General features: G+C 50.9%; 4 protein-coding genes across 10 annotated transcripts in view; 2 read left to right on the plus strand and 2 right to left on the minus strand.

The window, feature by feature from the left end:
• Positions 1–526: 526 nt before the first annotated feature.
• Positions 527–20,795, minus strand: FBXL19 (F-box and leucine rich repeat protein 19). 5 transcript variants are annotated; one of them, XM_047838439.1, is made up of 11 exons: positions 20,184–20,795; positions 18,663–18,863; positions 17,118–17,261; positions 16,928–17,014; positions 16,616–16,834; positions 16,077–16,109; positions 14,329–14,840; positions 7,438–7,601; positions 7,185–7,346; positions 1,113–1,331; positions 527–1,009 (listed from the first exon to the last, which is right to left on the minus strand). In XM_047838439.1, the coding sequence occupies exons 2-11, from the start codon at positions 18,837–18,839 to the stop codon at positions 831–833; spliced, it is 1,896 nt and encodes a 631-aa protein (XP_047694395.1). In that variant the 5' UTR covers positions 18,840–18,863; positions 20,184–20,795; the 3' UTR covers positions 527–830. The 5 variants fall into 5 exon arrangements, with proteins under 5 accessions (XP_047694395.1, XP_047694394.1, XP_047694397.1 ...); XM_047838438.1 differs by having other exon boundaries at positions 15,948–16,109; XM_047838441.1 differs by lacking the exons at positions 18,663–18,863; positions 20,184–20,795 and having other exon boundaries at positions 530–1,009; positions 16,828–16,834; positions 17,118–17,257.
• A 4,014-nt stretch (positions 20,796–24,809) lies between these two features.
• On the minus strand, positions 24,810–47,353 carry CTF1 (cardiotrophin 1). 3 transcript variants are annotated; one of them, XR_007147751.1, is made up of 5 exons: positions 47,284–47,353; positions 45,988–46,106; positions 41,803–44,463; positions 35,676–35,679; positions 24,810–24,820 (listed from the first exon to the last, which is right to left on the minus strand). XR_007147751.1 is itself a non-coding variant. In XM_047838445.1 (3 exons), the coding sequence occupies exons 1-3, from the start codon at positions 47,306–47,308 to the stop codon at positions 43,993–43,995; spliced, it is 612 nt and encodes a 203-aa protein (XP_047694401.1). In that variant the 5' UTR covers positions 47,309–47,331; the 3' UTR covers positions 38,639–43,992. The 3 variants fall into 3 exon arrangements, 2 of the variants coding, with proteins under 2 accessions (XP_047694401.1, XP_047694400.1); XM_047838445.1 differs by lacking the exons at positions 24,810–24,820; positions 35,676–35,679 and having other exon boundaries at positions 38,639–44,463; positions 45,988–46,103; positions 47,284–47,331; XM_047838444.1 differs by lacking the exons at positions 24,810–24,820; positions 35,676–35,679 and having other exon boundaries at positions 38,640–44,463.
• On the plus strand, positions 40,539–42,619 carry LOC125154686 (cardiotrophin-2; the record flags this gene model as incomplete). Its single annotated transcript, XM_047839215.1, has 2 exons — positions 40,539–40,688; positions 42,161–42,619. Coding segments are annotated over 2 exons (609 nt in total), but the record flags the coding sequence as incomplete, so codon positions are not given.
• Positions 47,354–49,687: 2,334 nt separating the features above from the next.
• The window catches only part of BCL7C (BAF chromatin remodeling complex subunit BCL7C), a 3,845-nt gene continuing 1,339 nt past the window's right edge, over positions 49,688–52,193 (plus strand). The window contains exons 1-4 of the mRNA XM_047839174.1: positions 49,688–50,012; positions 50,526–50,604; positions 50,930–51,038; positions 51,139–51,300. Coding sequence (XP_047695130.1) covers positions 49,921–50,012; positions 50,526–50,604; positions 50,930–51,038; positions 51,139–51,300 — 442 coding nt within the window. The 5' untranslated portion in view covers positions 49,688–49,920. The remainder of the gene's footprint in view (positions 50,013–50,525; positions 50,605–50,929; positions 51,039–51,138; positions 51,301–52,193) is intronic.

Consider the following 52,193-nt stretch of genomic DNA (forward strand, 5'->3'; position numbering starts at 1 on the left):
CCCCCAGGTCCGAGGTTCCCCCGGTTCAAGTAACACTTCAGTACAGATGAATGTTCAAGTATTGTGTGGGGAGGCAGGCAGGGGGCTGGGGTACCCCTCACCACTCCCCTGGGCCGCGCTGAACCCCGCGGGCCCCCACTCCTCGCAATAGCTGCCATTGTCAGTGACGTTCAAGGAGTCAGGGCTTGTGGGGGAAGGAACTGAAATCTGGGGAGGGAGTTAGGAGAGGGGTGTGACCCCCTGAGGGGGTACTACTGCCCCCACACCTGCTCTTTGCCCCCACCCCTCGCTCAGCCCTGGCTTTCCCCTGTTTCCCCGATTCCCCCCCACCTCTGACATGTGGATCCCCAATTACTCCTCTGGTTTCCCTTTTTGGCCCCCCCCACCCCCCAACTCCAAGTATCTGGTCTTTGTTCCCTGAACCCTTGGTGGTCTGCTTTCTGTCCCCCCTCCCCCAGCCCATCCTCCACCTCCCCCAGCCCCCTGGCTCCCAGTATCCTGTGTGCAGATACCCTTTCCCCGATTTCCCTCCCTCAAACTTGCACCTTACCCCCCTCCCACCATCCCTTTGGCTCAGCAACCCCCAGTACCTCTGACCCACTCCCCCCAGGGGATGGACAATGAAGCAGGTGGAAGGGAGAGGGGATGGGAAGGAGAGACCCCCAGAGATATCAGTGCAGGGGGCAGAAAGGGGGGGGAGGCTGGCTCGAGTCCCTGGGCAGGAATCCCAAGTCATGAGGTGGGTAACCTGGCCTCCTGGCAGGGATAAAATGAAGGCCCGAGGTCCAGGCTCCTGATGAGTCCTGGGGTAGGGTGGGGGGGGCACCCAACTAGCTGTCCTTGAGAAGTAGCTTCTCCTCTGGGCAGCGGAAGGGGCCAGGGGGCCCAGCGGCTGCCAGCCGGGCACAAGCTTCAGGTGAGAGCTGGCGGCAGGAGCGCAGGTCTAGGCGGCGGAGGCGCGGGCAGCGGCGGAACAGCGGGAGGCAGTGGTCCGTGAGGCGGTGGCAACCTAGGGGTGGGGTAGAGGTAACTGAGACTAGGAAGGTGAGTAGAGGGTGGCCACCGGTCTCGGGGACAAACACACTAGCAGGATGGACAGACAGATTGCTTACCAGCAAGATTGAGGTGCACCAGGGTCTCCCGGAGTGGGGAAGTGGGGGCTGTGAGTAGGTGGACACTGGGATCTCCGACGTGGGCGCAGTGGCTCAGGTCCAGGGCGCTCAGCTGGGGTGCGTGGCGCAGGAGGAGCCGCAGGGAGGCATCTGTCAGCTCCAGGCCCGCCAGGCGCAGCTCTGCTACCCCCTGCAGCCGCCCACGGCTCTCTGTTTGCCCTGGGCAGGCAGGTGAGAGATCAGCACTCCTGGCCGCTCCTGTGCCCAAACCTAGGCATCTAGCCTACCTGTGTCTCTACACCTATTCCTCACGGATCCGTAAACTGCTTCCGAGATAAGAGAGCCTCCACCTGCACCACCTGCTCTTCTCCCAAACACCCACACAACCTGACCTCATCTAATCTGTTCACTGCTCACATCACCTCCCTAGTGAGACCCTCCATGATTACTCCATTTGACTCGGTAACATTCCACATACTCCTCCCCTTTCCCTGCATTATTTTTTCCCCTTTTCTAACATGTGACATCTTTTTTTCTCTCCTCCCACTAGAATGTAAGTTCCACCAAGGCAAGAATTTGTGTCTTGTTCTTGCTCTATCCCTAACAATTGGGACATAGGTGCTCAATATATATTCACTCATCCAACAAATGCCATCCCCAATGGAACTGCCATCCCAGGCTCCCCTCCTACTTCCCTCTCCTTCCATTAGTAACATCATCAGCTGAATCCCTTTTTCTCCATTCCCCAGACACCCCTCTGGGGTAACACCACTCCTGCCTGAACTCCTGCCACAGCCTCCTCACCCAGTCCAGTCTCTCCTCTCCTTCCTCGCATCCAAAGAGAGCTGTTCTCAAATACAGGCTCCTCTACCAAAAACCCTGAAGGCACCTCCTTGGTTACAACATTCCAGTTCCTATTAGGTCTCATCCCTGTCTCAGTTCCTAACTCCACGCCTGTGCTCCCAAACACCTGGGCCAAATTCCATAGGTGACCCTGCTCTGAGACTCTGCCTGTGAACACCGAAGTTCAATCCTATGCCTGGCTGGTGTCCCAGGCTTTTAGGTCTGAGCTTAGAGGCCTCTTCTTCATCTCCAGGGTAGAAGAACTCATGCCCCTCATCTCTACACCCAAAGCATGTGGCCTGCTTTTCTTTTATTGTATCTACCACATTCCTGCATTACTTTTTTTTGCTTTTTTAAAATTTTATTTATTTATTTATTTTTTAACGTTTTTTATTTATTTTTGAGACAGAGAGAGACAGAGCATGAACGCGGGAGGGGCAGAGAGAGAGGGAGACACAGGATCGGAAGCAGGCTCCAGGCTCTGAGCCATCAGCCCAGAGCCCGACGCGGGGCTCGAACTCACGGACCGCGAGATCGTGACCTGAGCCGAAGTCGGACGCTCAACCGACTGAGCCACCCAGGTGCCCCTTTTTTGCTTTTTAAACTAAGTGCCTAGGGTACACTAGCCATCATTAATTGAGCACTCAGTGTGGGCCAGGCACCAGCTAAGGTGGGCTAAGTGGCAGCCTGCCCCAAGGCCAGCGACTCTTCTGCGTCCCCTGGAGGGCTGCCTAGAATGGTTGCTGGCCCTGCCACCAGAATTTAGATAGTAGGGCCTCAGAGTTTCTATTTTATTATTATTATTAAATGTTTTTATTTTTGAGAGAGAGCGTGAGTGGAGGAGGGGCAGAGAGAGAAGGGGACAGAGGATCTGAAGTGGGCTCTGTGCTGACAGCAGAGAGCCTGATGCGGGGCTGAAACTCATGAACAGTGAGATCACCACCTGAGCCGAAGTCAGACACTTAACCGACTGAGCCACCCAGGCACCCCTAGAGTTTATTTTTCTAACAAGTTTTCTAGTAGTGTTGATGTTGCTGGTCTGGACTGCACTGTAAGAACCACAGCTGTGGGAGACTGTAACTATCACTCCTGCTTACAGATGAGAACTTTGAGGTTAAAATCATTAAGCAATCTGTCGGAAGTCACATGACTCTGAAGTAACAGAGTAGGACAACAGACCACATACCACAACACTATCTGCCTCCCAGGCACCGGCCTAGCCCACAGATAAACTAAATCAGATGTCGCAAACTTATGAAACTAGCCTTCACAAGTGTTTTATGGAGTCTGCACAGTGCTAAAAATTTTCCTCTTTCTTTTTCTTTTAAGTTTATTTATTTTGAGAGAGCAAGAGCAGGGGAGGGGCAAAGAGAGGGGGAGAGAGAATCCCAAGCAGGCTCTGCATGGTCAGCACAGAGCCCAATGCAGGGTTTGAACCCACAAACTGCGAGATCATGACCTAAGCTGAAATCAAGAGTAGGATGCTTAAACGACTGAGCCACCCAGGTGCCCCAGTGCTAAAAATTTTCTTAAATTAATGACTAATGCTACAAAAAGGACATTTCCATAAAGAAATTTAGGTAGAGCTTTTCCTTCAAAAATTATAAGATCTGGCACCACTGGGCTATCTTTTTCACCTGAAAATGATTAGCTGGGAGCTGGGTTGCAAGATGCTATTCCCTAAAGTCATTCACCAAGCCCAACCCTTCTGTTATCTGCCAGGCCACCTTTGTGGACACTTGACTTGGCAAACTGGATTCTACCTCGTTTTTTCCTTTAAGGAGTAGAGAGCCTAGAAAGGGGATACACCTACAGATGCCTTCAATCTCGGGCCACAGCTGAAAGCCATCAGAAGGAAACAGAGGAGAGGTGGGGCGCCTGGGTGGCGCAGTCGGTTAAGCGTCCGACTTCAGCCAGGTCACGATCTCGCGGTCCGGGAGTTCGAGCCCCGCGTCAGGCTCTGGGCTGACGGCTCAGAGCCTGGAGCCTGTTTCCGATTCTGTGTCTCCCTCTCTCTCTGCCCCTCCCCCGTTCATGCTCTGTCTCTCTCTGTCCCAAAAATAAATAAACGTTGAAAAAAAAAAATTAAAAAAAAAAAAAAAAGAAGGAAGCAGAGGAAAGAGAGGTCACTCCTGGCTTGGGCAGGGGAAGTAGGCATCTACAAGGATTTCACTGAGGTGGCAGCATTTCAGCTGGGCTTTCAAGGATTTAAACATGCAGAGAAGTGAGAGAAGAACACGCCAGGCAGAGAACAGCGGGATGAAAGCAAGGAAATAGAAGAACTTGAAATTTTGCTTCAGGAATGCTGCACAGAGCCAGGGAGCCAAGATAAGAAAGGTGGGTGTAGAGGCGCCTGGGTGGCTTAGTCGGTTAAGCGTCCGACTTCAGCTCAGGTCATGATCTCGCAGTTTGTGAGTTCGAGCCCTGCGTCGGGCTCTGTGCTGACAGCTCAGAGCCTGGAGCCTGCTTTGGATTCTGTGTCTCCCCCTCTCTCTGCCCCTTCCCTGCTCATGCTCTGTGTCTCTCTGTCTCTCAATAATAAATAAATGTCAAAAAGAAAAAATTTATAAAAAAAAAAAAGAAAGAAAGAAAGGTGGGTGTAACAGGTCTTAAGGACCTGGAAGGTTCATCCTTGGAAGCTCCTCAGGTAGTTCAGGCAGGAGGAGCTGGGGTCAGTGTGCCAGCCAAACAGCACTTTCTCACTTCATGGACTAAACAGTTCCCAATGCCCACCCTCACCCCCACTTTCCTGATTCAGTCTAATGCTGGTAAGAGTGGGCAACAGGGAAGTTCTCTGGGCTAGCTCTGCCTGTGTGCCTTGCAGTAGTCACTCAGTCCCTCTGGGCCTCTGGTGGCTTGTCCAGATAGTAAGAGACTTCTAGATGTTTGTCTACCCCCTTCCAAGACTGCTTTGAAGGGGAATGGGGTGGGGAGAAAGGTGCTGAAAAGTGAGCTGTGAAAGCAAAGGGCTAGAGTGAGCACAGCCCCTGCCCTCCTGGAGCTTAAGAGAAGAAATGGGTTTTCATCAAATCACTTCACAACTATGTAGTGATAGCTGGGAGTGGATGCTCTCAAAGCTCTAAATTTTTTTTTTTTAATGTTTATTTATTTTTGAGAGAGAGAGAGAGAGAGCGCGCGTGCGTGGGGGAAGGGAGGGAGACACAGAATCCAAAGCAGGCTCAGGCTCTGAGTTGTCAGCAAGAGCCTGATGCGGGGCTCAAACTCACAAGCCATGAAAACATGACCTGAGCCAAAGTCAGATGCCCAACCAACTGAGCCACCCAGGGCCCCTCTGCTCTCAAAGCTCTAAAGGAACTCTGATCTTAGTGCACAGTGCAGGGCGGGGTGGGGGGTGGTGCAGATCTTGGAGGGCTTCCAGGAGGAAGTGGCACTTATGCTGAAGCCTGAAGGATGACTAGGTCTTAATTAGACAAAGGAGGATACAGCATTCTAGACAAAGAAGACTGGGCAAAGGTTCTGGGGCTGGAGGGGCTGAAATGCAGGGATAGTATTGTGTCAGTGGGAGCCAGACCATGCCATGCCTTAGCGACAAAGTATTAGTCTTTATCCAGAGAGCACCAAGGGGCTATGAGAAATAATTTAGAGCACATGGCAGACATGGACAGATTTGCCCTTCTGGATGGTTCCCCTGGCATCAGTGTGGAGAACAGACTAGCGGGGGCCAGAGAAGCTGTTGTTAGCATCACATCTCCTGGCTAGACAAGGAAGCTCCGGGCCTCAGTGCTCCTAACCCACACCTCTGTTGTGACCAGCCTCTGTTCATCTGACCAGCCTCAGCTCCCAGCACCCCCCTCTGTCAGTATGGGCCTCATGCCCTAAGAAACTGTTTATTCCTGCTGCACACTCCCTGGGACAACCCTGTCCCTTTCAGGACCCAGTTCAAATAGCACCAACTCAGGGAGGAATTCTCTCACTGCTCCCCACCCCTGCCCTGACCATAGCCACTACCATTATCACACCATAACTTTCCATTTCTGATTCTCTCTCTTCTGCATTACTAGGGTTCCACCAGCGTAGGGAATGGGACCAACTCAGTTTGAGATCTCCAGGGCCCTACACAGGGCCAGGGCCAGAGTATGTGTTCAATAACAAAAGCTGACTTTACCTGACAGGTACCTGGCCTGACTCAGGACATGATACCACCAGCCCTATGCAACCTTCCAAGTCATTTGGCTCCCTCTTTCTGCTCCATCCTCTCAGGAAAACCCTTATCCTTTTATTACAGGGCAAGGGGGCATAAGGGCCAAATCTACTGCTCAGCCATATATTTACTGGTCCACACATGAATTTTAAAAGAATGTTAGGGACATTCTTTTAGGTGGCTCAGTTGACTGAGCATCGGACTTCACCTCAGCTCATGATCTCAGAGTTTGTGAGTTTGAGCCCTGCATTGGGCCGACGGCTGTCAGCACACAACCCGCTTCAGATCCTCTGTTCCCCTCTGCCCCTCCCCTGCTCACACACACACACTCTCTCTCTCTCTCAAAAATAAACATTTAAAAATATATAAAATAAGCAAAAGAATGTTAAATTAACTGCCATCATTTAAAATCAAGGATATTTCAGGGCACCTGGATGGCTCAATCAGTTAAGTGCCCAACTCTTGATTTCAGTTCAGGTCATCATGATATCAGGTCATGATATCACGGTTTGTGGGTTCAAGCCCCAAGTCAGGCTCCCTGCTAACAGCCTGCTTGGGATTCTCCCTCTCTCTCTGTCCTCCCCCCCAAATAAACAGACATTTAAAAAATAAAATAAAATCATGGATATCTCATAGAAAAATCCATCTCTGGCTCTTTGGGCCTGCATTCTTCCCTGGCAATTGCCGCTGCTCCCTTTGGAGGCTCTCCAATAGTGCCCACCACACCCAGTGACTTCACTCATATCTGCCATCAGCCATGCCCCTGGCTTCTTCCAGAATTCTTACATCATCCTCCTGTTTTATACCGTGTTTCATCACATAACCATCTCCCCTCTAGAGGGCAGGGGCTACTTCCTCTTCATCCCTGTTCCCTTACAGCTCCTATCACACAGTGGAACGCACAGCAGATGAACAATGGCCAAGTAAGGCCTTCTAATCAAACTTGTGCTTGTCCTTTCTTCAAATCTTTTAACATCCAGCTTGAGTTGGAAGAGACCTTGGAGGCCTCATACCCACTCCCTCCCCTTGCCCAACCCATTCTGCAAATGAGCCAACAGGGGCCACACCTGGTTTGGTGTCTGGTGGAGGCAGCAGCAGCTCACGCAGCTGGGAGTCTTTAACATCCTCAATCCAGCGAAGGTCCAGGAGCCGCAGGGCCGGCAGTGGGGCTGAGCCCAGGGCAGAGACGGAGAGCCAGGAGCAGCCAGAGAGCACCAGCTCCTGCAGGCCTGGGGGGTTGGAGGGAAGGTCAGGAAGCTGATGCTCCATCCCAGGACCGTCTCCCTCTTCACTCTGTCCTACCTTGCCATCCAACCCTACCTTGCAGTCGGTTCAGAAGCCACATGAGCTGCTTCTTGGAGACACCTGTCCAGCTGAGGTCCAGGGCTCGGGGCTGGCGACGAACCACACCACTGAGCATGGGCGGGGTCAGTGACTTTCGCCGGCTCAGGTCCATTCGAGGCCACAGACGCTTGTCATAGCACCTATCAGCCACAAGAGGGAGACAGAGCTCTCAGCTCTCAGGGAGCCCACAAAACTCCCTACCTAAGGGTCCACCACAGACAGCTCTCTCCTGGCTGGCCCACAAAGACAGCAGGGGGTGGCAGGAAGCTCCCCTCCTCAGGACAAGAGCACTGGGTTTGGGGTTCTATTTCATCACCTACTGGATGTGAGACCCCAAGCAAGTCCATTCCTCTCCCTGAGCCTCAGATGCTCCTTTTATAAAATGAGGATAATGATCCAGACTCAGTCAGCCCCACAGGGCTTCTGTATGTTTTTAGGCATTACAGCTTATAAAGCATTTTAGCAAAGACACAAACACCCTACATGGTGTATTTAATGTAACACCATAGGGATCTGTCAGCAGCCCCTACCCACCCCCACCCCCACCCCACCTTGGACTTCTTGAGTTCTCCCTAAGTTATGATGACTCATGGGAATTTCCCATATCCTTTATTAATCTCTGCCTTTGAGCCACATCTGCCCCATTCTGATGGCCAACTGCCTGAGGCTTGACCTACAACCCTGTTCTCTTTGATCATTGGGTCTCTTCAACTAGAATGGAGGCTCTACAAGGGCAGGTCTGGCTTTTCTCCTTTGGTAGGGCCAGTACCCAGCACTGTGCCAGGTGCACCCAGGTGATCTGTTGCACATTTGTTGAATGAAGGAACGGTGCAAAGCCAGTGTGAATTCCCTGAAGCTTCCACCGGGCCCTCCCCCACAACATATTTCATCTCAGCTTTTCATTTATTCACTTAATCAGTGTTTATGGAAGGCCTGGTAGGGCCCAGGATTCAGTTTCAAATCCTGATTTGAATTTGAATTCCTGATCCCAGCATTTCTGAGAGCCTTGACTAGTCCAACGTGCAGCAAAACCAGAGAAGGGCTTCCCAAACTTATTTTACCAGGAAACCTTCCGGTGTTCTCCCCAGGTCACCTATAAACACTTTGTGGCACACTAAAGTTCCTTGAGACTTAGTTAGAAAACTCTCTTCCAGTTTTCAGAGGCATGTCAGGAAATTCTCACTGGGCTAGATGGACTGTGTCAGAAGCAGCAGGCGTGGGAAGGGCCCAGGAGGCTGTGTCTTCCCTGCCTCCCACCCCTCATACTGAAGGGCTTTCCCTGCAAGAAGCCCTGAGCTGGGGCAGTGGTTCCCAGTTCCGGTTATTTGCTATCCCCTTCTGTGCAGAACATGGATTTATCTTTAAATTGATCCCCACTTCGCACTTAAAGGTGCATTTCATATACACATGTTAACCTTAGAAACATGTACAATAAAAACAGACCAGGGCTATTAAGTTCTAGGCAGGTGTTGCTGTGGCTTTAGGCTACCACCTGAAGACTATTTTTGTTAAACAGGGAGGTAAGTATTGAGAAGTGTTAAAGACACAATAGCACCCAATGGAGAGACTTCCTTTTCAAAACTAACAAAAGGATTAAGCCATGCTTTTGTGCCACTTGAAACTGCCAGCGCCCTGTATGACATTTTAGGGAATACTGGGGGCACAGACACTGAAGGCTTCAATCCAAACAACTCCACTCCCGCCTGCTGCTTCCTACCACTTCCCCCCCTCTTCTGGCATTCTAGCCTCTACTTCTCCTGGTTCCTTCCACTCAACCAATAAACATTTGCAAATCTCTCCGATTATAAAACAGAAAAGGAAAAAACCCAACCTATCCTCAACGCAGCTTCTGCCCCTAGGTCCTGCCCTTTTTCTTTTTCTACTCAGTGAAATCCTGCCCACTCCAACCCAGTCTTGAATCTCAGCTCAACTGCCACTATCATCTTGAAGCCCTCCTGGATCTTCCACAGCTAGAAGGGAACCCTTCTCCCTGAAGGCACACATGGGCCCCCCAGTTGTTTCTGTATCCCACTTCACGACAGCCAGGCCAAACGACCTGCCTGCCTATTGACATACAATGCTGCCTGGAGCCAACATAGATTGGTACATGTTGTGCTTCTGCCAGAAATGCCAACCAACCCAGAGCTTTCAACACACAGCTCCAGTGCCTCCTCTCCCAGGAAGTCTCCCAGGACTTTTCCGGGATTGAACTAACTGGTTCCTTTACTCTTGAATGACCAGGACACTGGGTTTAAACCTAAGAACGGCAGCCAACAATCACCGATTGCCCTACTGATCCTAAGCGCCCAGCCTCCACTGGGCTATCAGAAAATGGGGAAACACGGCCAGTCCATGGTAACTGAAGCAGCAAAGGATATAATAAGGGTCAATGAGAGGACTGGACAAGGAGCCTCCCAGGGAGACAGCCTGATTTGAGACTTTAAGAAGACAGCAGTTATTCTAGTGAGGGGAGGAAAGTGGGTGTTATGTTCCAGATGGGGAAGAACCAGTGTCCAGGCCTAGGACACAGAGAGAAAACAGAGCACTCTGAGAAACTCAGGCAGCAGGAACAAAGGGCAATTCATCAGCTCACCATAATGAGGAAGGTGAGGATGATGCCTATGGTACTAACAACTAGTGTTTACTGAGAGTTTACTATGTGCCAGGTACTTGTCTATAGATAAGGCATTTAACCTCACAACAACAGCCCTAGGAGGTAAATATTGTTATTATCATCTCCTTTTTAAGAGTTAAGGCAAAGAGATTAAGAAACTTGTTCAAGATCCCAGAGTTACCAAGTGGCAGCAAAGCCAGGCTTTAAACCAAGCTGGTCTGGATTGAGAGCCTGAGCTGTGACTGGTTTAGAGGCCGGGGGAAGACCTCAGAGGAGGCCCAGGGGAGGCCCACCGTGTCAAGGCGGGCTGGAATGCCAGGCTGGACTGTCATGCCCACGAGAGCCTAGAGGTAAAGTGTGTGAGCTCGATAGGAATTTGAATCCCAGCTCTGCCAGCTCCATGCTTTGAGTCACCCTCTCTGGGCCTCCATTCTCCAAACCATAAGAGAGTAAAGGCGGTACTTCAAAGGTTTGCTGCAAAGATGAAGGCAGACCGTACGGGAGAAGTGTGGGAAATACTTCGTGTCGTCAGTGAGGTACTGTACATGTCCAAACGTCCAACAGAATTGTGGGAGTCTGTTGTGAGGGCAGCAGGGAGCCATGGATATGTTCTTTCTAAGCTGGGGAAGGACGCCTAAGGTGAGAGGCAAGAAGAACTCTTAAGAGGCACCACATGCGCTCATCTAGGGGTGTCAGGGCTTGATGTGTGAGTTCCCTAACCCGTTCACTTCTTCCTAGACCCCGGCCACCCTGACTGAGTCAGCACCCCATTAAGCCCACCTCCCAAATCTGAAATCTAGTTCTAAACCTCTGTCTTGCAGAGGCCCTTTGGGGATGCAGATTTACCAGCCCAAACTGGTTCTTCCCTCTCAGCAATCTGGACTCCCTGATGCCACCGCTGTCCTCCTACCCACCCATCTCCAGGCCTTTATTCCCAGCCCCCAACTGGTCCTGACCCTGTGTTCTAGTCCCTTCCTTGCCACCCTCTCTGCCCATGTCCTCCAAAGTTCCAACCCTCTTCCCTGTGACTCAACAACTCCACCATACTTCCTCTGGCTGCCCCCTCCCCTCGCTCTTGGTACACTGACTTCGCCTCCCAGTGCCAAAAGATAAAAGCCACCAGACAGGAAAGCCTACAACTTCCTGCTCTCCCACCTACAAATTCCTCTCTAGCTCCACCCTCACTACCTCTTTCCACACACCATCCTGATTTCCTCACTTCCATTCATTCATTCACCCATTCAACAAGTACTATCTTAGGGGCGCCTGGGTAGCCGAGTCGTTTAAGCATGCTACTCTTGATTTCAGCTCAGGTCATGATCTTGCGGTTCACAGGTTTGAGCCCCGCATCGGGCTCTCAGCTCAGAGCCTGGAGCCTGCTTTGGATTCTGTGTCTCCCTCTCTCTCTGTCCCTCCCCCACTCACGCTCTGTCTCTCTCAAAAATAAACATTAAAAAAAAAAACAAAAAAACAAGTACTGTCTTAGAACCTACTGTATGCCAGATACCATCTTAGAAACTAGGGACACAGAAGCAAACAGATTAAGTCCTTCCCTTGGAGCTGACATCTTTGATTCCATGCGACCTGGCTTTGGTCCCCCTAACTCTTTGTAGCACAGCCAAGGATACCAAGGCCTCTCATAGCAAATCCAATTGCTTCCCTTGGAGCTGACATCTTTGATTCCATGCGACCTGGCTTTGGTCCCCCTAACTCTTTGTAGCACAGCCAAGGATACCAAGGCCTCTCATAGCAAATCCAATTGCCATTCCTGGTTCTTGGTCTCTTACCACCTCTCGCCAACACCCTACACTTTATCATTTACTCCTTCCTCAATCTCTCTTCTTCAGGATACCACCACCATCTCCTCCATGTCTCTGGCTGCTCTTTGTCTAATTCACAAATACTAACATTCCGTCTTCTGTCCTCTTTCTGGAAGCTGCCACCTATAGGATGAAAACTTCCAAACTTGGATCTTTCTCTCAAACATCAGACCTGTACATCCATCTGCTGTCTTGCTAGCTCCTGACTGAACCACAGAAGTTTTGGGCCAAATTATGTCAGAGCTGAGCACTTTGCTTTCCTTGGAACCTGCTCCTCCTCTGGTATTCCTGAGCTTAGGGAACGGCACTGTTGCCCACCCAGAAACTTGTGGGCCAGAAACTCAGCTAAGAGTCACTCTGCTGCTCTCATAGCCATTTAGTCACTGAGTGCAAGCCATTCTGCTTCTTAAAAAGTTCTCAGCCCAAGTGCCTCCTCTCTTGCCAGCATTGGTGGTATAGTGGTGAGCACAGCCGTCTTCCAAGTCCCTCCTCTCTACCCCTCCTGCCCCTACTTCTGTGCCCGGGCCTGACCGAGCCTCCTGACTGGTCCCACTGAACCTCTGCTCCGCCCTACCTTCGACCTTATCAAAAGCCACCATTTTATATAGTGTTTAGTGCCTTTCAGGTAGTGTGCTAAGTGCTTTGCAAGGACCACTTCATTTAATCCCCACAAGGTAAGAGTATGAACCCTAGACTAAAGATGAGAAAACAGGCCATGAAATGTATCGCTATCCACCCCTGGCCATACATCCAGGAAGTGCGGAAGTCCCAGTGGATGACACCCACGAAGGCCAGACTCCAGGACCCCAGCTAGAAATCACTGTGCAGTCCAGCCTCTCTGCTTTGTCCACTTCCGGTCGCAAGTCTCTCCTTGAGGCAGAAATCAAGTCCTCTTCAATTCTGGATCCCACGTGCCCAGCACAGAGTTGGCTTTGAAGAGACCTCAGCAAACATTTCCTGAATCACTACACAAGCTGGGGTGATGATCCCCAGTAATTGCTCTATTTGCTTCTATGTTGCGGGTTGACTGGGAACTCTTCAAGGGCACAGACCTGTGTTCTGAGGATATAAAGTCTGTGCTTCCAGCAATATTTGCAACTGAGTGAATAATAACGATTACAGTTAAGGCATGGAGTAGTTTCTATTTCCTAGGTAGCATCCTCAATTCTTTAAGTATATTAGCTTACAAAGACACTACGAAGTAAATGCTTTGGTTCTCCTGGCTTCACAGATGGAAGAAAAAACTGGCACAGAGAAGTTAAGAAACTTAACTTCTAAATTAAGCCCAGCAGCATCAGCTTATCAGAGAAAGAATACGATGCAACCATAGGCAATTTGCTTCCAGAGCCTGTACTCCCATCTTCTTAGTTCTACAGCCTCCACAGGGACCAGAGGCATGAGCTAATGCCCCAGAGTCTAAAGGAAAAGGACTAAAGTTTGAGTTCAGCCACGAACTTGCGCTGTGACTTCAGGTGTCCCTCATTCCTTCACAGGGCTGCTATTACGAGGAACAAGTCAGCCAACAATTTGCCAAGTGCCCAAAACAATGCCTGGTCTACAGTAAGTGCCTGGGAAAGAGCCTGAATGTTCTCATTTAATGAATTCTTTCTCGGGCACCTACACTGCCCTTGTCCCATGGTGGGGACATACAGATAAAACAGACAAAGTACCATGCCAACAAGGGACATGAACATGAAAATCAATCATTGAGTGAAAACTGATCAGCAGGCAAAAGACCTCTATGTGCTCTGTAGAGGGAACAGAGTACGGTGGGAGTTTGATGGGGTTGGGGGAGGATTTTGTCAGGGGCAGGATCAAAGAGGAAGACCAGGGGCTTGGGAGGATGACCGACATTTCTGAACAAACAAGGTTGAGAAAGCAGTGGGGAGATGAGGGGAGGATAGGCAAAGGGAGCTGGTGGTGGCTACGGGGCAGAAAGAAATTACCAAGGGAGTCAGGGGCCTCAAGAATGGCTGCCTCTGAGAGGGCAGGGGCCACCTCAGCAAAGACCTTTCTTCTTTGTAAATAGGACCTATAATGAGACTGTCCTCAGAAAAAAGACTGCGTGAAAAACAAGTCAGGTGACGCATGTCCAGCAGTCAGCACTATGCTTGGCACATACTGAACATTCGTAAATGACAGTTATTAAAAGATTCTGGAGCCACAGGGCCTGGGTTCAAATTCCTAGCTCTACTACGTCCCCTCCATGACCTTGACCTCAGCTTCATCTATAAAAGGGAATAATAGTACCCACCTCACAAAGTTGTTATGAGAGTTCAACGAGCTCACAAATGGAAAGCAGCCTGCATACAGCAAATACAAAAGTATCAGACTAAAATGTGCACAGATTACAGACCAGGAGCCAAAGAGATCACAACCTGCTGTTGCAGGTCACACAGCAAGTGAGAACCCAGGCCTGTCCAGGTCACTCACCAGCGGCTCCAAGTCCGGCAGACTCGCATGCAAATGCACAGCTCTCGGGGCCCGAGGTGCTGGAAGACACGAAGCCAGGCGGCACGGGGCAGGGGGTGGTCGGATCCAGCAGCCAAAGGCAGCGTGTCGGGCTCAGGGCTTCGAGGTGGGGGCCGTACCACGTGCCTCTCCAGCTGTGGGGGCCGGGGCGGTGGGGCGGGGCCCAGGGGCCAGCTGAGGAGGGGCCCCCCACTGCCAGGGCGCACAGCCCGCCGCCCCCCGCGGTTCTCCTTCTCGCCCGAGCTGCCCCGGGCTGGCCGTCGCCCATTCCGGGCCTCGCCAGGGGCCTCATCCTCACTCAGCGATGTGCCTGAAGAGTCGGAGTCAGAATCCGAGTCTGAGGAGGACGAGGAGGTGTCAGGCACCCGCTCCAGCAGCTGGCACATGCGCTTGAAACGTTCTAGCTTCTCCCTCTGTGGCGATGGGGACGGCACTGCCGGGCCCTCAGCAGAGGCCAAAGGCGGCTTTGGTTTCTGCAAGGAGATAGGGGGAGGCTGTTCTAGGGCCTGGGGTGCACTGTCCCACCTCCCTGCCCCTGAGGAGTCAGCAGGGGATGAGCAGCCCAAGAGACAGTCCCGAGTTCCAGTCATGGCTATGCCCCCGAACGATGTGAAGCCTCAGCCACACCATGTCCCTCTGGACCTTGGTCTCCTTATCTGTCACATGAAGGCATTAATTCAAAGAATTAAAAGCCCTATGGGTTTCAACAGCTTATGAGTTTCCAAACGCAGTGAAATATGGAGAATTAGAGATGTAGTTTTGTGTATCGGCTTGGCTATCGAACTCTCTGTGGCCTTTGGAAACCCCTGGCTCATCACCTGCAACACAGAATGCTGGACTAGATGATTCCAAGTATCTGTTCAAGGATGTGAGAGTGACAGAGCATCTCACGCTAACTCAACATACTCTCACAGTGCTTGCATGGAATGGCAACCTGGGCCACTCTTCTTAGACATGAGGAGACGGACGCTCTGAGAGACTAAGTGACTAGCCCAGATTATAAAATGACAAATGGCAAAAGCAGGATTTGAACACAATCAGGCAGACCCTTGCATTTGTGTGTCAGGGCAAAGTGACACCTGAAGTTCAGCCTTGCTGTGTGACCCTGGGCAAGTCTTTTAACCTTTCTGGGCCTCCTTTTCCACAACCCTAGGTACATTTCACAGTTCACAAAACTCATTTACTTTCATTAGATGTAAACAGTTCTGTGAGATAGGTGGGTAGGGTAGGCAGTATCATCTCCTTCACACATGAGGAAACCAAGGTTCAGAACAGCTGACAAGTTGCCAAGACCACACAGGGAGTCAGTGGGCAGGGATCTGAACTCAGTTCTTTTTCCCTTTAAGACGTGGAAAGATGATGCAAATGGATCAGATGACACCCCAAGGGTTCTTGGAAAGTTCTGAAGCCTGGCCCCAACCCACCTCTCCCCCTCCACTCTTCCCAGGGGTCCAGATGCCCATTGTGGCCAAATGGGGCAGGGGCAGACAAGGTGAGCAGGAAGGGACAGATCTCTGTCTCCAGGGTGGAGGGTGGGGCAAGGAAAGGTGGGAGGGGGAGGGAGGAGGTCCCCGGCACACCTCCCAGTTCTCGGGAGGGAGCCCAGGGTGGCAGGACGAGAAAGCCTGGCTTGGATTCAGAACCCTGGGGGGCAGAAGGCCGGGGCCGCCTGGGTCCGATCCTCGGAGGAGGCAGGCATCTCCACCCACCTTCTTCAGGTGCCTCTCTCGGCCTCCTTTCACCTACCAGAGTAAGAGGGAAATATGGGGAAAGGGAAAGACCCCATTAGCCCCTCATTGTCCAGAAAGCTAAGATCCATGCTCTCTTCTTAAACTACAAATCCCAGAAGCCCCCATCTCAGGAAGAACTCTGAGCATGCTCACCTCCCCAACAGTGTCTTGGCTCACTGAGCATGCTCTCCTCTTCTCTTTCTTCCCCCTCAGGCCCTTCCCAGCCCCTCCTTCTTCCTCTCTAGCAGCTAAATTGAGCAGGCTCTCTCCCTCCTACCTGAAGCACCCTGAGCTCCCAAAGCTTCCCTGCCCAGTACAAGTTGCACCTCACCTGTACCTCTCTTCCCCACTGAGCATGCTCCATCCTCCTCCCAATACCTCCTGAACTACATCTCCCAAAAACCCCTTGGGGAACCCACAGAGCACAGCGTCCCAGGCCCACCCTCCCCAACAAGGAACAAGACTACTGCTCCCAGAATCCTTTGTGCTAGACCTAGTGAGCATGCTCCCTGGCTCACCTTTTTCCTTGGGGTGGGGGGCTCATTCCCTGCCTCCCTCTCCTTTCTTTTGGGGGGCCCAGGCACGTCCTCTGGGGGGGGCCCAGCAGGTAGGGGGCCCTTGCGCCTGGGTGGGGGTGGTGGAAGCGGCGGCTCCTCCGTCAGCTTCCATCCACTCCCCAGGCTGGCGCCCTCCTCGCCGTTGTCAGCCCTGCGGCGGCCTGGTCCCTCACCTGAATCCTGGGGAGATGGAAGCTGAGGGTGAGGTTCTATCCAGCTCTCCGACCCACTGCCTACCCAGAGTCCAGCACCCAGCCCAGCCCCTATCCTTACCTTGCTGGTCCGGCCTTCCTGGGTGCATCGAGGGCACTCCCAGCAGTTAGGGATCTCCGCATTGATGACACCCTCAGCCTTCCCCATCTGTAGGCAGAGGGCAGGGAGTGGATGTAGGGTGCCAGTAAACCCAGAGGCAGCATTCCCCAGGGCCATCACCTTCAGACTCCAGGGCCCCCAGGGCCATCACCTTCAGGCAGCCAGGGTGGACGATCTCATTGCAGATTGTACACTCCATGAGGCTCAAACCAAATTTCTCTTCCTCTCCCTCCACTGTGTCCTCCTTCCCAGCCTCCCCACATAAGAGGCACACAGCTGTGTGTGGGAGCACGGGCTGTTGGGGAAGAGAGGGTGTTAGGGACCCTGAAAGCAAGCAACAGGGGAGAGACCCTTCCGTCTGGGGAGCCTGGCCAATGCTGGATGAAATTCAGAACCCACGAGCCAAGAGATCAAATCCCGAATTTGTTCCTTTTTGGCAGTGTAACCTTGAACAAGTGACTTAACCTCCCTATGTCTTTGTTTCTCCATCTGTAAAATGGTGCTAAGCATTTTTCTTCTGTGGGACTATTGGAAGAATGAGATAATGCATGAGAGGCACCGGATACATAGTTGTTATCGCTGTTGGAAATGTTGCAGCTGGAGTCAGGGTCTGTGTGTGTGACCCTGAAAATTGTAGCTGGCTTTGCCGAAGAAGAGAAACCATGGGAAATATGACAATACTACCGAGAGAGAGCTGCAGAGGACGTGGCAACAGCTTGGGATGATTCTGAGTTCGCTCAATGGGCAGCCCAAGGGTTGCTCTGGAGCCTACAATGAACCAGGTTTTGGCAAGACTCCTGGGAACACTAAAAAGTCCCATGAGAAAGAGAGCAGCCCTGAGACAACTTGACTTTGGGAAGGGCAGTGGTTAACACGTAGTCATCTGAGGGACGCTGAAGGTCGGGAGACAGGCCCAAGGAAAAAGTAGGTCAGGAAAGGAGAAACAGGAAAGCGAGGCAAGGGTTTGGGTACAAAAGGAGAGAAGGGAGTGCTGTGGGGTAAAGAAGCAGCAAAAAGTGGCTGGAAGGAAAAGGAGGTGGTGGTCCTCCAGGAGGGGGCGCAGGATGCAGCTGGCTCCTTAAGGTTGCTGGAGAAGGGCCACATTCTGGAGCCCCAGGAAGCTTAAAGGAAAAAACTCACATTCTCCAGATACCTACTGTGTGCTGGGCCCAGTAGCAGGAACACTCACAACCATGCCACTGTTTAATCTTTACACTTGGCAAAGAAAACGTTTCACAGAAAAGACACCTTGAGGTTCAAAGTGTTTGTTCAAGGTCAAGCAAAGGGTAAGCCTGCCTCAACTTCAAGACCACTCTGGCAGGTGAGGAAGAGGCCAAAGAAGGCTAAGACCTATTCACCGAGGCTGGCTCTGGAAGTGGGCCTCTGTACACAAATCCCTCCAGGGAGGGGTACAAGACCAAGACAGGGTGAGCTCTCTATGGGTCTGTGCTTCTGAAGCTGGGAAAAGCATGAAAGCAGGCACTAGGTTAGATTCTCCTAGGTTCCCTAACATTGCCCCCAGCTTGGAGCGAAAATGGGCCTGGTGGACATTTAAACAAAATAGTGAAAAAATTCATGAATAAACAGCAATTCTACAGTACACGCCAGGAAGCCACCCCCAGAAAGGCCCTTGGGCCAGCTGGGGAAGGGTACCCAAAGCCCCAAGGGTGTTTGATGAGGTGGGGTCAGAACTCACGGCAGTGCACTGCCGGAGCAGGCACGACTGCTTCATGCGCCCGGGCCCCCCGAACTTCTTCATGTCTCGGCAGAAGTGGCAGTCCCCGCACTCAGTTCGCACACAGGCCCGGCAGCGGCGGCAGCGGGTTCGGCGTCGGCGCGCTCCGGCCCCCGGCCCCCGGCTGCTCGACGACATTGGGGGCGTCAGCAACGCCGAGGGCTATGGGTAAATGGTGGCAGGTCAGGTGAGCCCACTGAGGCCCTGGCCTGAGAAACTCCCGCAGATCCCCTCTTTCCTAGGCAACCAGAGCTTGCCCTCTTACCCAGGGAGAGACAAGGAGGTCATCCCTCCTGCAGGGGAGGTGGGGGGGTGGTGGTGGGGGGGAACAACACTCCCTCCACTCAAGGCCTCTCTCTCCAAAGCAGCTCACCTGGCTCCTCTGGGAGTCTGAGAACTGGCTTCCTGACCTCACTCCTCTTTCCTCTAACACTTCCTCAGTGTCCTCTTGCCTGGCCCAGAGATGAGGAAGGGACTAGGGCCTCTGCACTGACATCCCCACACCAAAGCTCCCTGGAAAGCCAGGGGCTCCTTTTCTGTGGAGTTACCTTAGAGAGGCCCCAACTCTTCCTCTTTTACCCAAATGTAATACACCCCATGCATTCTCCAACCTAAAATTTCCCAGACTTACCTCCAAAATACCCACAGATTCCTGGGTAGAAGCTCCAGACCTTTCTTCCTCCCTCCTTTCTCTCTCTCACACACACAACTACCACCCAATCTCTCTTCCTCCAAAACCTATACATTGTCAACACATCCAGTGGGATGCTTCCCTCCCCCATCCCTAAAGATTCACTCTGCTGCCCAGGGCTCTGAGACACCCCTCCCCCCAATGCTGCTTCAGAGCTCTTCCTCAGTCCAACATCTCAACTCCTCTGCTCCCCACAGAGCTCCCTCTGCCCCAAGACACCCTCCTCTTGGATCTCTCATGTCAATCTGGGCAATTTCCCAGATTCCCTGGCATTCTAGAATCCACCCTGACATCTCCACAGAACTCAGGATGGGCTCAGTCCTACATGTCTTCCCCCCCAACCCCCAAGCTTCCCAGGCTGCTTTCCATTCCTAATTGTCTAGAATCCCTTGGGCTCCCCTTCCCATGGAAACCAGATCCTCCAAGATCCCATACAGACTCAGCAGGCCTGGAGGGTCTCTTCGTGGCCAGAGTCTTACCCCAGCTTCCCCCTTTCCAGGGACTTCCAGACCCATCCATGGGGGGAAGGGGCCCTCCAGTGCTCCAGGGGAGGGGCCTGGAGGGCGGCGACTGCAGGCAGGGATGGGGGTCTGCAAGGGGAAGCAGGGTCTAGGAAGGAAGGCCAGTTCCCCAGGGTTGAGAGGTAACAGGAAGGAGGGCTGGAGATGAGGAGTTTGGAGCAAAGAGAGGGCGAGGCTGGGGGCGGGGAAGGCAGAGAGAGGCCGGGCTGAGGATGAATGGGAGTGGGAGCTGCCCAGGTCTGGGGGTGAGGAGGAGCCGCATGAACCCACCTCACACGTGTCCCGGGAGCCATCTCTCCCTTCTCGGCAGCTCCCGGCGGGTCGGCGGCCATCGGCGGCGGGGGGGCCGGGCGGCGCGGGGCGCGGAACGCTCAGAACGCCGGGGTCCACGGCCCCCCGAGGGCGCTCGGCCCCTCCCTCCGGCGGAGGCCGGGACGGCGGCGAGTGGAGATGGGGGGCGCCAGGGGCGAGGCCCTCCCACGGGCTGCGGCGCGGCCCTTCCAGGGGGAGGTCCTGCTCTGGGGGGCTCAGTCCCTCAGCCCCCCCAGGCCAACGGGGGCTCCTCGGGCGCAGGGTGCTCAGCTTCTGCCCGGGCCCCACTCAGTCCGGGGTCTGAGTCACAGCTCCCCTCCCCCCACCCCACCTCTCCACAGTGCCCCCGGCCCTTTAACTGGCCCCTTCCCGGCTCCCACTGCCCAGGGGTCCAGGACCAGGCCTGGGCCCCCCCACCGTTTCCGGGGTTCAAGCCCCGCCCACCGCCGGTTCCCGGGGAGGGGGGGGTCCCTGTAACCTGCCCCCCTCCCCTGGGCCCGCCCCTAGACTGCGGCCCCCTGCCCTAGGGCTACGGGGCGAGCGGAGGGGGGTGAAGGAAGCTGCTTCGGCCCCGCCCCCCCAGCCTGCGCGCGCCCCCGCCCTCGCCCCCTCCCCCCAGCGCGCGACCCTCCGGAGATAGGGGTTTAAATAAAATTTGAATAAATCCCCTTCCTTAAGCTGGAAGGTGGAAGGAAAGGATGGAAGGGGGCAGGGAAAGGGGGAGGGGGCAATTGGGGTGCCTCAGCCCCCCTGGTCCCCCAGCCCCGCGCTGCTTCGGCCCGGGGCCCTGGCCGCCTCTCTCATCCCTCCAGAGCTCCTTCCTCCTTCCTCCTCTCTTCCCCCACCCCTCCCTCCTCCTTCCCTCCTCCTCCTCCTCCTCTTTACTCCCTCCTTCTCCCAGAGGAACCCCGCCCCCTGCCCCCTCCTTTCCCCACCACCTCCACTTTCCAGGGCGAACACGCGCAGGGCACGACGGAAATCGTAGTCCTGCGGACGCCGGTGATACCGTGGGAACAATGGGACGCTGGGGCCAGCGGGGACTACAAACAAGATGGCGGAGGGCGTGCCAAGCCGGGAGCCGAGGATGCCGGGAGTTATAGTCCGGTTGCCCCGAGGCTCCCCGTTGCAGAGGATAGAGAAGGAGCGGGAACGATGACTACAAACAAGATGGCCTTCTCCCCCGACCCGACCTCCTTCCCAGGCACTCACACGCCCTCCGGTCCACAACCCTCCGCGTGTGTGGTACCTGACGGGAGTCGCAGTCCATCTGCTGCCTTCCCGCTGCCATTTCTACTCGTCAGGAACAATGGAAAGGTGAAAAGGAATGAGGACTACAAACAAGATGGCGGAAGAGGGGCGTACACCTGACTAGCAGTCGGTCTTAGGAGGTGCGATGGGAGTAGTAGTTTTTTAGTCCTCTAGTGTGCCTTAAGAATGGCGGAACCGCGAGAATAAGGAGACTACCATAAAGATGGCAGGCTACCTGGCCTCTCCCCGTCGCCTCATTCTGCCACCTTGGGCTCCTCGCCTGCCTGTAATATCGAAATCCCCCCTCCCTGTGGCGCAGAGCCTGACGGGAGTTGCAGTCTTCCCAGCTCCGCTCCATTATCTTTGGTCGAGACAATGGAAGGGGAAAGGGGCGGGGACAATCGAGAAAGATGCGGGCCGAAGGGAAGGGGAGACGGCGACCTGGGTTTTGTAGTCCGCGCACTAAGGCTGCTCCCTGTGGAAACGGGAAAAATTGACTACAGTAATGATGGCTGCCTATCACTCACTCTCTGCGGCAGTGCCTGCTGGGGGACGTAGTCCCTTCCTTAGCTCTCCAGAGAAAGGACGTGGGCTGTTGAAATGTGCATCACGGCGGACACGCCAAATTGCGAGCCTACGGAAAGCGAGAGTCTCCGTCTTCCTTTCCCCACCACCTCTTTCTGAACGACCTGCCGGGAAATGTAGTCCCACGCCTTGTCTTGCTAGTGGAGGGGGAGAATTTATGTCACCAGTGGGGATCAATGTAGGTGAGGGAGAAACACGTCGGGCGATCTAAGTAATATATAATGTCCGTCCTCGCGTATGGCAAGGACTTCATATTTGATGGTAAGGCTTGTAAAGGAAAGCAACAGTAATCAGTATTGTCGCGACAAGGGAGGCGTGGTTCTCGCCGAAAGTACCATCATGCTGTTGTCTCTTGGAGAGCTTGGATGCCTCACACCCGATGCTTGTTCCCCCAAACCTCCTGGTATAGGTATCTTCCAAGTATTGAGGACTCCAGGGAAAAGGCTCTGGAGTCATACAAAATCCCCGCCCTTCCTTGGGAAATCACCAAACCTCGGTTTTCTTATCTGAAAAATGGGGATAAGGAGACCTATCTCCAAGTAGAGTTAGGTATACTAGGACAATGTTCACGAAAGTGCCCAGCTCAGGGCCTGACACGGGGCACGTGTTGGTAGTTCCTTTTTCGAGGTCCCTTCCTGCCCAGCTTTTCTGGGATCCCAGGAATCCATCATGCCGAAAGGGGTCAGTTCCTGTGAGAAGAAAACTGTGGCAGGCAGTCTCCCCCTATCTTGAGCCGCACCCCCTCCTCTCCCCGCCCACTTCATCTTGGTTCTCCAGCGTCCACTACCGAACACTGCTCCCAGGGGGCGCCCATTCTCCATTTGACTGAGGTCCTGCAGCCGGCCAGATTGCTCAGCCTGAAACTAGGTTCTGCATCCCGCCCAGCCAGCCTTGGAGGCATCCCTCTAAACATCTCAGCCGCCAGAGCAAATAGGGTTGCTTCCCACCTTTGTGCCTTCCTACCTACCGTCTTGATCTCCCTTCTCTGCCGGAAAACTACTCACTTCTGACCCCAAGGCCAAACCCTACCCCCGCCCGCCCTCTTCTCCGTTTGAGAGAAGAGGGTTAGAGGGCTCTGCAGAAGACCTGGTGGGTGTGGTTTTTCTGTCCGGGAAGTTAACAGTGGCCAGAGTAGTATGAAGTCTTAAGTTTGCAGGGACTCCCTCAGGCTGAACTGAAGCTCCTTCCAGTTACCACTTTGTCAGGAAATCCTTGGCTTCCAGACGGCTGTTTCCTCTACGTCCTCACTGCTTTAGCGTTGGCTTACATGATTGTTCAGGGCTTTCTCACGGGTTTTTCCCACTGCCTGTTATTTCCTTCCCCTTCTTTCCCACTTTTCTACCCAATGAACTATTCATTCTTCAGGTTTCTGTTTAAATGCCACTGTCCCAATGAAGTCTTCCTGCAATTCCCACATGAAGTTCATTTATTGACTCTTTCCCTACATTGTAAGCTTTATGAGGTGTCCACCTCACATGTTATTAAGTGCTTTCAGCATCTTACTTGATTCTCAGAAGAATCCAATGAGGTAGAATCCCCTTTTATAGATGAGGAAACTAGGGCCCAGATAGATGAGTTGTAGAACCAGGATTCAAACCCAGACTCCAGAGCCCATCCTGAGGACTACTGCAACATCTGCAAACTGATCAAATCCAGCCAAACATGTGTGCTTAGTTTGGCATAGCAACAAGTATCTCCTGCAAAAATGGATTTCCATTTTCACTTGAAATCCTGAAATCTAGTAACACTGAGTCTCTGTTCCTTGAACAAGAAACAACTGGACCTGAGCAAAAGGCTGTTGCTTTGGATAAGACATGTACTCACCAGTGCAACACAGTCCCCTCCCAGCTTGCTTCAGTTTGAATGTAAGCATTCTTGGCCCCATTCCATTAACTGAGACAACCAGAATGAGCCTATTGAGGGTCAAGACCATTTCTTTTTTTTTTTTTTTTTTTAATTTTTTTTTTCAACGTTTATTTATTTTTGGGACAGAGAGAGACAGAGCATGAACGGGGGAGGGGCAGAGAGAGAGGGAGACACAGAATCGGAAACAGGCTCCAGGCTCTGAGCCATCAGCCCAGAGCCTGACGCGGGGCTCGAACTCCCGGACCGCAAGATCGTGACCTGGCTGAAGTCGGACGCTTAACCGACTGCGCCACCCAGGCGCCCCAAGACCATTTCTTACACTATATGTATAACACCCCAGTGCCAGGCTCTGTGCCTGTGCCCCCAGCTGGGTGGGTGGGGGTGGGGGGTGGCAGAGTGAGATTGCATATATAAGATATAGGAGGACTTTTACTTTTCACTTTACACTCTACTCTGCAGTTTGACATTTTTACCATGAGCAGATATTGTTAACATTTACAGGAGTTGAAAAGACTACAATTCGACCATGTTGACATTAAAATATAAAGATGACAGACCTCAAGGGGTGCCTGGGTGGCTCAGTCGGTTAAGCGTCACTCAGGTCATGGTCTCGCGGTCCGGGGGTTCGAGCCCTGCATCGGGCTCTGTACTGACAGCTCAGAGTCTGGAGCCTGCTTCTGAGTCTGTGTCTCCCTCTCTCTCTGCCTCTCCCCCACTCGTACTCTATCTCTCTCACTCTCAAAAATGAACAAATGTTTTAAAAGAATTAAAAAAAAAGATGACAGACCTCAAAAATCAGTAAACTCAAGGAATACGGCACTCATGAGCCCCTTTTCATTTGTACAAAAATGATGGCTGTTTTCTGTCAACCTTATTTACGCATTTTGTATAAGACACTTTGCAAGGATGACTTAAGACCACTCAGTGGTGGTGTTTTTCATTCCGAGGTCCTAGGCTATAGGACTACAGACCACTTTGAGAAACAGGTCGGACCACTCAGTCTCTAGTGAGGAACTGCTAAAAAGGAATGGAGGGCACCCGTCTGCCTTCAGAACTATCTGCAACCTTAGAATGAGCGCACTGAATTCAGGAGCTGGAGCAGCCCATTTATCCCAAAGTTCCTTTTTAGCAGCGGCTGGTCTTCCTTCTGGATCTCTTCTGGATCTCTGTAGACATTCATAGCTTCTGTATTGGCCAGGATAGGCTAGGTTATGTTGTAGTAACAAATAACACCCAAGTTTGGTGGCTTATAACAAAAATGGTCTGTTTCTTGCTCATTCTGCATGTCTAGTGGGGTCTGCTCATTCTAGTCACTCAGGAAACAAGCTCCATCTTGATATGTGTATGTGACTCCATGTGACACTTCTGCTCACCTTGTATTGACCAGTCCATAACTTTACCTAACTTCAAAGGGGGCAGAGAAGAGATCTCTTCACATGCCTAAGAGAAGAACTGGCATACTTGTGAGCAACCTTAATGACAAATACATCTTCTTAAGGGTCCTAGGGAAAGTTAGTGTCACCATATAGGGGATTTTCTGGGCAAGCACCCAGCACAAGACACCTGCTGAGTAAACTCTTATTGTCTTATGGTTTGGCATCGTCCATATGAAGTAGGAAGGAGTCTGATATATACTGAACTATAGTGGACAAGTGAACAGGGCTGATAGTCAGCCCTGGGATCAATCATCACAAAAAGCAAGGCTCCCCCAAGGCTGCCTGGATCTGATTAGTGAAGATCCCAGAAGTGAAATGCTCGGCAATGGGTGTGGCTTCACCTGGCCACAGAAACCTTCAGTAGAGCTCTTGCTAGTGTTCCCAGAGAATCTGATGTCCATAGTAAGCTGAGTTTCTACTGGTAGCATGGACTACCACGTAGCATGGACTACCAGTAGAAATTTCTTCCTGAACCTCTTCAAATTTATCATGTAGATATATGACATTTCTTTTTGCAGATATCCACTTCCGTTCAGGAGCTGGGATCTATGCGCTAAGTGGGTTCCTGCAGCAATCATATACATATACATATACATATACATATACATATACATATACATATGTGTGTATATATGTGTGTGTGTATATATATACACAATTATGTATATATATATATATGTATATACAATGAGATACTTTTCAACCTTAAAAAGGAATAAAATTCTGACACACTAAAACATGGACGAACCTTGAAAACAGGATGCTAAGTGAAACAATCCAGAAAAAAAGAACAAATACAGTATCATTCGACTGATATGAGGTACCTGGAGTGATCAAATTCATAGAGACAAAGTGGAATGGTGGTTACCCAGGGCCTGGGGGAAATGGAATGGAAAGTTAGTGTTTACTGGGTACAGAGTTTCAGTCAGAATATTAAAAAGTTCTGGAGATAGATGGTGGCGATGGTCCACAAGAATGTGGATATAATTAATGCCACTGAACTGTACACTTAAAAATGAATAAAATGGTGGAGGACTTGGGTGTCTCAGTCGGTTAAGTGGCTGACTTTTGGTTTTAGCTTAGGTCATGATCTCATGGTTCACGAGTTCAAGCCCCACATTGGACTCTGCACTGACAGTGTGGAGCCTGCTTGGGATTTTCTCCCCCCCGCCTCTGTCTCTCTCTGCCCCTCCTGTGTCTCTCTCTCAAAATAAATAAAGTTTTTAAAATGATAAATTGTATTATATATATACACATATAATAAATACATATATAAGTACATATATGTATTTATATACATATGTATTATACATATATGTATAATAAATATATAATAAATAAATATATACGTATATATGTATTTGACCACAATAAACAACAACAATCCACTATACTATAATGGGGGAGGGGGGGAAGAAGAACACAATTGTGACAAGTCTTCTAGCTTAGAATGGATATAGAAGTTAGGGGTTTAAATTATGCAATGAACTCAGAATATTACTTGGAACCTTTTCAGACATATTTCAGTTTCTTCCACTTTCTTGTAAAAGTAGAACAAACAGATAAAATTGTGGTTTAAAACAAAGAACTAGTATGAGATGATTTTTGAGCAACATTGTTTTTTAGTTTTAAGTTTTTTAATTCCAGTCAGTTAATATACAGTGTTATATAAGTTTCCGATATACAATATAGTGATTCAACACTTCCATACATCACCCAATGCTCATCAGGACAGGTGCCCTCCTTAATCTCCATCACCTATTTCACCCATTCCCTCCTGCACCTCCCCTCTGGTAACCATCAGTTTGTTCTCTATAGTCAAGAGTCTGTTTCTTGGTTTGCCTCTCTCTCTCTCTCTCTCTCTCTCTCTCTCTCTCTCTTATTTTTTCCCCTTTGTCTTGTTTCTCAAATTCCACATATTAGTGAAATAATATAGTATTTGTCTTTCTCTGACTTATTTCCTTTAGCATTATACTCTCCAGCTCTATCCATGTCACTGCAAATAGTTGAGAAATATTGAGTGAAAAAAGCAAGGAGCAGAATAACGTGTGTGGTTTGCTACTGTTTGTTTTACAAAGGCAAAATCCAAACATACAAATTTGATTACAGATACATAAAATGTCCTTGAAAATATTCAGAAGAAACAAGTAGCCTTGGTTGCCTCCAGGGAGGGGAACTGGGTGGCTGGGGAGCACAGGTAGGAGAAAACCTTTGCACTGAACAGATGCTTTTTCGGCCCTTTTGCGTGTTGAACCAAATGAGTTATCTGTCCCCAAATGACTACATTACCTTTGTAAAGAACCACAATTGTAAAGAATCAAATGACATTTTCTAGAAAATTCTGAAGTACACATCTCATTGGTTGAGGATCACTACCACTGCCACTAGATTGAATAAATGGGTAGTAAATACTTCTTGTATGCCAAGCCCCATGCTAGGCAGCTTTGATGCAAATTTCCTGGCCTAATCCAGAATGTCTAGAGATGAGGGTTTGGGATTTATTCTCCCCACCCTCTAGGATCTGTAAGACAAGACTGTGGCCTCCTGCACAGTACTGCATCCTTGTAATGAACTGTGGAGAACTTTGAACCCCAATGTAATACCTCCCCACCAGCTGATACTGGGCCTCCTGCTTCTATGCCCTTTCTGAAATGGTCCCAGCTTCCCCATCCCTCTAGGCCCAAGGCAAACTCTAAACTCCAGCTAGTCCTTCACAGATACTAAAAGCCCTGAGGGCTTGGATTTGCTGCTGCCCCAAGCTCTCAGTTCCACTAGAATGACCCGAATCCCTGTTACTTTGGTTAAGCAGAGGTCAGGGATCAACCACCTCCTGTAGCCAGCCGGCTGCCAAGCTTAATTCTATCATTCCTCCTCCACCCTCCCCCCACTCCTTCCTTCCTTTTTCCCCCCTCTTTTTCATATTTATGGTCATCTTTCCCCATCTGAAATGTTACTCTTGTTGTTGTCTTTTCCACCAATTAAAATACACTCAGTATGCAACAGCTTTAGACTTTGTATGTTTTTTCAACTTGCGGTGTACCATTTTTAGCTTCAATTCAGTTTGATTTTTAACTCTCTATTGTGGAAAATTTCAAACACATGTAAGAGTAGGAGCAGTATAATAACCCCCCCCCCATATCCGTGTAACCATTATCCACGTATAACTAATCCAGTTTCAACTATAACCCCACTCCTCCCCTCCTCCAACCCCTGTTGTATTATTTTAAAGCAAATCCCAGACATCATAACATTTCATTTATGATATTCTTCAGGGTATGTCTCTAAGACCTAAGGAATTTTTTTTAGCATGACCACAGACATTTGTCACTTCTAAATAAATAATGGTAATTCCTTAATTAATATCATCTAATACATAGTCCATGTTCAGATTTCCTGGATTATCTCATAAATGTGTCTGTACAGTTGGCTTAGTGAAATCAGAACCCAAACCAACTTCATACATTTGGTTGTTGAAATAGGGAGCTTCTGACATGGCTGCAAATGATCCTTGCCTTCTGGCCTTCCCCTCCCCTTAACAAAGGCTGGACCTAGTGACTTGCCTGTACAATGAATAGAATCAGCAAAAGTGATGGGACCATACTTTCAAGATAAGGCTACAAAAGACTGTGATTTCCATCTTGGCACTCTTCTCTGCTTCTCTGATAAAACAAGATGTCTTGTTGTGAACTGCCGCAAGGAGAGGTCCACATGGCAAGAACTGAGAACAACCTCCCGCTACAAGCAGGGGAAGGACTGAAGCCTTCAGACCAACAACCCTTGAGGAACTGAATCCTGCCAACACCGCATAAATGGACTTGGAAGCAGATACCTGTGCCCCTCGAGATGACTGCACCCTGACAGTGTTTGCAGGCTGCTGAGAGTCTCAGCCTCTGGCCCACAGAAATGGAAATGGAAATAATGAATGTTATTTTAAACTACAAGTTTCCGGGGAAACTTGTTACATGGCAAAAGATAACTAATCCTGTTGTTATGTCTCCTGAATCTCTTTAATCTACAACAGTTCACCTACCTCTTGTGGTTTTTTTCCTTGCCAGGCCTGGTCCTGTTTGGAAGACAGAGTTGTATGTAATATTCAGTATCCCTCAAAGTGGGACCCAGAATCCCCCAGGAGATGGGGTGGCAATAGCTCCCATACTAAAAATGCAGATGCCTGGGCTCCTTGGAACCTACTGAATCTCTGAGTGGGGACCAAAAATATGTACTTCTAAGAGCATCCCAGGGGATTCATTTGTCTACTGAAGTCTGGAATCAGATAGAGTTGGTTTAGAGGCTTGGTTTTAACACTATCTGTGGAGCATTGTGTGCCCTCACCTCTCTGAGTTTCCTCATCTGCAGGATATGATCCTTACAGTATTTACTCTGTAAAATGCTGTACCTAGATGTTTCCTTTCCTACTCTCTTGATTCATGGATTTGCCCTACTTCACGAGAAAGGGATTAGGTTGTAGGTAGAATGGGGGAAATGGGCCTTGGGAAATTTTCACACACTCAATGTTACTGATAAGCACATACACACTCAAATCTTTGCACAGGAGAACCAACTTGGTTTTTCAGTTTGCCATACAAAAGTCCCTTCTGCATGCTAAGGCAACTTGAACTATTTGCAGGAAAGGGGCACCTGGGTGGCTCAGTCAGTTGAGTGTTCGACTCTTGATTTTGGCTCAGGTCATGATCTCAGGGTCATGGGATTGAGCCCCACATCAGGCTCCACACTGAGCCTGGAGCCTGCTTAGGATTCTCTCTCTCTCTCTCTCTCTCTCTCTCTCTCTCTCAAATTAAAAATTGAAAAAAAAACTATTTATGGGAAAACCAGCTCAATTGCATACGAAATGTTGAAGATTTAAGAAATTAACAGTCTTACAGTCTGATAGTGTGGAGCCTGCTTAGAATTCTCTCTCCCTCTCTGTGTGTCCCTACTCCACTTGTGCTCTCTTTCTCTCTCAAAATAAATAAGTAAACCTAAAAAATACTTTTAAAAAGAAAGCTTTCTCTTAGCCCAAGGTTTTCTTTTATTTTTCCCTTCCAGTTTTAATATGTAATTGACATAGAACACCATACAAGTTTAAAGTGTATAGCATAATGACTTGACATATATATGTCATATATCTACATATTTTTAAATGATTACCACAATAAGTTTAGTTAACATCCATCACCTCATGCAGTAACACAAAAGTGTTCCCCCGGCACCATGATGAGAACTTTTAGAATTTACTTTCTTAGCAACTTTCAGATATATCACACAGCACTGGGAACTATAGTCATCATGTTGTACATTACATCTTCAGTACTTATTTATTTTATAACTGGAAGTTTATACCTTTTGACCATCTTCCCGTAATTCTCCACCCTCAACCCCCACCTCACAACACAAATCTGATCTCTTTTTCTATGAGTTTGTTTTTTTGAGATTTCACAAATAAATTAGATCATACAGTGTTTATCTTTCTTGGTCTGACTTATTTCACTTAGCATAATGCCCTTAAAGTCCACCCTGAAATATCAGGATTTCCTTCCTGTTTATGGCTAAATAGTATTCCGTTGTACACACACACCACACTTTCTTTTTTTAAGTTTATATATTTATTTTGAGAGAGGAGAGTGGGGGGGGGAGGGGCAGAGAGGAGAATCCCAAGCAGTCTCCGCACTGTCAGACTATCAGCACAGAGCCCGACATAGGGGAAACATGAGATCAGGACCTGAGCTGAAATCAAGAGTTGGAGGCTCAACCAACTGAGCCACCCAGCTCCCCTCAAACCATATTTTCTTTCTCCATTCATCTGTCGTGGATACCTAGGTTGTTGCCTTGTCTTGGCTCTTGTAAATATAATGCTCAAACTGAAGACTTAAAAATATTCTTCTATATTTTTGCTTCATAATTTCAGAGATCTCTTTCACATGTAAGTCTTTATCATTTATTTATTCTTAATGGTGTTAGAAGGGGAAATGCTGTAGGGTCCCCAGAAACAGCCTGAGATGGGGATTCTTGACCAAGTGACATAGACAACGTTCTCAGAAGAAAAATTAGGTCATCAGGATTAGGGCAGTGAGGAAAACTGAGCAAGAATGTGGTCTTGGCTGTTGACTAGCTTTGGTTTGATGCTAGAAAAAGCTCTGGAGCCCACATTGTACTAATAGGTTAGTGCCACCTGGAGGTAAGGCCTTTCACACATCTGTGCCAGTCTGCCATTGGCTAAGGAGGAGGAGTGCTGGGCAGTTCTCCAGAGATGGGGGCAGCTGGGCGATGGGTGTACTATTGATAAAGGGATCTGGTGGGGCAGCAGCAGCACGCACGACACTTCACCTTTGCACTGCTCAGATCTACTTGCTTTTCCCCTGAAGTTCACTCCATCCAGGTACAGCTTCTCTAGCATTCTGATTGGTCACAATTTCTGGGTAAACTTAGAAGAGGAGAATTAGTTCCTCCCCTGATAGTCATCATCTCCTTCCTCTGCCACGCACTTATTCTAGCTCTCCCCTTCCCTTCTACCCTGGGCTTCAACTAGTCTTTCTGCTAGTCTCAATAGCTTGCTGGTAAGTTGACCTTGGCCATCATCCCAGAAGGGTTGAGTCCCTAGTTATCATGACCTGTCAGGCCATGGCTATTGTACTTGCCCATTTACAAATAAAACTCAGGACAGGTATCTAGAGATGTACCAATGGATTGATTGCCTGCGTGCTAAACATGTTCCTCCTGCCCCTATTCCATAGCAGCTGTCCTACCTTCTGGTGATGACCTTTGGCAAGTCCTTTCTTTGCCTCTTGGTCTGTTGGCACAAGGAGACAGAAGTGACCAGGTGGCAGGTGTCGCTCAAAATTCACCGGGACTCTTGCCATGTCCCCTTGCAGAAATGTCCCTCCGCACTCTGGGAATTGGGATCTCTAGACCCATAGGACCTAAAGTTAGGGGGCTGCAAGCACAAATTCCCCAAGGAGGTTACTGGGACTAATGGTAAACAGGACCACTCCTGCTTCTAATCTTAGGTTTCCAGACTCATATACCTATGTTCTTGGGCACAGCACCATAAAACAGCCATTGGTCTAAGGCATATGTTGCATTCTAAAAGATAATAATACTGTATGGTCTCCACGCCAGCATCTCAGCTGCACCTTCCAGAGACCGTTCCGTTACCTTAACAGGCCAGCAGCTTCTTGATGGTACGGCAAATGGCAGTGTGTCCACCACAGCACTTCCTTTGCTGTAAATGGGTCCCTGGATCAGGGGGAGAAGGAAGCAGCTGTGAGTCACTAGTAGCAGGAGTCACATCAGCCACGAGATAGGTGCACTGCTAGTAAAAGGGATGCACCAGCTGCGTGCATTATAGGATCTCATCCAAACGTTCACGTATAATTTTCCACCTGTTCTTTTTTTTTTAATATATGAAATTTATTGTCAAATTGGTTTCCATACAACACCCAGTGCTCATCCCAAAAGATGCCCTCTTCAATGCCCATCACCTCCCCTCCCCTCCCTCCCACCCCCCATCAACCCTCAGTTTGTTCTCAGTTTTCAGGAGTCTCTTATGCTTTGGCTCTCTCCCACTCTAACCTCTTTTTTTTTTTTCCCTTCCCCTCCCCCACGGGTTTCGGTTACGTTTCTCAGGATCCACGTAAGAGTGAAAACATACGGTATCTGTCTTTCTCTGTACGGCTTATTTCACTTAGCATAACACTCTCCAGTTCCATCCACGTTGCTACAAAGGGCCATATTTCATTCTTCCTCATTGCCATGTAGTACTCCATTGTGTATATAAACCACAATGTCTCTATCCATTCATCAGTTGATGGACATTTAGGCTCTTTCCACAATTTGGCTATTGTTGAGAGTGCTGCTATAAACATTGGGGTACAAGTGCCCCTATGCATCAGTACTCCTGTATCCCTTGGGTAAATTCCTAGCAGTGCTACTGCTGGGTCATAGGGTAGGTCTATTTTTAATTTTTTGAGGAACCTCCACACTGTTTTCCAGAGTGACTGTACCAGTTTGCATTCCTCCAGCTATCCTAATGCCTTTTAATAGTTTATTCTTATCCTCCCTCAATTAGTTAATGAGTTTATTTATTTACTTGTTTGTTTGTTTTTAATGTGTTATTTATTTGAGAGAGAGAGCGCGTGCGAATGGGGGCCGGGCAGAGAGAGAAAAGGGCAGAGGATCCGAAGAGGGCTCTGTGCTGACAGCAGTGAGCCTGACGCCGAGCTTGAACTCATGCATCGTGAGATCATGACCTGAGCTGAAGTTGGACCCTCAACCGACTGAGCCACCCAGATGCCCCCTCCCTTATTTTTTATCATAGCCTGTATTCCTAGGTATACATGGGTCTATTCCTGGTCTTTCTATTCTGTTCCATTGACCTACTTGTCCAGTTCCACATCTCTGTCACATAGTGTTTAATATAATAGAGTTTGGGGAAGTTTTTCTTATTTGGGAGAGTCTGCTCATTTGACAAGACCCTGTTTATGTGTCACTTTGGGAAATTCAGTTCACACAGAGAGGATTCAATATGCAACTGCTGAACAGAGGACAGCCCTTTTGGCTCTCCACTTTCTCCCAGTTTTTAAATCAATACCCTAATCCTAATCCCCAGTCAGACTCTGCTAAGACACCGCATGTTACACGTCTTCCTCTGGCCCTCCTCCTCAAGCATAGGGCTGCCCAGGAAGCAAAGGCAAAGTTTGGCTGGATTGCAGATATTGCCAACGACTGGGGTGGGACTGGGTTAGGACATACAGTTAGGTCACTGATGGATCTGTGTCTCTCACTTGGCCATCATGGTGTCCCACCAGCATGGGGATGGTTGGTGGTGCAGATATGGTGCAGACAGCAAAGGAGATTCATCTGGGAATGGCAGGGAGTAGCCCAGACACTGGAGCCAGTCCTTGACCTGAGTTCAGGGTCAGACCTTGACCTGAGTTCAAGGTCTCTACAGTTCATTCTCTGTCTGATCCTGGCAAGTCACTGAACCTCTCTCAACCTCATTAGTAACCATAAAACCTATTTCCCAGGGTTGTTACAAGATTAAGTGAGATAATGTCTAGGTACAGAGTGACTGGTAAAAAAAAAAAAAAAAAAAAAAAAAAAAGCATTCTTTTCTTTCTCACCTTCTCGTGTCATTCCTTCCTGGATCTCATCTGCAAAATGGGGATGCCAGCCCTTGTCAGATAACCCTGAAGGGAACCCAGGGCAACAGGGGCTGTGGGAAGGGCTCATGAACTGGAAAGTGTCAAACCCCAGAGATTATAGGTGATGATAACAATAAAGAGCTCTGGCTCTGGAGCCTGGGTTCAAATCCTAGCACTGCTCCCTGCTAGCCATGTGACCCTGGGGTGATCACTTAACCTGGCAGTGCCTCAATCTCCTCATTTGTGAAAGAGGAAGACAGTTCTATAAAGGAAGCATGAGGTAGTGTATACGAGGGCTTCAAACAACACCAGACCCCTAGGAAGCACTGGAGAAATGTTGGAGGTGATGAGGCTGAGCTGCCGGGCTGAGCTGCTCCGGGAGGACAGGTGCCCAGCCTCAATGGCTACCAGCTGGGGCTCTGGAACAGTGCAGCAGAGGACCATGGGGTTTGAATGGAATGGGCTGTGCTCTTCACCCTGATGATCCCTGTGCTGGGGACCTCTCTTCCAAGAGCCCTCAACACCCCTCCATCCTGCCACTCCATTAGGATGAGGCACTGACGAGGGGGCTCCGAGAGATCAGGTGCTCCTCTCAGTAGACCAGCCTCCTTGGAACTGGAACCGTTATGTTTGTCTTCCTTCACCTGACACTCACTGAAGTGTCTCCTTTGTACATGGCCTGGTGCTGGGGCTGCAGAGATGACAAGTCCCTGCCTCCTGTTACATTGGGGAGAGACACTGGGAGACCGAGAATCACAACATATGGTGATCAGTAAATGGACAGGGGAAACTCGGGGACTGTGGAAACCCAGAGGGAGCAGAGGAGACAGGGGAAGCTTCCCAGAGGAGGTAAAACCCAAGTCAAAGTTTAAAATATGAGATTGTATTGGTGAAGAGGGAGCAGGAGCGCTCTCTATATAGGGAGAATTACATGAGGAAGGCCTGGTGTTAAGCAGGCCTATAAGTAGGTTGCAGAGCTGAGGGAGAATGTAGGAAAAAGCAAGAAGTGAGTTGCAAGGCTGCGCAGGGACTAGGGGATTGCAGGCCTCAAAGGGCAGGCTGCAGAGTTTGGACTGTGTCCTGAGGGCACTGAGGAGTCAAGGGAGATGTGGAGATGGCAGGAGAGGGCAAGGTGACTCTTGCTCCTCCCCAACCTGTCATACCTCACCAACCACCAGTCTCTTTGCTCTCTCTGCTGGCCTTGATTGTTCCTGAAAACGGTCATGCCTGCTCCCACATGAGGGCCTTTGTACTTACTGTTCTCTTTGCCTGGAGAGGTAGGGGTACAAATGGGGTTGGGCTTAATACTGGGGTCAGGGTGAGGATCTGGTTTGAAGTTCACATTTATCTGTTCTGAATAGGTCTCATTATGTGACCTGCTGGGTGACACTAGGGTCATGCTTCAGTGTCCTGGGAAAAGGACAGGACAGATCTCTTGGGAGCATATGTATGGCCTGTGGGGACTGGCCTCCAAACATGGGGTTGTGCAGCATCAAGGCTTTTGCCATTGGTTGGAGGCTTTATGTGCCATTGGGGTAACCCTTGGAGGCCTGGGGGGAGCAGGGGTCAAGGCACTTGGTGGGTGGGGTCAGTGAGAGCCCAGGTGGTGGGAATTATTACCCCGTTTGCAGATGAGGAAACAAACTGAGGCTCAGAGAGGTTGGGGGTTCGGCCCCAACTAGCAATGGACAAAGGCAGGACTCGCATCCACGTCTGCTGGCTCCTAAGTTGGGGGGGATCCCCGGGCAGCAGCTTTTGGTGAGACCAAAACAGAGATGGAGACAGATGGCCTGTGAGGTGGGGCCGGACAGGGTGGCAGAGCTGATGCCCTTTGCCAAGACAGACGCCTTGGGACAAAGCCAGGCCTGGGCTGGGGGCCAGTTCCTCCAGCTGCAAAGGGAAACTAGGGGTCCAGAGAGAGAAACCCCCAAGAGAAGCAGGACGTGATAAGGTCGGGTGAGGGTGAGCCTGCCTTCTCGAGTGAGGCCCAGCCCCACGTCCACTGTCCACCTGTGAATAGCACCAGATCGAGTATCTGCCTCCCTCTTCCCCTCCTCCCCTCCTGCCCTCCTCCTCTGCCACCTCCCCCTTCATTACCTGGCCTGGCCTACGCCTCAGTGCACCCACTCAAAGGGCCTAGGCTAATCCCCTGACATCACTGTCTGCCTAGCACAGGCCCCTTCTGGCAGCCCTGGCAGCTCCTGGCCTCAGAGACCCAATTTAGGATACCCCACCCCAAAGCCCATCTTTCCTTCAACTTCCTCCTTCTTTCAGTTCACAGTTTTGAGGGGACAACCCAGATATGGTCCCAAGTTGGGGGGCAGGAGTCTAGGATCTGTTCTGGCCTTGCTGTGTGACTCCAGGTAAGTAGCTGTCCCTCTCTGGGCCTCAGGCTCCTTATCTAAATCTCCTCAACCCCACCCACCCCCACCCCCCCACTCCCCAAGCTAATCACATCAACCTATTTGGGTTCTTCTTAGAACTTTGTCGCTTCAGGAAATTTGTTTTTTATCAGTTCACATGTTTGTTGTTGTGAACTCTGGGCTGTGCACCCTGTGAGGTGGGGGTGCGGCCCATCTTACATTCGCCCTGGTACCAGCACACAGTAGAGGCTCCATCGATATCTGCTGATTGAATGTATACATGAGTGAATGAGTAAACAGATGTATCTCCTGCCTTTGTAAGAAGGGTATGGGCCTTCTTCCTCCACATGAGGGAAGAAGGTAGAGCAATATTCCATCCCCCAACAGGATAGAAGCAGGGTAGGGGCCTGCCTGAACACTCTGACCCAGAGAGGGTGGGCAGGTGCTTAGAACTGAACAGTGCTTCCTTATGGAGAGACTGGGAAAGCTCTGAAGAAGGACCAGAACCCAGCACCTGTCTGCCCATAGTCCTCTCTGCCACAAGGCTTCCCTAGCTGGAAAAGGCCTTAGGTATGTCTATGTGTCTGGCATGCGCTGTGTCTTGGGCAGAAGGCAGCCACTGGCCCAAGATCTTCCAGGACAGCAGAGACTAAAACGTGGCTAGATCTCAGGACTCCTGACCTCCCGCCGCATGTGTGTCTGTGTGCACACACGTGACCATGGTGTGTGTACACCCCATATATGTACATGTCTGCTCCACGCATGTGTCTCTGGTGGGGCCCCTGGGTGTGGCTATGTGTTCACCTGTCTGCATGCATTCGTGAGGACACGTCCGCACTTGTGTGTCTGATTCTCCCTGTGTAACGTGTAGGCCTGGCAGGGTGTGTGTGATTCAGTATACGCGTAGCCATGTCCACTAGAGTGTCAGCTCTCTGAGGGCAGGGGTTTTGTTGGACTTGTTCTGGTCCTATCCTAGCACCTGGAACAGGGAGCAGCACAGTCGGTGGGAACACGTACTTAAATGAATGAACGTATGCAAGTGTGCTCACACGTCTGGTGTGCACCCGTGTGCCAGCCTGTGTGTAGACGTGCACATGTTCCTATGTCTAAGGGTGTACCTGGGTGTTGGCGATGCTGCTCACATGCCACCACTCCCATCCTTTTTCCAAACTCCTGGGGAGAGGGAGCCAGAGTGGGCAGCGCCCGGTCCACATGGGGCGGGGCAGGAGGCCGCCTCCTCACGAGAAACTGGATCCCAGGACGTGAGGAGCAGCAGGGAGCAGGGCGGCCCCTTTGTCCCCCGATAATCCCCTCCCGCCTTTGACCCCTCCCTCCCAGCAACCAGGGTTTAAGGTTGAGTTTGGGGGCTGTAGGGGACTAGGGTGTCACCTTAGTGTCCCCTTCCCTGCTGTCCCTTGCTTCTGGGGCTTCTGCACCTGCGCCCCCAACACACACCCACCCCAGGGTGTGACTCCTTCCCTCCCTCTCGGGCGGTCTCAGGGCTCAGCCCAGGTATAAAGCCACCTGAGGGGCAGGAGGATAGGTGCCCCAGAAGAACCCAGAGACTGGAGAGAGGAAGGAACCAAGGAGGGAGCATGAGCTATCTGCTAGGTGAGTGAGGGGGACAGAGTGCCAGGGCCTAGAGACCAGGAGGGAAGGGGTACTCACTGGCCCTCAGCCCATATGACTCATGCACCTGGCTGTCTGCATGCTAGGAGCCGCCAGATCCTTACATGCAGAAGGCTTCATTCATCATTCATTCATTCATTCATTCAAGAAATATTTATTGAGCGCCTATTATGTGCTAGGCAGTTTTCTTGGCACTTGGGGATACAGCAGTGAACAAACAGACAAAAATCTATGATCTCATGGAGATTTCATTCTGCAGACAGACAATAATGTCCTAAGTAAGGAAATTATAATGCCTGTGTGATCGAAGGTGAGTGCTAAGATCCAAGCTTGTTGAATGAATGGATGAATGAATGGGCCTTCACTATCAGTCTTCCCTTAAGTTCTGAATTTAGGGAACTCGGGAATGTAGAAAGGGGAACAAAGGAGGCCATCCTGATTTGCCTCTCCTCTCCATTGCTTCCTGCTGGTGACCTTAGGTAATTCTCCTCCTCTCCGAGCCTCACACTGGGAACAACTGGGCCTGCCCTTTAAGGGGACAATTGGCGGCATTTACTCAAATTTAAAATGAGCACATCCTCCAATCCAGACATTCCCTCTTTGAAAAAGTGCCCAAAGAGCCTGGGATAAGGATGTTCATGGCAGCATTCATTCAACAAATATTTATTAAGCTCTGTGCTAGATGCTGGGGAACCAGCAGCGAATGAACCAGGGGGAGTTTCTCCTTTCCTGGAGCCAACATTCTAGGGGGAGAGACAGTAACAAACAAGTAGACAAATAAATAAAGAGAAATAGCAAATCTCTGAAGACTATAAATCGGGGAGAGGGAAGGGGCTTTTGATATGCAGTCAGGACAGCTCATCTGAATTGAGGCCTGAAGAACAAGAAGGAGCCAGCCTTGGAAAGGTTTGGGGGTGGTCCTGCAGGGCCCAGCAAGGCCAAAGGCCTGAGGAGGAATGCTTAGAGAAGATAGGAGGCCAATACAGAGGGGCTAGCCCTTGTAGACCACTGGGGGCTTTGGCTTACACATTTTCACAGTGTGAGGTGGGAGCAGAGGGAGTGTTCGGGCAGAGGAGGGATTTAGCTGGACTGAGGAGTTGGAAGGGGTGGGGGGGGGGGGGGAGGGGGAACAAGGGTGAAAGCAGAGACCAGGGGTGAGGCTGTGGTAACAGTCCAGGTGAGAAGTGCTGGTGGCCAGGACTCAGGTGGTAGCAATAGGAGGGGGGAAGTAGGTAGATGCTGGATCCATCTTTTCAAGTTTTAAAACTTTTTATTGAAAATAACAAATATAAAAGTGTACAACTCATTAAGCGTACAGCTCAATGAATTTTCACAAAGTGATCATATCCTTGTCATGAGCACTCAGATCAAGAAACACAGACCTGCACTGGCTACCTTTTAAGGACAGAGCCGATAGGATTTACTGTGGGGGTGAATGTGGAGAGCAAGAGAGAATGACGCATCAAAGAGAGGACCCCACATTCTGACCTGAGCAACTGGAAGAAAGGAAGCAGCTTTGCCTGAGAGGGGGAAGACTAGGGGAGGAGGGTAGAAGGGGAATCGAGAGTTGAGTATTAGACATTTTGAGTTGAGAATCTTATTAATATCCAAGGGAAAATGTCAAGCAGGAAGTTGAATACACAGGTCTGGAGTTCAGGGGAATGTTCTGGGCTGGAAATAATCTACTTACAGGGTGATTCTGTCCTGACTTGGATACACAAGATTGTTGCAGGCCACAAAGTCTGTGGCCACTTGAAGAGTTGTTACAAAGAGTGAATGAACTGGGGCGCCAGGGTGCCTCAGTTGGTTAAGTGTGTGACTCCTGGTTTCAGCTCAGGTCATGATCTCATGGTTTGTGAGTTCAAGCCCCACGTCAGGCTCTGCACTGACAGGGTGGAGCCTGCTTGGGTTCTCACTCCCTCTCTCTCTCTCTCTCTCAAAATAAATAAATAAATAAATAAATAAATAAAAGTAAATAAACAAACAAACATTTTTTTAAAATGAACGAACCAGCAGGCAGGCTCAGGAATTTGATCTGACCTCCGATTTTCTCTGACAGCCCCCCTCTGCCTGCTGACCCTACTGCTGCTACCCCTCAGTCTTGGGGCTCCCATCTCGCCAGCTGAGCCCATCAGTCAAGCCTACAGCCTGGCCCTCTACATGCAGAAGAATACATCAACACTGCTGCAGACTTACGTGAGTGACACTGGGCACAAGCAGGGGATGAGGGGAGAGGGAAAGTGCCCTCCTTGCCCAACTCTAAGTAGGAGAAGCAGAGCAAGGCCAGGAGAAGGCTCCCCCATGAATCTGAGGGCACAGGGGCTCTGTCAACTAGAGACTCACTCAAACACTGTCACTGATAGCTGGTGACCTTGGGCTGTCATTCCTTCTCTCTCTCTCTCTCTCTCTCTCTCTCTTTGTGGGTCTCAGCTTCCTCATCTGCAAAATGGAATTTGTGATCCTGCTTTTGCTGACCTTTCAGGACTGTTACAAGAGTCAAAGACAGCACATACAGAGAAAGACTTTACAGGGTCATAATTATTTCTACAATCACCTCGCGCTATGTGCTTACTTGAGCCATGTGCCCGGGCTGGGCACTCTGCCCATTATCTTGCTGACTCTTCAAACAGTTCTGAGAGATAGAATCATAATCCACTTTACAGATAAGGAAACTGAGTTTTAGAGAGGGTGAATAATTTGCCTAAGGTCACACAGCTAATCACTGGCAGTGCCAATCCTCCCGCAACACCCCCACACTGTCTAGAAGTTCAAACTAGCAGTGGCCCACTAGCTGAATCTGACCTACAGATGTTTTCTGTTTGGGCCATGAAATCCTTGTTCAAATTTTGAACATGACTGCCTGTCTAAAACAGGCACAGGGACCCTCCTGGCCCCTCCTCACCCCATCTTGGTTCTGCCTTCTTCCTCCAGTTACACAATCCATCTGGTTCCTGGAGACCCTAGGATTTGTGACTCCTCCCCTGTGCTATATTCCAGGCCCATGTCAAGTTTACTAAATCTAGTTTCTCGTGCCATAGCTGCCATCATTCCCTGGGTGGCTTTGGGCACCGTGAGCCTCAGTTTCTTCACCTAAAATAGTGATGGAGGACTAGGTGGGCTACCAGTTTGGGGATTTATCAGTGCGCACTAAGATTTTGTGGGTCTAGGTTTATGGAGGCAAGAACTTTAATGGAGAAGGCACTCAACTAAATTTAATAATGTTAACAATTATTTATTAATGATTATAATAAAATTAATAAGCATAAACAACTAAATGCTATAAATAAAGATACATATAGACTATAACTACGTGGTCAATAATATATTTAGACTGAAAATAGTATAATAAATAACACAATCATAGTGTCATGATGTCATGATATTAATGTAATATAGTGGCCTATCATGCCCTTATTGTATGCCAAGTGCTGTGCTAAGTGCTTTATATATACTACTTCTTATCATTTTTACGCATGGGAATTACTGAAGCTGTGATTCAAAGTTGTACAATCTATACATGAACCTGGAACCTAACAGAGCCCAGGCTCTGTGCTAGGACATCCCACTAACTCCTCCCCCTGGGAAAATGTCAGTCTTATGGAAGGCAGATGTGAAGTCAGCACCACTGGACGTCCCCGCATTCCTATCTGTCTCTGTTTCTCATGCAGCTCCAGTACCAGGGCAGCCCCTTTAGCGACCCTGGTTTCTCAGCCCCTGAGCTTCAGCTCAGCAGCCTGCCTCCTGCCGCTGTCTCCTTCAAGACCTGGCATGCCCTGGATGATGGGGAGCGGCTGGGCCATGCCCAGGGGGCCTTCCTGGCCTTGACCCAGCACCTCCAGCTCGTAGGGGATGACCAGAGAGACCTGAACCCTGGCAGTCCTATCCTGCTGGCTCAGCTCGGCGCCGCAAGACTCAGGGCCCAAGGCCTGTTGGGCAACATGGCTGCAATCATGACTGCTCTGGGCCTGCCCATCCCCCCGGAAGAGGACACTCTCGGTGTTGTTGCCTTTGGGGCTTCAGCCTTTGAGAGGAAATGTCGAGGCTATGTAGTGACCCGGGAATATGGCCACTGGACAGACCGAGCTGTGAGGGACTTGGCTCTGCTCAAGGCCAAATACCCTGGATAGACGAGGCAGGACTTCCTGCCAGAGGCTGCAACACTTCTTTCCCAATGGACTCTTTCCTGCCTTGCTTCTTCACTAAAGGAGACACATCTTGTCTAGCAGACAGGGCTTGTTTATTTGGGAATATTTCCTAGGAACCAGGCCTCAAGTCCCTGTTGCCTGGGTCTTTCCTGCCTAGGTCCTATGACCTCCCTTCCAGATCTGGGTGGGACTCTATGGGTATTGTTTTGTGGATTCTTTCAATCCAGTGGTCCTGGTTGCCCCCATCTTGGGTGGAAAGAATGCCAGGGCTCTCCGTGAGACCTTCCTTTTCCTGTAATTTTGAGGAGGTCCAGGGGCTGCCTTTTTGTTTCTACCTCATTTTCTGTATGAAGCTATGGGCTTTCTGAGCAGATAGGTCTCCCCTTCTTGCTGGAGTTCATTGCCTCCCCTAGTCTACTTTCCTGACTATAGCCACTGTTCCAACTTTCCATCTTGAGGGACTTCACTTCCCAATCAATGGAAGTCCAAATGAAAAAGTACTCATATAGATGTTTCCAGCTCAGGACACATCTACTTCCTGTTCTAGAGTGATGGACAATATCCCTGGCCTGGGGGCATTTGTTAATCTCCTATTTATACTGTAGCTTTTGGGTATGTCTGGGGGACCAGATTGTGCCCCAAGGATCCTCTTCTCCCCAAAGGTGTCTCCCCATTTTCGGCAACTGTATATACTGGTAACTTTAGTGTTCTTTTTTATTTTTAAACATTTTATTTACAAAAAATTAATTTATTCTCAGGAATAAAACTGTTTTAAGGTGTTGATTTTTTTTCTCTCCATAGATTTGGCTTGGTGGGGGGATGTATGGGGATAGGGCAGAGGAGGTGAAGGAGGGAAAGGACATCAAACGGAGAAGCAAGCAGGGGGAGTGATGCACTGTGGGAAGGTGGCTGAAATTTGTCTGGAGTAGCCCTCCCACCAGGGCTGGCAGCCAGGTCCCTGGCCAGGAAAGGACAGAGACAGGCAGTGAAAGAAACAGAGTTGATGAGGTGTCCCCTCCTTGAGATGAGGCGGAGAGGTACACCTGCTCACATGGGGCCAAAGGGAGACAAGAGATGGAGAAAAGGGAAAACAAAGAGACCCCCCCCAGAGACAGGTGAAGGGGGAGACCAAGAGAGACGGAGGCAGGCCCAAAAAATGGAAAAGAGGGGGGAAAGCAAGAAAATGATGGACATGGGACGTCACAGACACAAGGAGGTCCGATAGAGAAAGAGACACGGAGCGCTTACAAAGCACAGAGAGATGGCAGAGACAAGAGAGACGCAGACAGTCCGCCCTCATTAGGCACCGACAGAGACGGACTAGGAGGGGGTGACAGCAAGCTGCAGCTCCGCGCTCAGGCCGGGCCACTGGGCACCAGCTGGCCCAGGTCGCCCTCGGTTCGGCTCACCCACTCGCGGTAGAGGCCACACACGCGGAGCCCCAGAACCTTGGCAGGGAAGACGCCTGCGCCGGTGGCGGCGGCGGCGGCGGCGGCAGCGGCGGTGGCGGGCTCGGGCCGGGGCCCGCGAGTCTCTGTGCCCAGCGCGGCCAGCACGGCCTCCACCGCGGCGCCCAGGGCCCGGGCCTGGCGCGCCGCGTCCTCCAGGCGCCGCAGCAAGCGCGGCGCGCGCGGGTTCAGCTCCGCCTGGTGGCGCCGCACCACTTCGAGCAGCGGTGGCAGCGCGGTCAGCGCCGCCGCGTCCAGCCGCAGCCGCTCGGGCGCGGGCAGGCCCGCGTGGCCCGGTGCCGGGGCGCTCAGGCCGGCTACTGGCAGCCGCGGGGGCGAGAAGCCGGGCAGCCCGAAGGGGTCTCCCTGGTGCTGCACCTGCGGAGACACGGCAGTCAGGGGGGCCCCGCCCTTCCCCGAGAGGCGCCGCGACAGAATTCCTCCACTCTCCACTCCTCCCGCTCTCTGGGGCCTTAGTTTCCCCACCTCGCAAATGACACATTCCTCCCAACACAACTGTTGTGTTTGATACGACAACACGACCCCCCCCCCCCAAAAAAAAGTGGGCTTTACACCAGTGCCTTTGTTTCCTCATCTCTAAAATGGAGATAACAGTATCCACTTCACAGGGTATTTCCGAGCATGGAAAAATGCTTCCAGCAGATCCTGGCCCACTGGAAGGGCACAATAAATGTTAGTTCTTTTATTAATGCCATCTTTCAGACCGGGGCGCAAATCCTGTCTCTGCCACTTGCTAGCAATGCAGTTTCATGCAATACCATTTCCCTTCTCTGAGTCTTACTCTTCTCATCTGTAAAATGCGGGATCAGCTCCCTGTCCTGTCTTTCTACTAAGGATTTCCTGAGAATCACAGAGACTGCTGAAAACCGTCTGTTTTTCTCTCTCCCCCCATCCTCCACTATCTCTGCACCTGCAGGGGGCTCACTGAATAACTGTCATACAAATGAACAAATGAAAGATAAAAGAGATTTGTAATTTGTAAACATGCTACAACTGTACCATTTATCCTTTGCTGACACTTGTCTCTGGTTCAGGCACTGTTGGCTGCTTTAAACACACTATTTCCTAATCTTTCCAATAATGGATGTGATGATTATGATGATGATGATTTTATAAATGAGGATATTGAGGCTGCTGAGGTAAATTGACTTGCCCCAGGTCATCTATCTAGGAAAGGACAGAGCTGGATTTTGAACCAATGTTCACAGAATTACAAAGCTAGTTCTCTCTCTGATTCCACTTTCATAATTGTTACATCATTTTTTTTTCATGTTACCATTACTGTCCAAGGTCACAGCAAGTTAGCAGACCTACAGTCTTTCTGATTCAAAGCTATACCCTCCTTCCACTACACCAGAGTAATTGGTGGAAATACCCTCCTTCCTTGGGTAGCGCCCTATGCCTAACCAAAGATGGTGGCAGATCCCCCTCCTCTGTGAAAGTCCCTTCTTGGACTGGAATTTTTGCCCCATGTTGAAACCCCTTCTTGATCTCTCTGTATAGCACAGGTAGATGAGTTTACAACTCATCTTGTTAAACTGCCTCCTTTAATAGCTGGGGAGACCAAGGCCCATGGTGGTAAGGTGACAAGATCACAGAGAGCCTAGAACCTAGGTTTCCTGACTCACTCACTCAATTCTCTTTACTCTCTCTGCCTCTGTCTTAATGCAGTGTGGTAGGGGAGCCTCCAAGCTGGGGCAGACACAGGGGCATTTGGGGCACAGAGAGGGGCCAGTTCCCCAATTTGCCAGCATGGCAAATTGTGTCCCATTTTTCTGCAGCTGGGAAATGAGGGTGGAAAAATGGGTGGTCAGGAACCTCTGTGATCTGTACTTCCCCACTCCTCAGGCCTCTGGCACGCCCATCCCCATTCCCACTCACATATTCCTGGAGCAGCTGCTCAGCATATTTGGTGAGGAGGCGGGCAAGGCTGTGTGTCTGACGGATCTTGGCCTCCAAGTGGGGAAGGAGTGAGATTGAGGAGTCAACCTGTGGGTCTTCTGGTGGGAAAAAGGGGGAGGGATGAGGGCAGCCCAAACCCCTACGCCTTGACCACTTCTTGCAGGCTGGCTCTTCCTTCCTGAATCGAGAAGCTCTGCTCTGAATTCTCCAACTTTTAAGCCGGGCAGGCTATGTCCCATTCCCACCGATGGTAAATGAGGCACCAGACATTCGCCAAACAGTTGTCCTACCTGAAATGTATTCTCTGATACCAAATCATTGTTGAAATCCTATTAAAGCCAAATTCAAATATTGCCTCCTCAGTGCAGCCTCTGGATTCACCCCTCCCTTAAATTAACTTTTTCATTTTATTTTAGGCCATTTACTCATACTTCCAAGGTAGTTTTTTTTAATGGCTCCTTTATTTGTGTGAATCTGCCTCAGTCTGGGAGCCCTTTGAGGATAGGTTTCACATATCTCGGTACCTCAGTGATGGTGAAGTTTAACATCATTGAAGCACAGAATTTCAAGTCGGAATGCTCCTTTAAGCCCATTCTACAGACTGGGAGACTGAAGTCCCATTTCCTCCCCAAAGGACGTTCTGTGCAAAAAGCTAGAAACCCGCATCATCCACGACTAGCCCTTTCCCAGCGTAAGCTAGAGGGTGGAGCCCCGGAAGCATGACTACATTTCCCGGACTGCACAGCGCGCCTACCAAGGCATGCTGGGGAATGTAGTCCTGGCCCGGCAACTCCCGCCCCGCCCCCCCACCCCAAGTCTGAATTTCCCACCGCCTGTCCCTATCCTTAACAACCTCGACTTTCATCTCCTGTTGTCACTCACTGGTTCCTGTGGTCCAAAGAAACTTCCTTCCCTAACTCTATCTTTCCCTCTGGCCCCCAACTCTGATTCTTTCCCAATACTCAGAGGATCCAGGCGTCCAAACCCAGCTCCCAGTCCTCTCTCCCAGGGTGTACTCGAACCCGTGATCTAGAAACCCTGAGCCCAAGTCCCTGTGAAGGCACAGCCCAGGCCTCCGCTAAACTCTGGCTCTTGTCCCTTCCCACAGCTCACCCACAGCTCACCCGCTCGTTACCTGACACCGGGGCCCTGCTCTCCCCAGTTCAGGCCGCTCCCATCCCGGACCCGGGGTGGCTGGGACCCTGACCCCAGCTTCCAGCCCTTCAGACCCCTGCTCCCCACGGACACTCGACATCCGGCCCTTCAGCCCCTTACCCAGACTTCCCTCCCTCCGGCTCATGCTGGCCCCTGGCTGATCCCGGTTGCCTCCACGCCCCCCTTCCGAAGGGGGGAGAAGGGGAAGGGGTAGGGGCGTGGCCCGGGCTCAGCCAATCAGGGCTCAGACCCCAAACAATCTCCCCCCCGCCCTCCCGCCCCAGGCAGGATTCCTTGGCTCTGAGCTCAGCTCCCTACTTGCGCAGCCCAGTCAGGAAAGGGGCCTGAGAAAGGTTAGCAGGTTGTCTGCGTGGTGGGTTTAAGACCTTGAGGCTGGGTGTGCCGGGGCCCGGAGGCAGCCCTGGTCCCGCGGGGAGGAGGAGGCTCAGGCTCTGACCTGTGCAAGACTTAGGGCCGGAGCTTCTTTTCCGAGAAAGCTGATGGGGGATGGGGGATGGGGGTGGGGGGTGGGGAGGGATAGGAAAGGGTGGAGCTGGCAGGACAGGAATGTGCTGGTCCTACCTCCTGTTTGGGGGAAGGGGGGTGGGGGGGAAACCGCGATGAGGGCCCTCAGGCTTGGGCCACACCTACCCAGACAAATACCTTCTGGTCTTAGATATTTTCTCTGTCTCTCTCATTATCTCTCTCTCTCTCTCTCCCCCTCTCTCTCATTATCACACCTACTAGGAGTGTAACAGATACACCGTCTCACTTCACCTTATCAGGCCCAGTAAGAGAACCCCTCCCACTTACATACATCTACTGCATGTAGACCTTCATTCTCACCCAGGAACAAGGTACGAGGGGTCGTACCGACATGTCCACCCCACTCACCTGATGCAGATAAACGATGAAAGGTCTGTACACACTTACACCCATAAATTGTTCCCAAGTACCTACTTGCCCTGGGCTCCGGGACCCAGGAATGATCCATACTTGGTCTCTGGCCCCCTGAGGAGCTCGGTCTGATGTGGGAGACCAGAGCAGGTAATGGGGTTTGTGAGTGAAAGGACTGGGAAGGAGGCCTGTGTGTCTGTGAGGGTATTGCCAGAAGCAGATAATTGCCAGAATAAAAGAAGGCATTAACGGGCAGAGGCCATAGCAGGTACAATTGAAGCCAACTGTTGGTAGGGGCCACAATCACACACTTATTAACAGCGAATATTTATTGGGCATTTCCTATGTGCAGGCATTGTTCCAGGAGCTACATTACATATTAACTTACTCTCATGTTATAGCTGAGGGAATAGAGAGATAAGTGAGTTGTCTAAGGTCACTGGACAAGCAGAGCTGGGATTTTCCCCAAGGCAGTTTGGCTCCAGAAATTTGGTTATAATCACTCTCTTATACCTTTAAACCCTCTGGCCAGAGTCCCACCCTTGCAACACACACACATAGCAACCCATGTCATATCTGCTGGCAAACACAGCTTCAAATAAAATCAACCTAAACATACTCATTTGAAGTAAACTTTTAATTGAAGTATAATATGCATAGGGAAAAGTACATTCATCCTAAAGTGTACAGTTCAGTGAATATTCAGAGTAAATATGTTGGGGGGAGGGGACCAACATCAGATTAAGAAACTGAACATGACCAGTCCAAGAGCTCCCGTTTAGCCCCTCTCAGCCCTAAGGGTGACCACTATCCTGACTTCTCACACCACAAATCAGTTTTGTCTGTTTTGAACTTCATATAAAAGGAATCATACAGTGTGTGTTGTTGTATTTGATTTCTTTCATGAGACTTGTCCCTATTGTTGGATGTGTAGCAAGACATCACTCTGCTGTGTCCACTGTGTGAACAGGCTACAATTCATTTTCCACTTTCCTCTCGATGGGCCGTTTCCAGTTTGAGGACATTATCGACAGTACTATGAACATTCCAGTACACACCTCTTCGTGCTCATACCTGTGTATTTCTGTTGAGTGTTGATGACCTAGGAGTAGAATTGCTGGAACGTGTAAGTTCAGCTTCTCTAGAAAACTGCCAGTTTTTCAAAGCGTCTCTACCAGTTTCCACTCCCCCAGAAATGAGAGCTCTGCTTGCTTTACTTCTTTGTCTACACTTGATATGGTCTGTTGTTCTCATTTTAGCCATTCTGGTAGGTGGAGACCTACTCATATTTGCAGCGTCTGGCCGGTAATGGGCGGTCAGTGAAGAGACAGCTGAATGAATGGCTGGAGAAAAACAGTCTGGGAGCGAGAGCCAAGGGAGGCTGGACACATACTCTGCGCACAGCATTCGGGGCCGCCCCCGCGCAGCTCGCCGGGACCGTGACCCCCTCGCGCCCTCTGGCGCCCACGTGGTCTGAACGCACCGCCTCAGCCCAGCTGCGCGCGTCTTGGCGCCGAGCTGTCCCCAACCCTCCCTCTTGGTGGCGGGTAGGGGGCGCTGTGCGTCCGGGCGCCCCGAGGGGGCGGGCCCGGTCGGGGCGGGGCCGGCCGGCTTCCAGGCCTGGGCTCTGGCCGCCCGCGCCGCCCGGCCGCTCCGGGGACGGGCCGGGGCGGGGCGCGGCGCGGCGGCAGGAAGCGGGGCGGGGACTCGCGGAGGCGTTGGGGAGCGAGGGAGGGCGCGGCCAACTCCCGGAGGGACGGCAGGCGGAGAGAGCGGCGCCCGGGTCTGGCGCCGAACCTGAGCCCGCCGGACGGGAGGCGGCCCAGCCGCGGGCTCGGCCTCGGCCCCAGCCCCGCCAGCATGGCCGGCCGGACCGTGCGGGCCGAGACCCGGAGCCGGGCCAAGGATGACATCAAGAAGGTGATGGCGACCATCGAGAAGGTCCGGAGATGGTGAGCGCTGCCCCGGGGCCAGGGACGGGACCTGGCGGGGCTACTCCTCTCCCAAATGCGTCTACCCTCCCTTCGCCTGCCGTGGCCCCCAGGTGTTAGGTGTACCCCCCAGCTGCGCCCTGGAGCTATAGGGCTCTGTCCCCCTTCTGGCTACACCCTAGGGTCTACAAAGCGTGTTCCCAAGCCTTACCCTCATTTATGCCCCGCCCCCTAAAGCTTTGCCACTCCTCCCTCAAGTAAGCCTAGGATCTTCATTGGTGTGGTCCCCGGCTGGGTCATTAGTCTTGCTCTCTTGTATACCCCAGGGGTCTGCAGAGCTATGGCCCCAAGCCACACTCTCTTTCTAGAGGCACCCCCACGTAAGGCCTGGGGTCTGCAGGACTTTCTCCTTCTAACTATGCCCCATTAGCAAAACTGCACCACCCCTACTTCTGCAGGTCTCCCCAGATGTGTTCAGCTCCTGGGGGGGCTCTCTCCTCAGAACTCTGACCCAGTCCCCCCACCCTCCCACAGGGAGAAGCGCTGGGTGACTGTGGGCGACACTTCCCTTCGTATCTTCAAGTGGGTGCCAGTGGTGGACCCCCAGGAGGAGGTGAGCAAGCTCTCCCACACCAGGCCCTTCATCTGTGCAACCTCAGGCGAGCCCCTCCCCACCCTGGCCTCCACCTCCAGTCCCGCTCTGAGACCTCAAATGCAGCAGCCAAGACAGATGTTAACAATTATTAGCAACTCCACCCCCTTCTCCTTTTTTCCTGCTTCCGACCCCTGAGTTCAAGACCTAACTCACTGTGCCACACTCTGTCACCTCATGCAGGGTCTTTTGCTTCTCTGTGCCTCAGTTTACTAATTTGTACAGTGGGGGCTTTGCAAGCACTAACTGGAAAGCTGCCACTGACCCTCACCCCTTTAACCCCCAGGAGCGGCGGAGGGCAGGTGGTGGGGCAGAGAGATCTCGAGGCCGGGAGCGACGGGGCAGGGGCGCCAGTCCCCGAGGGGGTGGCCCTCTCATCCTGCTGGATCTCAATGGTATGTAGGGATCCTGGAATTTCAGGGGGAGGTGTGGGCTGTAGATGAGGGAGAGAACTGGGGCCCTCAGGCCCAACCCTCTCGGCTTTTGCTCCCACAGATGAGAACAGTAACCAGAGTTTCCATTCGGAAGGCTCCCTGCAAAAGGGCACTGAGCCCAGCCCTGGGGGCACCCCTCAGCCCAGCCGCCCTGTGTCACCTGCTGGACCACCAGAAGGGGTCCCAGAGGATGCTCAGCCCCCACGTCTGGGCCAAGAAAGAGGTAGGACCAGGTGCCTCCCTAGAGCCCTCTCCTCTGACTCTTGTCCTCGGCAAAGTTGAAGCCACCAGCTTACATCTACCAACACCTACTCCTCTCCTGTGTTACCCGCTCCTGGAAGTCTTCCCTGACTCTCACAGAAAGTCACCATCCTACCTCCAGCGACTGTGTCTCATTCCTCTGGCTTCTTTGGGTCTTTAGATAACTAATCATCGTCTGAGATTTTCATGTAAATTTTTTTTTTTTACTATTTCTCCCCCCAACCCCCACCTCATGTCAGCTTCCTGAACCTTGGGTCCAGGTTGATCTTGTTCATTACTGAGTTCTCAGAACAATGTGGGACACATAGAAGGTGCTCAATAAATATTTGTTGAGGACTAAATAATAGCGATATTCCGAAGGTGGTTAATAAGTGATAATAACAGCCCATACCTATCGAGCTCTGACTGTGTGCCAGATGCCCTTCTGAATGTGTTGTAGGTCACGTAATCCTCCTAACCCTATGGGGGCTATCACCCCCTCATGTAGATGAGAAGCTGAAACTCAGAGAAGTACCCCAAGCTCACACAGCCAGTGAGCCCATATCTTGGGCATAATTCCTCCTCACCTCCTCTCTCTTCTGTACAATCCCCTGTCTGGTCTGAACCATGTCTCAAATGTGTCTGCCTTCCTAGAAGAGCTGTCTCTTACCCCCACCTGGCTCCAGCCTCCTTATGGGTCTCCTCTCCCCCAGTCACCTCTGCATAGCTGCCAGAGCAACTTTTTCTAAAGTACAAGTTTGCCAGGCTCATTTTCCTGCCTCAAAGCCTTCAATGGCTCCCTATACCTTTGACTCCTCCACTTGGCACTCCGGGCCCTTCTTGAACTACCCCTGCTGGTCTCATTATTCCTTTCTA

Source organism: Prionailurus viverrinus, chromosome E3 (genome assembly GCF_022837055.1).
Source record: "Prionailurus viverrinus isolate Anna chromosome E3, UM_Priviv_1.0, whole genome shotgun sequence".
Taxonomy (NCBI): Eukaryota; Metazoa; Chordata; class Mammalia; order Carnivora; family Felidae; genus Prionailurus; species Prionailurus viverrinus.

Coding starts and splice junctions, on each gene's coding strand:
- CTF1 (XM_047838444.1), bottom strand. CDS start 47,308: ATGAGCCGGAGGGAGGGAAGTCTGG. Junction 46,107..47,283: donor CCGGAGGGAGGGAAGTCTGG/GTAAGGGGCTGA, acceptor TTTTCCCACCAG/AAGACCCACAGGTTGACTCC. Junction 44,464..45,987: donor AGCAGCTGCTCCAGGAATAT/GTGAGTGGGAAT, acceptor GTGTCTCCGCAG/GTGCAGCACCAGGGAGACCC.
- FBXL19 (XM_047838438.1), bottom strand. CDS start 18,839: ATGTCGTCGAGCAGCCGGGGGCCGGGGGCCGGAGCGCGCCGACGCCGA. Junction 14,841..15,947: donor TCCCTCCCGAGAACTGGGAG/GTGTGCCGGGGA, acceptor ATCTCCTTGCAG/AAACCAAAGCCGCCTTTGGC. Junction 1,332..7,184: donor TCCACCAGACACCAAACCAG/GTGTGGCCCCTG, acceptor CTGCCTGCCCAG/GGCAAACAGAGAGCCGTGGG.